We start from the raw sequence: 72,089 nt of genomic DNA, 5'->3' as shown, positions 1-72,089 counted from the left end.
GTGTACAATAAATGTTCAAAAAAACAATGCATCAATGTCCCGTTTGCCTTCAAGTTTATTATCAAGTTCAAGTTTACTGAAGTTTATTATGAGCATATGTACAACAGGAATCTACTGACACACCCGCAGTCAAGGTGGCTGTTCGAGGTGTGCTGGCTGCCTCAGTGTAAAAAAAAGAAATTGGGTGAATGTCAACACCAGTGCCACTGCTTCTTGCCTCTGACCTGCACGTGCCTCCACGGCATCTTTGTGCACAAGTGTGCTGGCGTGGCGAGGCGTAAGAGTCATCCGAGAGAAAGAGTATCGTTTACATGGAAAAGTGGCTGTTCACATTGCCTGTCGCTTTCCCTCAAATGTTTCCTTGGCGACTAGGGTGACACACCCGCAGTCGAAGTGGCTGTTCGAGGTGTGCTGGCCGCCTAAAAGAAAAAAATTAGATGAATGTCGATACCAGTGCTATTGCTTCTTGCCTCTTACCTGCATTTGCCTCCACGGCCTATTGGCTTGCGGAGTAAGTATGAGGGAGCTGTTGTGGCTAGGCGTAGTCATTGTCTAAGCAAAAAGAAAAGGCCATTCAAATGGGGAATTATGGAAATAAATGCAGTTGTTATGTCTGCTTCTTGCACTCTTCTTGCCTAAAAGTTTTCAAACATAGTGTCCAGTACACACCAGCACTCTGACTGCTTCTGCTTTTTACCTGCAAGTGTTGCTGCGAGATCCTTAGTATGGCTGCGTGCAGCATTGTAGCACTTGGTGGAGGCATTTGAAGTGGTAGCCAAAAATATAAAGAATCCTCCTTGTCTGCATGAATGCTTTCAATTTCTAAATGCAGTGGTAACTATCACTATTAGTTCAAGGCCACCCACATCTATGCGGCAAGTGCCATAGCTCGAAACTGAATTTTTTCTTTAGTGTTTCACAAGGCGTCTGATATGTCCACATTAGATGTGATGTGTTTGTTTTTATTTATCCCAGTGTGGAGAGAGCATCATTAAATTTTTTTTTTATTTTTGCGTGCCTTGTTTTTTGGTTTATTTCTGAATTTATCAACCAGCAGTCTCATGATGCTAAAGACTTATGTAATTGCAATCAGCTTTTGTTTTGCAGAAAAACAACGCATTTCCTGACCCATTGTTTGACATCCTCTCACTCGCATAATTTTGCAGAGTATTCTAGCTATATTGACATGCTTGACCTCCACTAAAGAGTCTTGCATTTTCAAATACGACTCTTTCCTTAAAATCATTTGACACTTCTCGTAATTTCTGTACCTTGGGCTTCTGATACTCTGCTTTCACCATTTTTGCTTGTTTCTGACTAGAAATGTCTTCTTTAATTTAGAGCTTAAACTTTACCTTTGGAACACACGGAATGGCTTGCCATTGCATATATGCATAAAAGGGAAACATGTTTCATTAAACATTTGCAAAATTCAACTGAAGATTGATGAATGCAGCTTGAAGTGTGATATGACTGAATGAGCCATAAAAGTAACTCATTTCACTTGGTAAATTAAAACACACATTAGTGTGATGTACAAGATACGTTACACTAACGTGGTGGGTTCTCTTGCTTATACAGCAAAATAATCGGTTCGCGAGAAAAAAACATTATCTTTGCATACCTCTTGTACACACTGATTTAAGGAAAATGAGCTGGAGCTGTCCACATGATCACTTATTTTACCTGCGTGTATACTCAACAAAAGTGTGTCCCAGCTGCTTAGTGGTATTTGAGATTATGTCAGTATTGCATATGGTGCCTGTTGTCTCAAATAATTAATTTTGAAAATGCTCGCAGGGATCTGATGTGCATATCTGCAGTTTATGGATACATGTAAAAGACTCAGCATCAAGTGCAAGTGAACGGTCCCACAAACCCGGAGTCGATCATGCAAATAGATTCGCTGCACAAATTTGTGACCAGAAAAATATTCCACATGAAATGGCATGCAAGGAAGTGTTGAAAATATTGCACAGTTAATAAAACGCCTACGCTATTAATATGTGAGTTGATGCACTCGCTATGCAAAACGGAGGTGAGGCGTGCATGCAAGACACAAGAGTAGAGTATTTACAAGCAAACAACACGAGCGCTGCCCACTTCTCTACTCTTGTGTCCTGTCTGCACGCCTCACCTCTGTTTTGCATAATGAATCCTTACCAACTAGCTCAGCTTTCTGTCGTTCTAAGTCTCGATGCACTCGATTTCGTCCGCATTAGGCACTCGCCTCTTGATTACTTCGTGGCACAGAAATACTCCGCATCAAGCTGTTTTTCTGCTGTGGCCTTTGTAGAAGCATGATTGTTCAAAGTGCAACAATTAAACAGATTCTTTGAGTTGCTTGCGGCTTCGCCAGTACAATTCCGGTGCGCTGGTCCGCCTGTCCAGCAATTTCCTACTGAAGGGAAACCTGCAAATAAAAACACCGCTCCGCATGTAGAAAAATGCTCTACTGTTACGCTTCTCAAACGATTGTGATGCACCACAAGAGCTGCCTACTCGCGTGATATTCTCAACAAGGAGATACATTCGTTTACTTACATGTTAAGTTATATGGCAGAGCACTTCGGGGCTTCGGTGGCACATAAGGCACGAGTTTGCCATTGCGTCCGATGTCGACGCGCGATCGCATGTCAAACCTAAACTGTACGAAACTACTGCGCATCCAAAAAACAGATTCGAAACCGAAATTCGCGTCATTCTTTATTGCATTAATGCGTACATCGTGATTTACATAAGTCACGGACTTAGCGATCGCTTTCTGTAAACCGAATATTAACGTACCACCTTCATAAAGCCATCAGGTATGCGTTTTTAGATGACAAAGCATTAGGTGACCTGTACTTGCTTTCAGCTCTTTCAATAGTAATTGCGCTGGCCACATTGACCAGTAGCAACAGGGCGGCGCCCTAGAGGTTCCCACTTTTCCGGCCCAGCTTTTCCTCTAGAGTTCTACTAACTCTATGACGGCCATACTCAATCACTTCGCCACAAGCTCTCACATTTAACGACATCAAACAGCTACAATCACTTCTCCACAGCCACGGACACAGGCGAAGACCGCACGGGCAGAACGGAAGCACCGATTCAGGGCTCGATCGTCGCGTTCATCGCTTTAGCGCCACCTATTTAAAAATAATATACGGAGCCAAGCCAAACCATTATTCAGCGTCTATTTAGGTGAACCTAACGCTTTCGGGCCCTAAGCGTTCGAACGACCAGGGCACTATAACGCTTACCCCCCTTTCCACTCCTACGACCGGGTCGCAGGAACAGCGGCCATTCTTCACCCCTGCGTGTCTCAACGCTAACACCCGCGAAGCTCTCTGGGGCCCCAAACTATTGGGGCCCCTATTCTAAAATTCTCTATTATCAAAATATCAACATGCAGCGCTGGCGCTGCGCCATCCGTTCCGTACAACCCATGTTCCTACAGCGTTATCTCGTGCTATCTACATGAAGCGCCCCAGCGGCGAGCGCTTCCCGAACACACTGCCCCTATTTAGTACACTGTAATTTAGACGTACGCGCCGCTGTGATGCACAGTGTTGCTTGCGGAAAGCGCCCGTGATCCGCGGGTTTCAGCGGTCTTCAAGAGCTGGGCTTTGCTCCACATTTCCATGTTTTGGCGCGCTTGAGATGCGGGTTTGATCGGTGTATTAATTTGGTGCTCCGTTTTCGTTCTTGTAAACCTTCCAGAAATAAAAACACTGTATGAAACGGTGAATACAACCTTCTTTATTCACATTTATGTCATTTTTAGCTATTTACAGGCGACAACTTAAAGGTCTTGCTAGTACACGCACACAGAATTAGCGACATGGAAGCAACTGAATTTGTTGGTTCCTATTTTCGCGATCAGGGCTTGAAGTACATGCACGTCTGCTAACGGGTCTTGGTTTCGAATACCACGCAAGGCGTTCAGGTGCCATCTCGGCCGCCCGGATGCAACAGGCCTATGGATTCGTGCTCCTAAAGTGCAGGAAATAAGTCCCGGAAAGAGGGGAATGCTTGGAAATAGGATGTTTTCGTGGTGTGGTATTGTTTGGGGGGGGGGGGGGATGAGCCGGCTATTTTCTACGCCATGTATGTAAAAGCGAATTGCTTTTCTTTGTAATGCCGCCCATTCACCCCTTAAGCACGTCTCGCCTCTACACGCATTAAGCCTGGTTTACATGCAAGTGCGTGAGTGCTGATTGCCGTGTTATAGTTTGTTAACGAAGCTTCCCCTCAAGTCTAAATATTGTAAGGCAGTTTGTCGTGTGCGTATCATGGACACGCATGCTTATATCGCCTTCCGTTTCCCTACCACGGTTGCGCTTTAAAACCACGGCGCTGCAATATTGCTTTCCTCTCCTTCCTTCTTCTCCGCCCTTAAACTGGCTCTCTTAACTACTACACGCCGGGACAAAGCAACAGCGCCCGCATGCGATCCCATAGATGAGATGAATACATATATATAGAAAAGCATCAGTCATAGCTCTCGAAGTATAGCCTTCTGAGCCGTTTCCTTTTTTTTCTTTTTTTTTCTTTGAAAGAAGTCCTATTAGGGTTATTTTAATTACACGAAGGTATTTCGCCCTCGCCAGCAGCAGTACTTGAGATAGCTATTCCGGCGGCTAGCTTCCCACGCTATGCGTGCCGCCCTCGCACCTGTTTAAGCTTTTCCTAGACTCTAGAGCTATACTATGCCTGCACAACCTTGAGCGATCGGAAAGCGCGTTTTCCACGCTTGGCCGGCGGAGAGGGGAGGCTTCGTTCCGGCCGCGAAGCTCTCCACATCTCCGTAAGGTGCCTGGTGGTGGTCTCGTGCTGAGATGCCCTCTCGGTGAGCGCATATTTCCCCCCTCATCTTTTAAGAGATTCAATACATACAAACATTTGTCTCGCAAACCAGATCTATTTCAAGAGAATTTTCCACGTCTCAATAATTTCTCTCGTCGTATTCGAGTGCTGATTGCCGTGTTATAGTTTGTTAACGAAGCTTCCCCTCAAGTCTAAATATTTTAAGGCAGTTTTCCTAGTCTCTAAAGCCGCTCGAGTTCACGCTGCTCCTCTGGCGGCCATTTTTCCAAGAAATTATGCCTTCCAACCACTCAAAATCGACTGTCGCGGACAACATCAGTACCTTTCCACATAAGTATGAGACTCGGAGCAGGAGCTATGGCGCTTGAAAGTAACCGCTGGCTTGACGAACCAACGGACTGAGCTACCTTTCCGGGCAACATTGAAGGATCACGTGTTCAAATCACAAGTTATGTTCCTTTTTCATCCTTTTTTTCTTTCTTTTTAATGTCTTTTCCTTCATTTTATCACTGTACGGAAACCCTCCTAAAAAAAATTATATATCCTCAATTATGTGTGGCCACACAAGTGCAGGTCATAAATACCAGGTTCTCTAGCCGAGTGCCATCCATGCGGTATAACCGAGCTCAGATTGGCCCACCTTGACTGATCAAATAGGGCACCACTGTAGGTTAAATGAGGCGTACAACTCCTGCGGGACCCGCCGTGGTTGCTCAGTGGTTATGGTGTTAGACTGCTGAGCACGAGGTCGCGGGATCGGACCCCGGCCACGGCGGCCGCATTTCGATGGGGGCGAAATGCGAAAACACCCGTGTACTTAGAATTTGGTGCACGTTAAAGAACCCCAGGTGGTCGAAATTTTCGGAGTCCTCCACTACGGCGTGCATAATCAGAAAGTGGTTTTGTCACGCAAAACCCCATAATCCAATTTTTAATTTAACTCCTGCGGGGATGGTAGAGTATCCGTCTCCAGTGCAAGAGGACCGTGATTCAAATCCCGGTGCCGCGCAATTCTCCACCGGAAAATACAAAAAAAAACGTGTGTTGAGAAAATTGCACAAACAGGCCTGGAGTGTGGCCTGATCCCGGTGACCAGAACCGGTAACGCACTCTCTCACCAGAGCAGGATTGGCCTCCCTGGTGCAGTACTTGGCCACAACCCCCTATATGAATACAACAATCAAACCCCGGCCCTCAGTCCCCAGCAGCCGCGAAGCAACTGACCACGACGGCGGTCAGATCTGTGACGCTGCAGAGGGTGCTAAGAATACCTGGCTCCGGACAGGCCGTCATTGGAATCTCAACCTGGCAACGTTTAACGTTAGAACGCTATCTAGTGAGGCGAGTCTAGCAGTGTTATTGGAGATATTAGAGGGTAGTAAATGGGATATAATAGGGCTCAGTGAGGTTAGGAGGACAAAAGAAGCATATACAGTGCTAAAAAGCGGGCATGTACTGTGTTACCGGGGCTTAGCAGAGAGACGAGAACTAGGAGTCGGACTCCTGATTAATAAGGAAATAGCTGGTAACATACAGGAATTCTATAGCATTAACGAGAGGGTGGCAGGTCTTGTTGTGAAACTTAATAAGAGGTACAAATTGAAGGTGGTACAAGTCTATGCCCCTACATGCAGTCATGATGACCAGGAAGTCGAAAGCTTTTATGAAGACGTAGAATCGGCGATGGGTAAAGTCAAAACAAAATACACTATACTGATGGGCGACTTCATTGCCAGGGTAGGCAAGAAGCAGGCTGGAGACAAGTCAGTGGGGGAATATGGCATAGGATCTAGGAATAGCAGTGGAGAATTATTAGTAGAGTTTGCAGAACAGAATAATATGCGGATAATGAACACCTTTTTCCGCAAGCGGGTTAGTCGAAAGTGGACGTGGAGGAGCCCGAATGGTGAGACTAGAAATGAAATCGACTTCATACTCTGCGCGAACCCTGGCATCATACAAGATGTAGACGTGCTCGGCAAGGTACGCTGCAGTGACCATAGGATGGTAAGAACTCGAATTAGCCTAGACTTGAGGAGGGAACGGAAGAAACTGGTACACAAGAAGCCAATCAATGAGTTAGCGGTAAGAGGGAAACTAGAGGAATTCCGGATGAAGCTACAGAACAGGTACTCGGCTTTAACTCAGGAAGAGGACCTTAGTGTTGCAGCAATGAACGACAATCTCATGGGCATCCTTAAGAAGTGCGCAATAGAAGTCGGTGGTAACGCCGTTATACAGGAAACCAGTAAGATATCGCAGGAGACGAAAGATCTGATCAAGAAACGCCAATGTATGAAAGCCTCAAACCCTACAGCTAGAATAGACCTGGCAGAACTTTCTAAGTTAATCAACAAGCGTAAGACAGCGGACATCAGAAACTATAATATGGATAGAATTGAACAGGCTCTCAGGAACAGAGGAAGCCTAAAAACAGTGAAGAAGAAACTAGGAATAGGCAAGCATCAGATGTGTGCGTTAAGAGACAAAGCCGGCAATATCGTTACTAATATGGATGAGATAGTTCAAGTGGCTGAGGAGTTCTATAGAGATTTATACAGTACCAGTCGCACCTACGACGATAGTGGAAGAGAGAATAGCCTAGAGGAATTCGAAATCCCACAGGTAACGCCAGAAGAAGTAAAGAAAGCCTTAGGAGCTATGCAAAGGGGGAAGGCAGCAGGGGAGGATCAGGTAACAGCAGATTTGTTGAAGGATGGTGGTCAGATTGTTCTAGAGAAACTGGCCACCCTGTATACGCAATGCCTCATAACCTCGAGGGTACCGGAATCTTGGAAGAACGCTAACATAATCCTAATCCATAAGAAAGGGGACGCCAAAGACTTGAAAAATTATAGACCGATGTCCGTTGCCTACAAAGTATTTACTAAGGTAATCGCAAATAGAATCAGGAACACCTTAGACTTCTGTCAACCAAAGGACCAGGCAGGATTCCGTAAAGGCTACTCAACAATAGACCATATTCACACTGTCAATCAAGTGATAGAGAAATGTGCAGAATATAACCAACCCTTATATATAGCTTTCATTGATTACGAGAAAGCGTTTGATTCAGTCAAAACCTCAGCAGTCATGGAGGCATTACGGAATCAGGGTGTAGATGAGCCATATTTAAAAATACTGGAAGATATCTATAGCGGCTCCACAGCCACCGTAGTCCTCCACAAAGAAAGCAACAAAATCCCTATAAAGAAAGGCGTCAGACAGGGAGATACCATATCTCCAATGCTATTCACAGCATGTTTACAGGAGGTATTCAGAGGCCTGGAGTGGGAAGAATTGGGGATAAAAGTTGATGGAGAATACCTTAGCAACTTGCGATTCGCTGATGATATTGCCTTGCTTAGTAACTCAGGAGACCAATTGCAATGCATGCTCACTGACCTGGAGAGGCAAAGCAGAAGGGTGGGTCTGAAAATTAATCTGCAGAAAACTGAAGTGTTGTTTAACAGTCTCGGAAGAGAACAACAGTTTACGATAGGTAGCGAAGCACTGGAAGCGGTAAGGGAATACATCTACTTAGGGCAGGTAGTGACCACGGATCCGGATCATGAGACTGAAATAACCAGAAGAATAAGAATGGGCTGGGGTGCGTTTGGCAGGCATTCTCAAATCATGAACAGCAGGTTGCCACTATCCCTCAAAAGGAAAGTGTATAACAGCTGTGTGTTACCAGTACTCACATATGGGGTAGAAACCTGGAGGCTTACGAAAAGGGTTCTGCTGAAATTGAGGACGACGCAACGAGCTATGGAAAGAAGAATGATGGGTGTAACGTTAAGGGATAAGAAAAGAGCAGATTGGGTGAGGCAACAAACGCGGGTAAACGACATCTTAGTTGAAATCAAGAAAAGGAAATGGGCATGGGCAGGACATGTAATGAGGAGGGAAGATAACCAATGGTCATTAAGGGTTACGGACTGGATTCCAAGGGAAGGGAAGCGTAGCAGGGGCAGAAAGTTAGATGGGCGGATGAAATTAAGACGTTTGCAGGGACAACATGGCCACAATTAGTACATGACCGGGGTAGTAGGAGAAGTATGGGTGAGGCCTTTGCCCTGCAGTGGGCGTAACTAGGCTGATGATGATGATGATAACATGCAAGCGGTTTTGTGCCAGAAACGGCGCGGCGTCAGCCACGTGGGCGAGTGTGGGCGAGCCTCCTTTCCAAATGCCTGTTTTCCGAGCGACGTGCGCCGCTGCGATCATGATGGCAACACTTGGAAAATTTTGCGAGCGGCGAGAGCGGCAAGCCATAGTGTTTCTCACTACAACACTTAGAGGGTAATCTGGCGCCACCGTCTATGGGAGTTTTAAGGGGGCACCGTGCCGTCATGGGAATGACGGTATATGTGTCTGCGAGGCTCGTGTTGGCTGGTGTTGTAAGAGGCTTCGTCTAAAACGTGGATATGGCTACGCAAATAACGCGTTCTCAAAGTAAAATCTTCATAAAATGTTTGTGTTCACGCATATTACATCTTTACTCACCCACAATGCATGACCAAGCGAAGAAAACCAAGAACAGACGACCAACTGTTCCAAAGCGACCGCGAATCTTGTCGTCTGTCCTCCAACTTTAGCGGCCCGCTGATACTTTTTACGTAACATGTAGTAGTACACACTTTAACAAGTTCTCATAGTTAAACAAAACATGTTTTCGCGTAATAATAAAGCTAAAACAGTTTTTCACGTGCTGTTCTAGTAGAAAATGAATCATTGTGACAGACGGAACGGTACTGGCCAAGCGCGTCTTCAAGGTGTCCTGTCTCTACGAGAACGATGCCAATCCGAAGTCACAATACACCGGCATTCCCATGCATACCACAGCGCAGCAGCGCCAGATTTCCCTCTAGGTAATATAGTGAGAAACTCTATGCGGCAAGCAATGGGGAGCCAGCGCCGGATAGGCGGCGCGTCGAGAAGAGAGCGCTGCACGCCGCCCTGGCGACGAAACGCGGCATATTCCAGCCTCTCGACCAGACGACACACACGTGCGCGGCCGTATTTCTGACTCTTCGGCGCGCGCCGAAGCTTTCCGGCGCGTGCCAGTGGTTGGGGCATTATAGTTCGTGTGTTCCCGTTTTCCCGCCGCTTCAAGCGGACAGTTTTCGTAAAGAAGCTAGCGCCATCAAGTGAAGAAATGACGAAATAAGCTTTTTAAGCTTTACATATTTTTCAGTGTGTCGCAGCGAGCACGTGTGTTTCTTTAATGGTTGCGCCGTTGTCCGTTGCCATGCTTGCGTGGCAGCCTGCCTCACAAATCTAGCACCTACCTGTAAATCTACCTGTATACGCAACAGTATCATCGGCGTCCTTTTGTTTTCCTTCGATTTTCGGGGCACGCAACGCCATACCAGTAGCAATTTTCTTCCGCGGGTGCGGCTGCATTGTGCACGTTCTGACCGCCAGGGCGGCGCTGCAGGCGTCGTCAAAATAAAGGGGCTTTACGTCAAAACTCCAGCTATATATAGACCGTTTTTTCGTAAGCGCCGCCATATTGTGAACGCAGTGGCGCCGCCTATGAGCAGCGCCATACTGGGTTGGGTGAAAGCGGTCCTTTGCACGGCAGGTATACGCTCGGCGGTAGGTTCTGGCGTTTGTTTTCGCGGTCGTGCGGTCTGTTTAGTATGACGTGCGTCTTCTACGTGGTAAATGGCTCTGTGAGGCGTGCTGAAGTGGTTTAAGGCGTCGTGGTCAGAATTTCGGCTGGCATTGAGGTGGACGGAACACGCAGCCCGATGTGTGCGCGCATATTTGAGCCTACAATCAGCCTCGGAGATCAATTGTGTAGTTCTGAATGTTCCAATCACTAATGTGACCTTAATGCAGTATTATCCTCTATTTCTAAGCTGCGGTTTAGGAGCCATGAAGCATACGCGACGATCGTAACGGCGTGGGTACCGTTCTGCTACGATAGGAGCTGTGCTGTTATACTTTGACAAGCGTTCAATCTATTCGCTGCAGGTTAAATTGCGTGACTACTTTGTTGGATGCATGCGGTTTCCACCCGTGAATAAAATAGTTTTGGCTAGTAATAGCAGCATACCTTACAGTCCGTATTAAGCTTGTCCAGCAAAGCGTCCGTTTACGAACTGCGCAAGCGTCCTAAGCAGTAGTGGGTGCTGAATTACAGATATATTTGTTCTATATAGCGCATGGTCCAAGCATACGGCATCAGCGGTTATATATTTATAAACTTTGTGTGGCGTTAGCCCGTTTTCTCTTGCTTTTCAGAGAAACAGAATGATAACCGATTTTTTTTCTCGGTTGTGTTCGTTCAGTTCTCTACGACACACTCACACGTATTACAGAAATTTTGCGCTCAAATATAGCCATCGCATTCTTTTTATGCGAACCCTCTCATATAATATGGTTGTATACAGGCCAAAAAGGCAATGCCGAAGCACAGAGCGTATATATGTATCGTGCTGGCTCACCAACCGCAGTGATCGCTGTGTTAAGCAGCGCCATGGGCCTCATGCAGCAAGGCTAGCATAGACATATGGTAATTTCAAGCATACTAGACTTGAAATGCGTGAGAACGATGTCAGTGTATCACAAATATTTGATAGCGCCTCCCGTTTAGGTGTTTCGTGGTTGCCTTAGGTTGGCCGTGCACGAACGAGCATGAACTCTTATGTTTTATGTTTTACTCTCTACGCCAATCGATCAGACAGTGAGCTGATTTACCATTTAATGCTGGTAATAGAGAGACGCCGGTTTTCTTTGTTGAATTAAAATCGATATAAGTAAAATAGTAAAGAACACATACACGCACCGCGACTGATAATGCGCGTACACCGCGGCTGATTATGCGCGTCACATTTTTGCGCCCCCAAGACATATTTCTGCCTACAGTGGTTACGATGCACCGAAAGGCTTCCCTGACGACCTTATATGAACGAACATAGCACAAATTTCACAAAGTACGATCTAAAACATCTCGAAATCGTTCCGCAGCACGCGACAGCAATACTTTCAAGCAGGGCCGCGCCGGATCGCCCAAGCCAGAGAGGAGGAAAGGCTCTCCGTGCGCCGTATCCTCCTCGCCCGATGAAACGGTCTATAGACCGTTTTTTCGTAGGCGCCGCCATATTGTGAACGCAGTGGCGCCGCCTATGAGCAGCGCCATACTGGCTTGGGTGAAAGCGGTCTTTTGCATGGCAGGTATACGCTTGGCGGTAGGTTATGGCGTTTGTTTTCGCGGTCGTGCGGTCTGTTTAGTATGACGTGCGTCTTCTACGTGGTAAACGGTTCTGTGAGACGTGCTGAAGTGGTTTAAGGCGTCATGGCCGGAATTTTTGCTGGCATTGAGGTGGACGGAACAGGCAGCGCGATGTGTGCGCGGATGAATTGTGTATTTCTGAATGTGCCAATCACTAATGCGACCTTATTGCAGTATTATCATCTATTATGAAGCTGCGGTTTAGGAGCCATGAAAAATACGCGACGATCGTAACAGCGTGGGCACTGTTCTGCTAGAATAGGAGCTGTGCTGTTATACTTTGACAAGCGTTCAAACTGTTCGATGCAGGTTACATTGCGTGACTACTTGTTTGGATGGATGAGGTTTCCACCCATGAATAAAATAGTTTTGGCTAGTAATAGAAGCATACCTTAGACTCTGAATTAAGCTTGTCCAGCAAAGCGACCGTTGACGAACTGCGCGAGCGTCCTAAGCAGTAGTAGGTGCTGGGTTACAGATATATTTGTTCTATACAGCGCATGGTCCAAGCATGCGGCATCAGCGGTTATATATTTATAAACGTTGTGCGGCGTTAGTCCGTTTAACTTGCTTTTTGGAGAAAGAAGATAACCGAATTTTTTTTCGGTTGTGTTCGTTCAGTTCTCTACGACGCACTGACACGTATTACGGAAATTTTGTGCTCAAAAATAGCCATCGCATTCTTTTTATGCGAACCCTCTCATTTACTATGCCTGTATACAGGCCAAAATGGCAATGCCGAAGCACAGAGATTATCTATGTATCGTGCTGGCTCACCAACCGCAGTGATCGCTGTGTTGAGCAGCGCCATGGGCCTCATGCAGCAAGGCTAGCGTAGACATATGGTAATTTCAAGCACACTAGACTTGAAATGCGTGAGAACTATGCCAGTGTACCACATATATTTGATAGTGCCTGCCGCTCAGATGTTTCGTGGTTGCCTTAGGTTGGCCGTGCACGAGCATGCGCTCGTATGTTTCATGTTTTACTCCCTACGCTAATCGATCAGACAGTGAGCTGATTTACCATTTAATGCTCGTAATACAGAGACGCCGGTTTTCTTTGTTGAATTAAAATCAATATAAGCAAAATAGTAAACAACTCATACACGCACCGCGACTGATAATGCGCGTACACCGTGGCTGATTATGCGCGTCACATTTTTGCGCCCCCCCAAGACATATTTCCGCCTACAGTAGTTGCCGATGCACCGAAAGGCTTCCCTGACGACCTTATATGAACGAACATGGTGTAAATTTCCCAAAGTAAAATCTAAAACATCTCGAACTCGTTCTGCAGCAGGCGACAGCAATACTTTCAAGCAGCGCCGCGCCGGATCGCCCAAGCCAGAGAGGAGGAAAGGCTCTCCGCGCGCCCTATCCTCCTCGCCCGATGAAACGGTCTTGGTTCCCCTAAAGCCCCCGGTGGCGCGTGGATGAAGGGGCTTTAGCGCCATGAGCAGTGACGTTCAGATCACGTGGCAGGACGGTGGCCGAAACGCGGGGAAGCTGGGAACTCGCCTGCTCGGGCAGACGGTTCTAGCAGACGACGTGCGCTTCCAGTTTGGAATGTCTCGCGCGGTCTTCAACGAGCTATTCATCACTCAAGTTGTGCAGCGTCCACTTGTTTGGGATGCTAAAATGAAGGATTTCCGCAACCAAGGGCCGGGTTCTTTGGGAAGGAATTACGGACTGAAGCCGAAGGTATTCGTCGTCGCAAGTGACGCATACATCCACAAAGTAAATCTCGGCGTCGCTCGAATAGGCCATGTCCGCCGCGCCGTTTCTGGCACAAAACCGCTTCCATGTAAAACAGGCTTAATGTGTGTAGAGGGGAAACGTGCTAAAGTAGTGAATGGGCGGCATTACAATCGAAAGCAATTCGCTTTTACATACATGGCGTAGAAAATAGCCGACTCATCCCAAACAATACCATACCACGAAAGCATCCTATTTCCAACCATTCCCCTCTTTCCGGGACTTATTTCCTGCACTTTAAGAGCACGAATACACGGGCTACTGTGCATTTAAAAAAGAACTTGGCTACAATCGAAGCGATAGTACGTCGTGAATATACAGAGGTGGCCAGAACACAGGCCCTCAACCAGACCATGCTAGACGCTCGCAGAATTCCTTCTCCTTGCACTCAAGGCAAATCCGTGGGTGCAAAGCCCGTCTCCATTTGTTCAGAAGACGAAACTTTTGAGTTTCAACTTCCCGGTATTTAAGCTCCTTGGCGTTATCTTTTGCGCGTTCTGCCGGCGCAAGCAACACACTCCCGTGTTATCACTCTTGGCAATTGCTCGTCGCGTTTTGGACAGGCGCGTGAGTAACGAAAGGTTTCAGTTGTTGGGGGACCATAAAAACTGTCACAAACTTGTCGCAGTAAGATCCAGTACACGCCAAACTGCCCTTTTCAACATGGCCGAACTGCTTTTCGCTGGATCACGACAGGCGCGGCGAGTGTCCTCAAAATTATTCCAAAATGCAACAAATGCTCGTCGCGTTTTGGACAGGCGCGTGAGCAACAAAAGGTTTCAGTTGTTGTGGGACCATAAAAACTGTCACAAACTTGTCGCAGTAAGATCCAGTACACGCCAAACTACCCTTTTCAACATGGCCGAACTGCTTTTCGCTAGATCACGACAGGCGCGGCGAGTGTCCTCAAAATTATTCCAAAATGCAACGAAATTTATTACCATCGTGTCGGGTGTCAGAGAAAGGGTCACGAACTTGTCCCAATAAGATTCTGTACACGCGAAAGAACCACCACACTGTATCTGCACCACAGGGCCATTGTATTGCACATTGTATCTACATTGTACCTACATTGTACCACATTGTACCTACATTGTATCTGCACCACAGGGCCAGGCGTGGCGTGCGTGCCTCATCAGTAACCAAAAAAAGTACCGAATTTTTGAACAATGTCGGGCATCAGCGAAAGCGCCACAAACTTGTCTTGACAGTGCATTAAGGCGTGAAACTGCGTACTAGGGCCAAACTGCATTACGCTAACGGCGTCACAATGCCAGGCACTTGAAAAGTACTTAAAAAAGTAATGAAATTAGTTACAATGATGTTGAGGGTTAGAGAAAGCACCAAAACTTGTCCCAGCAGGTTTCAGAGCACGCGAAACTGCGTCACCGCGCCCTGTGTGCCCAAGAACTACCGAAAGTAAAAATAATGTTGGGACCACAAAACGTGTCACAAACATCTCCCAGTACGAGTCATTAACTCAACTGTGCCACGACGCTGAGCTGTTTTTTTTTTTTTGCTAACTGCGTCACAAGTCTAGGTTCCGTGCCATAAGCCCAATTGCTTGAAATGCGTCGCACACTGTCGAACAATATTTCTCACCTTGCCGTTGTCTAGTAGTGCAGTGGTACCATGTCGAAGTGCAGAAGGAACGCAAGAATTAGCCAGCCCAACAAACCAGGCTAAATACAAAAAACTCAGTGCCCTTCCACTCTGTGAAGGACGACCAGCGAAGCTGTGAATGTGGGCCCCTTAGTGCCGAACTGCACATCCGCCACTCGCATCGCACTATCTTCGGGATCGGCCCACATATGGGGAGTGCTTAGCGCCTGCTTCACCTATGCCGCGGGTTGGCCAGGCATTGCACTATCTCTGGAATCGGCCCACGTATGGGGAGTTTTTTGCTTACCACAGCGACACGAAAATTTCCTTGGACAGTAGAGGTATACAGCTTTGCTGGAAATACAATGCACAAATCAAAAGGTTAAAATTGTAGTGTTAGTACTGTGTAAACGCTCATGAAGACTATGCACTTTTGTTAAGGAATCATTTTTACATAATTTACTGGTAGTGACAACCGTGTAAAGCCGTCAGGCTTCCTAGTGACTAGCTTGTATCAATCCTCAGTGCTCCACCTCAACCTCAGAGGGATCGTGGCTTCGATATGTGTATTACTGTGACGGTCCCCCCTCCTCTTCTCTAATACTTTGGTTTGAGAGTAAAAAATTAAGTCGAAGAGGGGGTGTAAATTAACACACACACAGACTAAGTATTGAAACGATGGGCACTTGTACTTTCTCTACTTCATCTGTTAATTTGTGCCCTTCATTTAATAAATCTAGGCAGATTTTCTGAATACGTACCCTCTCCATTCCTCAGCTAGCGAATACATCTTGCAACAGTCACAGGCTTTGAATTTTCTTCATCGGGGTGTACACAGTGCTCCCGTGAATGTTAAGCCTTGTGGGGTAGTCCCAGGTCTGAATCCCACCTAGCCATTTCGGGCCAAACCCATAGGTCTCCTGCACCTTTCTTGCGATGTCGCTGCTGCTCTCCTGTAACGCTAGACGATGATTATCAACAAGGATTCATGCCGAGCTAACGGCAGCAACTTGTCATACACTGCCACCAGCTCAGCGAGAATCTTTGATGCTGTGTCCCTCGAATTGCACAATGTGGATCGCTCTGTGTGCTTCAACCAACTTTCCCTTTGGATGCTGCCAGTTTTGTATTGATGCTCTGGCAGTTTTCCGCATAGAAAAATTTTTTTAGTCTGCCAAAAAGAGACGTGCAGTCATTTCGATACCTATCATATATGCCTGTTCTAAATTTATGGTATCAATAATACACGCTTTATGACCTGCCCTTGTATTCTTCCGCAGCTCCGGTTGGCGTGGCACACTCCATAGCTTCCACTCCAGTGCAGACTTTGCGAGACAGAACAGAGTATTTTTCTTTCTTGTATGGGATCCAGAGCCGCAAAAATTGCGAGTAAAGAGTATTTCGTTGTATTTCAAAGTTCCTACATCTGATTCTTCCACGCGTTGTCATAATTCATTCTGCTTTTTTATATGCTGAGAATATATTTAGAGAAAGTATGGTAGCTTTTAAAAAATGCTGCAGAGCTCCTTTACACTGCATTATTTACTGGGGAATTTATCCCAAATGATATTATTTAAAAATAAAAAGGTAGAACAAAATGCAGCCAAACATTTAATGGATATATGAACAAAATTTACTGGGTTCCTTGTTTTACTTCGTCTTTTTGTTTCTTCAGATGAAAAAAACATGAGCAAAAATTTTATTTATTAGTGTTGACACTGCAAAGAAAAAAGAAGTTCTGGTACAAACACAGGGCTGACAGGTGCTTCCACATGAGTAAGGTATGCAGAAAATAAATCTAAAGATAAAATTCCAGGACTGCATGATGCTATGCCGAGGCCATGGTCGGGTAATAATCCTTGACATTCTGTATAGTCTCAACAACAGCATTGTAAGTGGCCATGTCTGGAAATAGAAAGAGACTACAATTGAGGCCAAGTGCAACAATAAATGGCAATGTCACTTACAAGACCCACTCTTATCAGATGCATTCACACACTCACATAAAACTTGACACCCTTGAAGAGCCATTACTGTTGATTTACAAAAACATGCTGAACTAATTTTGGCACCACTTTACTTACCACTCCCTCTGAGCACCACCAGAAGCAGTATTTTTCAATGGCACTTTTTTCTTTTGCCATTGGCTTGAACACTGCCCTTATAACAGGGATTAACCCCTAGGTGAGGCAGATGGAATGAGAATGCAAATTGACCTTCAATTCTCTGATGACACTGTTTGACACCACTACATTGCATCACTGTCACATTTTCTTTATTCTACATAGGCTTCACGTTTTACTGTTTGATATTTTGGTGCTATTTGGCAGATGTGTTTAACCTTTTTTCAGGAACCACTGTACTTCACTGCATTTCCCTGCGAAAAATGTCAAAAATCTGTGATCAGTGATAAAACAAACCGAGAATGAGAGTAGCTAGGAAGTGTAAAACATCGCTAATCAGAAATGGACGAACTGCCTCAGCCTATTAGCATGCTTGCGGTGTTGCGATATGCTGCTGTCGCTGCTGCCATGTTGGTGTTGTGCCTTGTTCTCCTTGACCAAATTTGTTTTATGAGAGAATTCCTCAGCTAGCAAGCCATGATCAAAATCTGCAATGAGTGCCAGGAGGTCTTACCTGCCGATGGAAGCCTGATGAAATACAGCAAATGAGTGCCTACCGTTGAGAGGTTGTTCTGGTGGTTGAGACGTTACTTTTAAAGGTAAAGGTAAACTGCCAATAATGCATGGTGATGCCTGAGGCACCACTACTCAAAGAGTGTTGGTGTGAACACTGACTCATTACTCATTGCTAGTCTCATAGCCATAATGCAAAAACTCGATGCTTTTGTGAGTTTACCCACACAGGTTGACAAAATCAAGCAATCAATTCATGTGATGTTACAAAAGTGTGACAAAATATTGAACAAGCAGGTCCAACACCTCCACCCCCCCCCCCAATAAGAACATAAATTTCCTGAAAAAGCTCGCTTGCAAATTCAAGAGTAGAGTCGCTGTCGTGAATGAAGTTCCGCAGCTGAAGGCCTCCTAAATGACATAAAATGTGGAAGTAGAAGGAATAACATTGAAGTGTTAAGAAATCTGCAATCTAAAAATGCAAATTTGCTTGCAAAGCTGAATGTCATATCGGAATCAGTCAGCCTGCCCGATTTGTGTGACATCAAACACATGCACCCACTTTCTTTCAAGCCAGGTAGAAAATCTGGAATTATTGTTCACTTCTCATGGCAGTCACTCTGTGATAGATGGCTAGCAACGCAGAAAGCACTCATGAGTGCTAAATCACCTGTTGTAACAATGAAAACATGTCTACACAAAATAAGGACCTTCTTAATTATTCTCGGGGATGGGCTGCCTCGAAATATGCTACAACAGAACTGCTTGTTGGCTTCGTTGCTGCTTGCTAACTGTAAACTCCTGCAAAGAAAAACTTTGTACAGTATAGGAAATCTGAATCAAAGGTAAAGAGTAAAGTTGTCAAGCTATGTAAGGCGTTCAACTTGGCAAAAGATATTAACAATCTAAGAGCTACAGCGTTAAACATATTTTTCAGTGCAAGGACGTGCAAGCCCAATGTGCCATTTAGGAGCACCGTGAGCGAACGAGGCACGTGGCAGTTGTTACTTAGTAGGCACATTCTAAAGGTGCTAAAATCTGCTAAAGTAAATTACCCTTTCTCGACAGGCAATTCACAAGACATAGTGCAGTTTCTACGAAACAAACAATCCACAGGCAATGTGTTTTCTGTGGATGTTGAGGATCTGTTTTATTCAATTCCTTATAATGCACTTTTTCTTGCTGTAAAGATATGCATGGAAGAAAGCGGTATCATAGCTTTTCAAAATGCAGCCGCTGTTACACTTGAGGACTTTTTAACATTATTGGAAGCCTTCCTTAATAGCACTATCATTTGCTTTGACAAACAGCTTTTCTTTCAAAAACACGGCATTTGCATTGGTTCGTGCATTGTGCCGCTGCTGTGTAACATATTCTGATCTAGTGTTGACTGCCTGCTTGATGAGGCTTTTAAATGGGACAGCACTTGAACTATCTTAAAAGTTTTTAGGTACATGGACGATTTCTTTAAGGGCCCCTGAAACGGTTCGGACAAATTTTGTAGACGCGTAGGGTACAGCTTAAGTAGAACATTCGCACCACAATTTAAGTGAAGCATTACGTATTAATGGAGCTACAAGCAATTGCAAGTTACCCTCCTCCCTAGCCATGCTTTTCCTCCTCAACTCGTTCACCGAGCGATTGCGGCTCAGCTCCGCCTTCACTGGTTCTGTGTCATGATGCGACGTCACATCGTCCACTTCCAGTTGCTTTAGAGCCCGCCTGTGCAAAACCTCTCCGCTAGCCGCTTGGCCATCGACCCCAAGCGAGAGCTGTCGAAGCAGCGTGCGTTGCGAGCACTCTGGCGTAGCATCGAACGTGTCTGGTATTCCGGTAATCACACACTAGCCGAACGTTTGAACGGAACGGTGTAGGCATAAACTCAAGCTGATGAAGGAACTTTAGCGTAGATGTATGTGAGCTGCCTGATCGGTCTCCACGGTCCAGCCACCCATTGGTGCAGAGCTTAACCAGCTAAAGAAAGAGCTAATACTGCTGTAACCAAGTGTAAAACATTTTAAACATTTACAAAAACAACGTGTTAACGATTACACTCCTGCAAAACATTTAAACAAGCAGCAAAGAAGAATACACTTTGTTACTGCTACTGTGTGTGGTCGAGCTCTATATCATAGAGCTCAACCACACGGCCAGGCCCTGTCCCCTTGTGCTTCGCGTTTACCCTAATACCGGACTCGCGAAACGCTATTGCGTTAGTAATCTTCTGGTGTAAAGTGACGGCCGCTATCGCGCAAATCCTGGCACCGATCGGATAGTGGCATTTCGTTGCACTGCAGCCAGTCCATTCGTCTACTGGCTTGCAGAGGGACACGATTTCGCAGTTTGACATATTGCCAGACGCTACGTTTGCAGTCCACAACGCAACAAAGTCGAATCACAGTGCTCGCGAAGACAAACTGACACTGACGATGGAGCTCTCGTCAAAGACGGAGCGCATTGTAACGCAAGCAGACGAAACTTCCTGTGCGCCGGAAGTTAAACACTTCCGGCGCACAGGAAGTTTCGTGTACTGAAAAACTGTTCTTGTGCATTTTCGTTATGTCACTTTCTTTTTATAAAAACAAATTAACTAACATTACAACTATTATGCACATCATTTGTATACCATAAAGTTGGAAAAATTATCGATCATGCGCCCTGGTCAGCCAATCAGATAGCTCGCCCCACTGACGTCATATGGGTGATTTCTGTCATTGGGTAGGGGCCGCTTAAAATTCTGCCGAGCAGTGTGCTGCGATTGGCAGCAATGTGCATTTTTAAAACCGTATAATAAATTACAAGCTTTACGCCGACCACTTAGATGTGTCAATTAATGATCAGAAGGACCCACTCTAACGACCGAGTACATTTGTAGAAAATTGTCAAAATCGTTTTAGAGTCCCTCTAATCCTTTTTAACAGACAAGTCTCATTGAAGCGCTGCGATGATATTTTAAACATTTTTAGGGACAATGGCAAAGGGCTTTCGTTTACGCATGAAATGCCACAGCTTAACACCCTGCACTTTTTAGATTTAAGATTAACCTTTCATGACACGCAAGCTTGTTGGCAATATTTCCCACGTGCGAAGAAAGGGTTGCTGCCGTATAATTCATGTCATTCCAAAATTGTCAAGCGTGGGATTGCTATGCTCTGCTTGGAGTCTGCCCTCGGAAAGTCGTGTACATAGACGATGCAGGCCTCGTTCAATAATCAGATTAAGCGACTTAAAGCAGCACGGTTCCCTGATTTGTTGGTGACCTCAGTTACCGAAAGCCTTTTACACAAGGTTAAAGGTACAAGCGCCACACGGGAGGAAGAAAGTTCCAGAAACATAAGACCTGCACTAATTCCTAATGTTCATAAGGTCTCCCATAACCTCAAGAAGGTGGCAGGCCGGTATGGCGTACCCATTGCCTTTTCTGCCCCCATCAAACTGGCTCGACTCTGTTCAAGAACCACTCGTGAAGAGACCGGTTCGCAAGGCTGTGGCAAGAAGCATGGTACGTCCTACGGGAGATGTGCTACAGGCGTGGTGTATGAAATTCCCCTTGAGTACGGCAAGTCCTACATAGGACAGACCGGACACTGCATAAATGAATGAGCCAGGGAACACAAACTAAATCTAATGAAAGATGGCGTGGCACATTTGCCAGTGCACTGCAAGGCCTGCATGTGCAAAACACGTTTTTCTGAGATTAGGATACTTGGCAGAAGGAGATCTCAAACAGCATGTGAGCTAATGGAGGCTCAGATTAGCTCACATTAATTGTTTACGCGCATTGGCACGCGTGCAGGCGGATGGCAGTCTGCACTTTGTTCCGCAGGCGGTTTCGGCTTCTTACGCTTGTAAAACTGATGTCTATCTTGTTACTAATCGCTCAAAGGGCGACCGCTTGTTTCTTGCTGGCTTAGTGCTCACACGGGTGCACAGAGGAATGATGCCGCTGCGCATGCATTTCCGTTGCTTTTTTTTTTTTTTTTTGAAACTCGTGAAATCTAATTGCCTCTGGTTGGCGATAAGATGAAGATTAGCGGAAGTTAGCAGATTAGTGGAACAGGCACATAACCACACAGTTTTCTTGAGTGCGCGTACCTATGCATTTCTATTACACTATGGATGTACATATTAGTGCAAGAGCAGGAACATTTCAGTTTTGCAAAATATTCTCGTGTGCGCATTTCCTAAGCCTTGAATATAACAATGGATCAAATTTTCAATTATCACAAGTTTATTTCCTTTTTTACTGTTGTTATTCAGGAATAAAGAGTAGATATATACCAACGCAAAATATTTTTTTCTCACTTTACAGTCACCCTAGAAAAATTACGGTAAAGTTTTTTCGAAATAAGTCCCTAAGAAGAATTGGAATCTGAAAAAAAAAAAAAAAAAAAAAAAAGAAAAAGCCGACCCTCAACGGGTCAGACAAGCCCGTCTTTGATGCACATGCCACATAGCAGCCGTTCGGCGACACTCTCGAGAGAAAATATCTCAGATTGTTTCCAGACAAACAGTGTCCACGGCATAGTTTTACATTAAATGTTCAAAAGTCACCCCAAACGCGCGTTTTCGTGGAATTCAAGGAGCACACTTATTTTCATGAAGCTTTAAGCACCTTTGATGACCTTTAAGTTAATCCAAAGGTTTCTAAAATTTATAGTAAGTGTACAAACTCTGATATTTGCCTGAACTACACAGTAGTTCAAGGTGTTCTTAATCAATGTCTTAGATTGCTATCAATATTTCATTCATCTATGGCTGAAATTACCTCTGCTAATTTGATATATCGTGCTGATTTAAATGAATTCTTGGGACCTGAGCTAAACTGGCTATTACGTGTTTCCACCTAAACTGCCAATCGGCTAAAAATAAAGATGCTGGACTCGACACTTTTTAGCAGCTTGAATATTCACTTTGATTTTATAATACTGTAAGGAATGCAATACGGCCAAGCTCGGTTCCTTGGTGTCCTTGGAACCAGGCTCAAACCATTAAAGTGATTGGTGGCGTATCGTTACTTAGTGAAACAATTTTCATGTTGAGTGTACTGAAGAATTTTGCTAAGTAACAGATCAGTATGCGGTTTTATGGATTGTTTGTCATGCGAACTATTGAACTATCTTATGAAATACAAGGCCGCATAGCACATTTTGGTTATGCGCTGGAAGTCGCTACATGCCCTCTAGGAAGCATTCTACTGCAATAATTTTTTAACTAGTTCATTAATAGCTGAGACAAATATTTGACATGCCATGAACACATGGTTTCATGAGGAGAGCGCCCATGGCAACAAGGAAACTCTTTTCGCTTGTCCCATCTAGCCCCCGCAAGCTAAATTCCTTCCCTGCGCTTTCCCATACCAGAGCTGGATGATCATTTGATGCACAAGACACAGGCCCAACCTTTTGTTTTCGCTTTCTTGCTGTGTGGTGCACTTCCGCTGACGGTCTTGTGCGCGAGCCATTGCTCCGCACTCGGTGTTGCGTGCTGTGTGCAATAACACCTACCTGATTAGCAGTACTATAGGCCAGTGCTGCACGAACACTGAGGCAGATGCAAGCGGATCACAGAGCATGAGTGCGCGCTGGAACATGGTAGAAAATGAAAGTTTTGTTTTCTGTGAGCACGCTACTGCACAACATGGGCACAAGTAAACAAAGCGGAAGTACGTCTTTTTTGCTATGGTACAAAGCAAAACAAAGAACGCAGCCATTCGGTTTGTTGCGTTTATTATTTCTCTAAACTTTGTTTCGTCTATTGAAGCAACAGATCAAATGAATAACTGCTGCTGCCTTGAATAATGCTCAGTCACATGTCACTGTGAGTGATATTACAGCACTGCAAACTACGTAGGCGGACTTGTGCGAATGATGTCGACTCTCATGCTGGTAGTGTGGAGAAGGGTGCAGGGCACTTGATTTCAAATTTCAGCCCTTTTCACAGCGCTTAGCAGTGTAATACTATGCAGGCACGATCCTTAGTGCGCATTGTATGCACAGTGCTTGTCAGTTCAGAGTGGCCAGACCTGGTGAGGGGCTCTTTAATGCCTGCCGAGCGGTAATGTATACAGTTAACGCCTGAATTTTCGGACATGCCTGATATTTCGGACGTCTTCGCGGCACCGCCACGAGCCCCATAGAATCAATGTATAAGGACATCTGAAGTTTCGAACGCTCGAACCCCCCGCCGTCCAATTTTCCGGACTTTTTGACGCGACGGCAGGTCCTTTGGCTCCTTGCGCAGCGCCCTTGCGAAGGAAATCGACTTGCAGCCGAAGCATATCACCGCTTTGAACCACAACTAGCCGAATCTTGCCGTCACACACCGATTTGGTCTGGCCACGCAGGCAATGTTCATCGCCGCAAATGGCCGCACTTCCGCTTCCGGCGGAGTTTCCGGAGCGGCGCTATTTCGTTAGTTTGCGCAGGCCACGTTTCGGCTAGCGTGGTGTGTGGTTGTGCTGTTGTGTCAAGTGTGCTCTGCGATGCTAGGCCTAGGTGCTTCGACGCTCATCAGCGAACTCCACTGTTCGCAACTTGAGGATTTCGCTTGCCCTTGAAGGCCCCCACTCCGTTTTCGTCATCCTCGCTGATGGCATCGAAGCGCGGAAACCAGTACCGTACCCACGGAAATAACTTTTGAACAGTTTGTTGACGCTGACGAGCTCAACTGCTGCGCAGAACTGACTGACGAGGGAATAGTCCGTCAGGTTGTGGGGGATTCAGAATACTCCGATGTTGAAAATGAGGAGCCAATGCCTGCGCTGCCTACAAGCACCGAGTTGACGCGAGCACTTTGACTTTTTCATCGGTGTACAGTGCTGACATGACCCTTGCTCAGATCGAGGCGAATATGATCGCATGCAACTGGAACGCCGTCCAAACAACAATCAACAAGCTCTTCAAGCCACTGCAGCAATAACACTGGCTGCCCGACGATGCACATGTACATAATAAACCGGCAGTCGGCTGCATACAGAGTTTTTGAACGCCTCTTTTTATAGCACCTTCATTGATGCTTTGAAAAGAAGGTTTCGGAAGATTGGTACTTCGCCCTTTACCTCTAGATCCGAGAAAAAAAGAAAAAACGGTGCGGTTTTTTGCATGCATTCATTTTTTCGGACTGCCTGAATTTTCGGACGTTTTTACGTTCCCTAGAGGGTACGAAAAATCGATCGTTGACTGTAGTCCTTTTTAGCCTTCCTTGAAAAGTTTTGCCAGTACACATTCGACAACCGATGCGAGGTCATATGCAGGGGAGACTTCAACATCAATAGGCTGTATAACTCTACCGCTTAAAGAACTTTTGATCTGTTGCTATATATGCATGGCATTTTAATGCTGTCTCAGCACTAACAAGAATAACTTCTGTGGCATCCAGTTGTATAGGCTTGTTTATAACAATTATTGCCCCACAACATGTAAAAATCAGAGCACTTCTGTACAGTTTAAGCGATATTTGCCTACATTTCTCAGTGTGACTTGCCAAGTAAGAAAACCTCAGTGTAACTTTTCGAGTAAGAAAATCCTGTGGCTGCAAACCTGCTGTTCAGGTGTTTACAAAAAAAGGACTTTCGCACATTTGAAATTAGATAAATGGGCAGAGGTTTATGCGGTAGATATTGCGTACCAAATATTCCTGAAATATTTTAAGGATGTTTACGAAAACCTTTTCTTTGATGAATTCCATGAGCACCCCTATCAACAACTTGGAAACCATGGGTAACTACTGAACTTTTTGGCAAATTACGAGGAAAAGAAGCTTAATATAAATTCGATGTCTAAACTACAAGATCTTAAAATATTTAAGTGATTTCATAGTAAACTGAACAATGAACTAAGTAAAGCTACACATAATTACTACTAAATGTTCTCTTCCTGCACACACAACACTAGGAAAACCTGGGATAAAGTAAATTTCCTTCTGAGCTGTTTACCACACCCCCCTGAAATCTTATAAAGGGAGTGGCTATTCTGGACCATACCCAATCTCGTTAATGTATGCATCACTGGCATGACAGGTCTAACTGACAACAGGTCTAACCTTAATATGAGTGCTTGCTGTTATATTAGCACCTGCTGCAGGGACACAATAGTTTTGAATTGCACCGATGAATATGAGGTAATTTTCAATCAGCTGAGCAACAGGAATAATGCTTGAAATTCAGATGATGTGCAAATTAATGTTGCTAGATTTGAAATATCATAAGAAGCCAACAAACACTGACACCAAGGACAACGTAGGGGAAATTACTTGTGCTTAATAAATTAAATAAAGAAACGATAACTTAAGGGAAATGAAAGTGGATGAAAAAACAACTTGCCATAGATGGGGAACGATCCCACAACCTTCGCATTTCGCGTGCGATGCTCTACCAATTGAGCTACCACAGTGCCGTTTCCCTGTCCACTTTCTTGGGTATTTATGTTTCCTAGCAGAACCCTGGGAATGTTAGACAGCGCCACCACTCACAGACCTTCGCAGCAGACGTGCAACTTCCTTTCTGCCACAGGTGTCACGAGAACGTGATCTTTTCGGGTGAAGGCAACTGGTCAATAAACCCACACATGCTACTTGAAGGCATCAATGTTGCCGGATTCAAGACCCTCCTTATGTAATAATCGAGAAGAAAGGGGGCTAACCGAGGGGCCCAATTTTTATTAGTCATATCATGAGAAGCCAACAAACACTGACACCAAGGACAACATAGGGGAAATTACTTGTGCTTAATAAATGAAATATTGAAACGATAAATTAATGGAAATGAAAGTGGATGAAAAAACTGGCTGCAGGTGGGGAATGATCCCACAACCTTCGCATTTCACATGCGGTGCTCTACCAATTGAGCTACCGCGGTGCCGTTTGCCCATCCACTTTCTTGGCTATTTATGCGTCCTAGTAGAACTCTGGGAGTGTTAGCCAGCGCCACCACTAACGTGGGCCCCTCAATTAAACCTTTCACTGTCACGGACGTACCGGTACGTCATCGCGCTTCCCCCCCACAGTGTCACTGACGTACCGGTACGTTCTCTATCGTGCGTTCAAAATTTCGCGCCTGAGCACAAAGCTGGCGCTCCTGGATTGGCCACGCCATCTGTTGACTCTTTCTACAAGATCGTATATTCGCCTCGACCTGTGTTAGTCCATGTATTGAAGAGTACGGTGCGACTGCCACTCTCCACTTTCTCTTTGCTGAGTGGCGCGGTGGCTCCGCGTTCGCTGGATCATGCGTCGCGCGCGTGTGGTTATGGGTTCAAGGGTTGTTCTGCCATCTCCGCTGGTTTGAAGGTTCTTATTTTTCTTCTGTTGGTGTGCCTGCTACGGCGCATCAAGTTCAGGTGCACGTGCCATTGCCTCTCCGAAAAGAGTGACTCGATTGCTGCTTTCGCTCTCTCGCCGCACCCTCGCTTCCGGCTTGCAGCAGTAAACGTAAAGCCCTTCGAACTTTGTTTAGCCTTTTTCCATCTCTCTCTGTCTTCTTGATCACGCAACGTCCCATTTATCTCCGTTGTGCGGGCGACTGAAAGCGCATCGTCCCTGCGCGGGGTTACTTTCGGATGGCTCAGCGCGCGGGACCTTCGTCTGCTCATTGGAGCGGTGGCTCAATTCCGATTCAGAATACGAGCCGAGCTCAGATTCGGACTCGGACAGAGTCGCATGCGAGGAAGAGGGTTCTGCATCGTCAGATTCGGATGTTGAACGGATTATATAGTCAGGCTGATGGTGATGATGATGAAGTTTACTAAGAACAGCTGCAGAACACTGAAATGTGCATATTGCATTGACTATGTTATTTGTATACCAATTATAATTAAAAATAAATTGCTATGTTAATTCCCTGTTATGCTCGTTCCCTGAAACCAAGCCGACAGTGGGGGTGCGTCACGGCCAGAAAGGTCCGACAGCGAAGGAGTTAACCACCTTTCTTCTTGTTTAGATTTGAAATAGATATCCTTGTACCAGTTTTGACGTGGGTGCACAATATCTGCGACAACTGGTACATTTCTAGAGAAAATGCAGATTTAACGCACTCAGTTTATTAAAGGCGACAAAACCTCCACTTGTAGTTAGTTACTGCCCCATATACAGCTTGCCTATCTTTTCAAGGGGGCTTAGAGAAAATTATAATTTTGTGCCTTACCAACTTTTCTAACAAGAACCAAGTTCTCACCAACTACCAATTCGGGTTTTTAAAGTGAATGTCCACATAAGTTCAATAGTACTATAAATCACGAACTGCTACTAATGAAGATTCCCTATTATGAGATTTGTCGTATTGCATTAGAGCCGATTCGATCGTACTTAGGCCATAGAAGCGAGTATGTGCAGATTAACAATAACTCATTGCCGGTGCAACCAGCAAAACTAGGCGTTCTTCAGGGAAACATATTAGGCCTGTTGCTATTCAATACCTATGTGAATAATATTGCTAATGTTGACCTGGAATCAAAATATATAATTTATGCTAATGACACTACTCTTCTATTTACATCTATAAATGGAGTAGAGCAAGTTTAAACAACAAATTCCGTGCTGGAAGAAATATAAAATGCTGCACCAAAAACGGCTTAATACAGAAAAATCTAAAGCTGTATTATTTCAAGTAAAAATAGAAATGCAGTCTTGGAGTTAGAAATTTTAATAAACTAATCAAAAATAGAACTTGCAGCATCAATTAAAATGCTAGGCATACTTTTCGATCAAGAACTTTCATGGAATGCTCACATTAGCTTTCTAGTCGGCAAACTCTCCCAGGTTGTTGGCCAACTTTACAAAGGGAAATTACCGACTTACAACGGTTAAGATGTACAATTCATTATTCCTTAGTCGCATTAACTTCTGTAACTTCTGCAACAAATTTAAATTGACTGTTCATGCTACAGAAAAAGAATTGTTCCCTGTATCTGTAACATGCTCCATGACTTTCTCTGAGTGCCACTGTTTAAAAAACTATGTAATCAAGCGTTCCAATTTTTATAAATACTGCCTATAATACACTTTCACCAATGAATCTAAATAAAATATTAAGACTCTACAAAATAGGAAACCTAAACAGAAGTATGCCTCACCACTCCATCGTGTTCACAAATACTTGTACGCGCCCCATCCTCAGACAAACGACACTCTGCACATTGGTTACAACTTTCCTAAGCCATTAAATAATAAGTTAATAAATTATACTGATCATACTTGTACAACTTTCTAGAAAAACAAGTTCTTTGCGTCTTCAAAGTATCAGTGTGCCTTATTTGTATGCTTGAATTAGTCTTTCTTAAATGTTTTATTATTTGTTTTTACTGGAATTTACGACTCTTTTTGAATTTTGAAGCATTTTTTAATTACTCCATTGCTTTGGTAAAACAACCTATTTTCTCGCTTATTTTTCTTATCTATGTGCTCGGTTTCTAGTGTATAAATAGCAATGCCTTTTCCAATGTGTATACATATGGTGCGCTTCTGTGCAACAAATTATTGATTGCTTTATTATTTTACCTGTTTCCATCACAATATTTTATTTTTCATCACATGCTGCTACTGATCATACCACCATGTACAGGAATCAGGGCTTTCTCAAGATCAACCTTTTTTCTTGACATCCTTTCATGTAAAACCTCATTAATTTGACCCTCATTATTTCGGAAAATCGGATAATTCAGACTGATCCTCTGGCGCTGGCAGGCGTACACATTATTTAATGCACTCAAACAATCAATTTGGACAATTCTCGGAGTTCGGTGAGTGCGGAGCACCGCCAATGTGCAAAAAGGGTGCAAACGTCCAACCAAAACGAAGCGGCGGAGTCTACATCGCCATAGTCATCAGTGGAAATCGTACGTGAATGCCAGCAACGCCAGAACACTTCGTGCCTATTTGTGCCTGTAAAGCCTATATTCTTGTGTTTACCACAGCGCATAACATCATGTTGGCCATGTGCCTTCATAACTGTACAGGCGCCATCCATGAGCGGTGTCCATAGCCACCACGGTTTCGTCCATAGCAGTTGCGGCGAACACTAGTTTTGTTTTGGATTTGCACACGCATCAGCCACATTCCTTCAAACTGCGTAGTCACCATCTATGCTCACGTTGACAGTGACTGTGGTTTCATCTGCAGTGGTTCCAGCAAACAGTAGTTTCGTTTTGACTCTACACGCGTCAGCCACATTCTTTCAAACTGTGTAGTCGCCATCTATGGTTGCGTCGACAGCGACTACGGCTTCGTCCGCAGCGGTTGCAGCAAACACAAGTTATGCTTTGATATTTTGGCAGAGCCAAAGAATGGGACTAATGAACATAATTCCATAGATACTCTAACCTGAGTGAGTCCAATCAACTTAGAGGAACAATATGCCAATTAATAATGGGTGTTTTAACAAATGAGCAAATAAATGATGCTAATGCACAGGTCAACAGATGACCGGTGTGGTGTGTGTGCCGAGGCACAGACGTTGAGCCAGAGCCGGGACTTTTCTGTAGTGGCAGCATGAGAGGCCATGTGTGTTGCAATGTGGATCAAGTGTTGTGGTTGAGGAGAAACAGGTGACATGGCACCATATTCTGAAACGACTACATGGCACCAGAATGATCTATATAGTTTTGACTGCTTTGACAAGCGCAAGCAGGCAATCAGCTTTATTTTAATCTGTTTAAGTAATATGAAAACCCACATGTTCAGCTAGTGGTGGCAAAGACAGCATAGGCTTGTTGATAAGGTCAAGCAAAATGTATGTATTAAACAAGTTGTGCAATTTAAATTAGGCACCTTTTAAGTACATTGAAGACATAGCAGTCCAGCCAATAATTAGAATTTTGTTTGAATTATCATGAGTTTATTGTAATGAAGAAGCGAACAGAAAAGTGCACATAACTGACGCTTTCCAGTTGAAGAATAGTGGTCCATCCTGACGTTTCCATTTGTCTAGTGCTAGGTACAATGTACCAGTGAAGCCAGTCATACCAACTAGCCCAGTTTCAAGAGATGTTCAGTGCCAGAGAGTTAAATATGCACCTCGTTGACATGGTCAGGTTGCATTCAGAGGTTGCTTACTAATTTTTTTTCTTTCCATTGTTTTATTGTCCACTGCTTTCATAAGCTTCTTAGTAAATACTGATTCCCTAAGTTCCCCTCATTGTTACCTATATTCAGTGCTTGCACTTTGGGGGAAATGACCGGGGTTGTGCAGTTATGTATTCCATTTTGATAAGCTAGCCTAGTGGCAATCACATTTTTCCCTGCTGGCATGAAGTTGGTGCACCCTTAAAGAGCAGGCAATGGCTCTCAAAATAAGTCAGCAAAACATGTGAGGATGCTACAGACCATTGTGCTGTTTACAGAGACGCTGAAAAGCTTCCAGTTTTCTCCACAGGGGGCAGCAAGGACAATGATGAGCAGTAGCAGTGGGGTGAAACATAAGCCCACAGATTTTCATCAGTTTCCCCTGCAGCTAATCACAAATTTACAAACCAATTTTGTCATATATTGTGTGCAAAATTGTAAATATTTGTACTTGAGGTACAGCAAGCGTTCCTTCCATTTCAAAATGTAGAAAGCGGCTTCTCGAACATTGAACACACACATGGACGTTTTTTTTGGATGCAGGCTCAGTGTTGCCATGGCGGCTACAAAACTGTACATGCAGCATTGCTTGAACCATTGGACACTTGTCAAAGATGCACAGTCAATTTCTGCAGCAGTCATAACACAAAGAACATATCTGCAAAAACAAAAACTTCACCCTGGAACATGACAAGCACTTCACAGCAGCATGTGCTCATGGCACAGTAAAGCCACACATAGACCACAGAAATAAAAGTTTAAAAGAAACAAAGATGTTTCAGCTCCCATATGGCAGCCTTGCCCACAAATCAACAAGGCTCCTGTATGGGAACTTAAATGTTTTGTCTTTAAAACTTTTCTTGCTGTGGTCAGTGTCAGCTTTACTGTGCCATGATCATCACCGACCAGACGAGTTTTCATCAAACCTTAGATTTCTTTCAGCACATGCTTACCGAAGTCTTCCGTTACTGCAGGTGGGAAGAGCACATAACTTTCACAGACAATCGCCAACTTAGCCGTCACTTCCCCAATTACTTCGATGATGCCCTCCAGTGGTTCTTGAATCTGCATGAACAGAGTGCAGTGCATTACTGCTGAGAGCCAAGGCGTGTCAACAAAGCACAGCAGACTAGCAGACAAACTTTCAGCAAATTTCCATTTTTTTCGAGCAGTGGCATTCATTTCAAACATCTATAATTAAACCAAAAAAAGAAATATATGTTGTGGAATCTACACCTAAGTCAGTGTACACTGTCAGCAAACTTTCGGAGACATTGGAATATACAATAGTTTTTATTATTGCTGTCATTCTATGTCAAACAATTAATTTATAATTTATTTCTCTTTCATGTTACACATAATCATTTAGTATAGGGTACCACAATGTATTCAAACATAAATTGGCTGTAGAAAATGCGAAAAGTACCACATGTTAGTGACAATGTACTACTTGACAGTCCCACAGGCCTTTGTTTACCCTAAAGCTGAGACCACACCAAATAAACCAGCATTTTCAAACATTACAGATATAGCTGAAGAAATGCTCACTTCTCGAAGTTCTAAACTCATTCTCCACATTTATTTTTGTTGCAAAAAGATTTCTAGCATTTTGGCAACAATTTTTTCATCCCAGCTGAGATAGAAGGCACCAATCAACATATTTTTTAAAGGCACATTGTATGATCGACTCATTCAAATTATCTGTATGGCAAGATGATATAGTGGTGTGGCTGTAAATTAGCCAATTTTTCAAGTTTTTCAATACTAGGAGTGCTTTTGTCACTGGCAAAAGCAAGTAAAATTGCAATGTTTAAATATTATTTTCAGGACCCAGGAAAATCCAGAAGGTACAAATAGTATAGAATAGTAGTCCAGTTGACATAGTATAGCCAAAAACTATTTCAAGTTTGGAGGTTCACCATATTGCCTGAAAATAAGTGTAAAGTTATCTTGTTTTTTGCAAGAAACATAGTTTTCAAGGTAGTCAAAAATGTTGCTTTCGTGATCGACCTAAAAACATATGTGACACATCATTAGATGTAGCTCTGCATGTCTGCTAAAGATGTGAGATGTTACAAAAAGGTATTATTTCTTAAACACCAAAATTATTTGACTGTTTGTGTCAGCATTGGCATTTTCTCCAACATGCGCCGAAGCTTGACAGCCTGGGATGCAGACGACAAAGAAGTGGTGTCATGGTTGGCGTTTAGTTGCCAAGAGACGCACTCAAACACAAAGCAGCAAGTGCCAGGTGAACCATACAACCACTGCAAGTGGAATATCATAATGTGTTAATTTCGTCAGGGCCAGTACCGCAGAGTTGAAATGTACATTTAATCCGGCTTATAAATAGGATTACTTACATTTAAGTAGCCATTAAATCAAGAAAGAGCATTGATGCCAGTCACGCAAACATTTTACAAGATATGTCACACTGCATTGCACTGCAACATACAGGGAGCAGGGAACAATGTGTCCTGCTCCCTAATTAATTATTTATGGGGTTTACATGCCAAAACCACTTTCTGATTATGAGGCATGCCGTAGTGGAGGACTCCGGAAATTTCGACCACCTGGGGTTCTTTAACGTGCACCTAAATCTATGTACATGGGTGTTTTCGCATCTCGGCCCCATCGAAATGTGGCCGCCGTGGCCGGGATTCGATCCCGCGACCTCGTGCTCAGCAGCCCAACACCATAGCTGCTGAGCAACCACGGCGGGTCCTGCTCCCTAGAGTCCACACACTGTCACAAGAGGATACAAGTAGAAAATTTCCTAATTATAACTGAAAGCCCACACAAGGACGAACAAATTCTTGTGTTGTGTGTTATTGCTGTTTGACAGCCTAAACATGCTCAACTATATAAGTCATATGTGCTCTGTCCAGTCTGATGTGGTCAGGCATGGTTGACGACTACTTTTCGAATTCATGGAAAAAGAAAAAAGTGAGTTGAGGCTGCGGCGCTTAATGTTCCTTGTCTTCATATTAATAAAAGAAAAGCCAGTCAAAATCTGTTCAATAGTTCGTTTTATTAACAATCTCTTTGCAATCCACGTACAAACATTTCAAGAAATAATTATTCGTGTCTAAAAAATACATTTTTGTAAGTTCTCACATACATAGCAGACATGCACAGCTCTCTAATGACGCACCACATATTTTTAGGCCGACCACCAAAGCAACTTTCTTGAGCTTGAAAACAAAGCTTTTTGCAAAAAAAAAGATGAACTTCACCCTCTTTTTTTCTTTTTTTACAGGCAATATGCTTAACCTCTAAAGCTTCAAGTATTTTTCGGCTGTACTATTCAACCGGGCTACCATTCTATATTTAATCTGTACCTTCTGGATTTTCCTGGGTCCTGAAAAGAATATTCAAACTTTGCAACTTCACCCACTATTGCCGGTGACAAAAGCACTCCAAGTATACAAATGCTTGAAAAATTGGCTATTTTGGCAGTCACACCACTTCACTGTCTTTCCATACACACCATTTGAATGTCTGGATCACACAACATGCCTTTGAAAAAAAAAAAAAAATGTTGACTTGTGCCTTCTAGCTCAGCTAGGCAAATAAATAATTGCCCAAATGGTAGTAATTTTAAACAAGAAATATAAACGTGGAGAACGACTTCAACAAGCATGTCGAAATTTTTTCAGCTGTATCTGTGAAGGTTGAAAAAAGGTTGGTTCATTTGGCATGGAATGACCCAGCTAACACCTGTCAGAGAAATATTTTCCTCAACACCGGTGTCACAAATTTCAGTGCTCCAGAAATGGACAGAGACACAATTCAAATATGTTAAAGAACATTTATCTAGAAAAAAACACCAAACTACCCTGACATATTATAAACACTATACACACACGAGAAACTCCAAAAACTAGCCATACACATAAAAAGAAACAAGCCATTAACTACATATTGTGCCTCCGCTCGCCTAACCAAAGCGAAGTCACGAGGAAACGAACTTTCTGACATCGCTAGTCCTGTCGGACTCCGGCCCCACATGGCAAAGGATGTTGGCCTGTGTGGTTGAAGGCGTGTTTATTTTTACGCGTTAAGCTAGTTTTTGGAGTGTCTCGTGTTTGTATAGGGCTTATAATGTGTCAGCGTAGATTGCTTTTTTTTTTTTAGATATATGCTCTTTAACATATTTGAATTGTGTCTCTGTCCATTTCTGGAACACTGAAATTCGTGACAATTTGCGAGCCTGCCAGGATTCGCCAACTGTCAGTGTCGTCCGGCTTGCAATCTCCAAAAGCCAACAAAATCTGTCAGCTTAAGTTAATGGCACTATTTGATGAAAAGCGCAATGACTTGGATGCATACTTGCACCGGTTCAAAAGGATAGCCCTCGGACAAGGCTGGGACTGGGGTGAATAGGCCACGGGCCTAAATCTTTGCCTGGTAGGCGAGGTACTGAGCGTCTTTGGGAGGATGACCGCCTCCGACTCCCTAGACTATGACAAGGTTAAGAAGGCGCTACAACAAAGATTCCGACTTACAGCGAAAGGTTTTCGCGAGCGGTTGTGAAACTGCAAGCCAGAAAACGCAGAAACGAGAAAGCAATTTGCGTGCCGCCTGTCAAATTATTTTGACCAGTGGGTGGAAATGGCCGAGGTCGCAAAGACTTATGCGGGGGTTCGTGATTGCATAGTCAGTGAGCAATTCTTAGCCTGCTGTAGCCACAATCTGGGTGTCTTCCTAAAAGAGAGAAAGTTGGATTCACTCAATGATCTAGCCGAACACGCTGATCAATTTTTGGACGCAAAGGGGCTGAGAAACCTAGGAAGAGTGAAAGAGGACCCAGACAGAGAAAGTAGACGAGGCAAAATACAAGTCTCAGGGAACCGTGCACCCAGCCCAATTAAGATGTTTCCTCTGTAATCGTACTGGGCACTGCGCCATTAACTGTCACGTGTAGGGAACAGCCGCCTCCACCGACAAATAGTGTGTCAATTATGCAATAGAAAGGGACACCATATGAATGAGTGTAGCTTTGGCACGTCACAAAAACAGCATGCGTATTGGGCAAGTGTGGAGAAACTGACTCGCAACCGAACTATGTAGAGGTGAACCAGGCTCAAGAGAGACAACAGGTACCGAGGAAAAAGCAGAAAGGAGACCAAATGGAACAAGCTCTGCCTGTCGTAGAAGCAGAGGTTCATGGTCAACGGGCAACGGCGCTAAGAGATAGCGGCACAAATACAGTTTTAGTAAAGAGAAGCCTGGTATGGGGTGACGAAGATCTGACAGGAGTGCTAACACAAGTTAGCAAGGCTGACAACACAGTAAGGTACCTACGTCAAGCCTGTATCCAAATCTCCATGCCGTATTATACCGGGTGGCTTAGGGCAAGATGCCTTGAAGAGCCATTATACAATCTAATTCTAGGAAACGTATCTGGAGTACGGAGAGTGGATGATCCACATTGGAGCTGGAAGAGAAGTACAGCTATCGCAGTAAGAGAGATGAATGGGTGAAAAACCACGTCAAGAAGTGAGCAAGCAGCAACTGCACATCAATAATTCACGAGAAGCGGCAACTGGGGTATGCCGTCCAGTTATATTGTCGGCTGTACGAACCAGAGCCCAAACCCAGAGCAAGGCACCCATGTCAGCCCTGAAGGCACCTGCAATTCAATGGTTAAGAATCACGCCTACTCATTTCGTGGAGGAACAGGACAAGGATGAGTTGGTCAGATCGTGCCACAAGAAGATAGGAAAATTAGTGAAAAGAAAAAGCTGCACTACATTTGAGTTTGTTACGCACAAGGGTCTTTTATACAGAAGATGCCTATTCAGCTCGGGCAGAGAGGCTCAGCAGCTCATTGTTCCTAAGGCCTTTAGGGAGGCAGTGATAAGATTAGGGCATGATAGTATGTATCACGGCTGGTCACCAGCGCGTAAAAAACGCTCTAGCAAGGATTACAGAAGAGTACTTTTGGCCTGGAATCCAGAGTGGCGTGAAGAGATACGTCAGGTCTTGTGATGGTGTGCCAAAGAATGGTACCAAAAGGGCGAGTGCGGCGGGCACCACTTGGGGACATGGCCATTGTCGGCGTGCCGTTTCACAGAGTGGCCATAGACATAATAGGCCCCATAACACCTGCATCTAGCAAGGGAAACGGTTATGTGCTCACACTGGTGGATGTGGCTACCAGATACCCGGATGCAGTTGCGTTGAAGACCATTGACACCGTACAAGTAGCAGAAGCTCTCCTCAAGATATTTGCTTGATATGCGGTTCCAAAGGAAGTGTTGAGTGACCGAGGATCAAACTTTATATCAGAATCGATGGAGGAGGTCAACAGCTTAATGTCCATTGAGCAGAGACTGACGACGCCATATCACCCAATGTCTAGTGGGTTGGTCGAAAGATTAAATGGTACGATTAAAACTATGGTCAGGAGAATGTGCCAAGAGAGTCCCAAAGACTGGAACAGGTATCTGCCGGCTGTCCTTTTCGCCTACTGGGAGGTACCACAGGCAAGCATCGAACTCTCGCCATTTGAAATGTTGTGTGGAAGAACAGTGAGAGGCCCACTGGTGATTCTCAAGGAATTATGGGCAAATGAAGAAATCGGGAAAGAGCTAAAGACCACTATACATACGTATAGGAGTTGAGGGAAAGGTTAGAATAAACATGCAGAGTGGTGCACCATAACTTGAAGCCGGCAAAACAGATACGAAAGTACCACACAGACACAAAAAGTACTACGACCTGTGGGGGCTCCACTCTGCGTGCGGCTAGGGTTGAAGGCGAGCTCCGGATCTAGCCTTACACAGTCGCTCCATGGTACTCTCCAACTCGTAGTGTGGGAATCACGACTAAAAAAAAAAAATTAAATTATGGGGCTTTACGTGCCAAAACCACTTTCTAATTATGAGGCACGCCGTAGTGGGGGACTCCGGAAATTTCGCCCACCTGGGGTTCTTTAACGTGCACCTAAATCTAAGTACATGGGTGTTTGCGCATTTCGCCCCCATAGAAATGCGGCCGCCGTGGCCGGGATTCGATCCCGCGACCTCGTGCTCAGCAGCCTAGCACCATAGCCACTGAGCAACCGCGGCGGGTGGAATCGCGACTATATCACGTTCGAACGAATAGGGCAACCAGTGGCGTCAGCTGTTACAATGTTTATTGCTACCAGCAATAAAGAACACTGGCAGAGGGACGTCCTCTCTGTAATAAGTAATAATAGGCCGGCCTGGTTGCCCGGTATAGTCAAGCAAACGAGGCCACTCATGGGTTGTGGCAGGTACTCCAGTCCGGCAGGTTAGGGGTACGGCGTAAGAGAGAGCGAGTCTCCCCTGGTGGCGCTATTTTGAACCTTTTTACCTTCACGAGGGGAATGCCCTCCTCACCTGCCAACTACCTTCCTGCAAGTCGTGGAGGAAGGGAGCGCGCGCGTCGCGAGAGCAAGGGAGAAGCGGGAGAGGGCGTAGTGCACCTCTCCCGTGTCTCTGCCAGCTCTTGACGCTACCGCGACGACGTGGGGGAAAGGTGGGCGCGTTTTCTCCACAGACTGCAGGACAGTGAGCCGAGACATGATGCCAGAAGACAAGGCTCTGATGCTCTTTCCCAGCGATAGCAACAAGCTACTGATGCAGTGGAAGGGACCTTGTCCTGGGACTCAAAAGAAGAATGATGTTGATTATGAACTCCCCATAAAGAGTCATAAGAAGGTTTTTCACATAAACATGTTAAAGGAGTATGAAGAGAGAGAGACAAAAAGAAGATTCCACAATAGCTTGCATGGTCGTGACCGACGAAACTGTTGTAACTGAAATGCCCACGTACAGCTCCAAAAAGAGTATGGGTGTAGAAAATGTGGTAATTAACCCACCCCGGTCGGAAAAACAGGATGCGGAACTGAAGGCTCTACTGTACAAGTACAGCTATTTGTTTTCGGACCTTCCAGGAAGTACAGAATTAGTGCAATGCAAGCTGCAAGGCACGACTGAAGAACCAGTACGTTTGAAGCAGTACCCTGTAACGCTGGCAGTGCAAGAATCGATAGAGAAAGAAGTGGATGCAATGCTGCGACAGGGAATAATAGAAAGTACTAACTCGGCATACAAGACGGCTGATGGTTCAAACAGAGTCTGCGTGGATATCAGATGCTTCCACAACGTCCTGAAGGCGGATGCCGAGCCTATATCGAGGATTGACATTGTGTTCGCGAAAGTCACAGGCAAGAAGTTTTATACAAAGATGGACTTAACGAAAGGCTGCTGGCAGATCCCCATGGAAACATCATCCAAGGAGAAAACAGCATTTTCATTTTCTAGCAGACTTTAAGTACATGCCTTTTGGGTTAAAAACAGCTGCAGCAGTATTCACAAAACTGATGAGACGAGTCTTGCATGGAATGCAAAATGTAGAGTACTACATTGATCATTTTAGTAGGCTACACTACAAAAATACGCGAACACTCCCTAGCACTAAAGTCAGCCGTAAAAAAGTGAAAAGATCAATACATGAATGTCACCTCAAGTAATTTTATCAAAACACTTCCGTCTAAGTTTTGGCAATACCTTAATTCGAAATCCCATCAGACTAGTAATCCATCACCAACTGAAGCTATGGGAAATGCTACAGAGTTCAATGAATACTTTATTTCAGTATTTACACAAGACAATGGTAAACAACTCAGCCTCAAACCTCTTCCGAGCAACACAGCAAAACTAGACTTAATCTTAACCAAATCGGGAATTTTTTCCCACTTACTTGAAATAGACCCCAACAAATCTTGTGGTCCTGACAACATACTAAACGCATTTTTAAAGTGCTACACAAAATGAATGTCCAATTTCTTGCTGATTATTTTTGTAAAATCATTGCAAATGAGCAAAGTTCTGGTGAAATTGAGAATTGCTAAGGGTATTCCTATACATAAATCCAGTGACCTTACCAGTACAGCAAATTACTGATCGATCTCGCTTACTTGTACGGCTGGCAAAATCCTCTAACATATAATCCTAAAACACATAGTATCATTCGCAGAAAACAAAAATTAATTGTCCCTAATCAGCACGGCTTTAGAAAAGGATTATATACGACTACTCAATTGACTGAGACAATCCACGACTTAGCGCTTACAATGGACAAATGCAGTCAAACCGATGATATTCCTAGACATATCCAAAGTGTTCGATCGGGTTTTCCATCCAAAGTTACTTCAGAAACTTATCCACTAACTCGGTGATAAACAACATCACCAAGTGGATAGAAAGCTATCTGGCAGGTTAACGTCAATATGTATGTTTCAGACTACTCTTCGGATTGCGGCGATGTGCTATCTGGCGTCCCAAAAGGTGCCGTTTTAGCTCCTCTTCTTTCTTCTTTTTATCAATGATTTACACATTAATACTAACGCCACAGTAAGAATGTTTGCAGGCGACTGCGTTACCTACAAGGAAATAACCTGTCATGATGACCACATAACCTTACACAGTGCACTTGAATATATAACACAATGCTGCAGATGGTGATTAACACAGAAAATAGTTTGTATGACAGTCACGAATAAAAAAGTGCCCATGAACTACCCATATTATTTACAAGGACAGATGTTAAAGAAAGTAGAAGAGTATAAATATTTAGGCATCATAATTTCCTCAGATCTTAAATGGGGCAAGCAGGTAACATATTGTTAATAAAGCACTGGCAGTTCTATACTCGTTAAAATACTCGCTTAGATCCGCATCAATAGATACTAAACGCTTAGCATATACCTGTCACTAGTTCGCTCTATAATGGATTATGGAATGAATAGTATGCTGGTTTCCCTACACCTAGATCTGTAGGCTTGAAGTGACGCCTGATACTGGCGAAAAATGCCAAGAGCGAGTGGGGCTATACTAATCCAGGTATAACCAAATTAGGAAGGGCCACTAAGCTTGAACAAAGACACTCCCTCACCAGAACAGGAATTGGCCTCCCTGGTGCAGTATTCGGCCACAACCTCCCTAATGATATCTTCAATGAACCAGTGGCCCTCAGTCCCCAGCAGCTGTGGAGCACCCGACCAAGGCAGCGGTAAGACTTGCAACGTAGTAGAGGGTGCTAAGAATCTCTGGGTCCGGACAGGCCGCCAATGGAAAGTGAACCTTGTAACATTTAACACCCGCACCCTCTCGAGTGAGGCTAGATTAGCAGGACTCTTCAAAGAACTATCAGACATTGTTTGGTATATTATCGGGCTTAGTGAGATTAGACGAACTGGTGAGGCTTACACATTGCTGAAAAACGGCCATGTCCTCTGCTATAGAGGTCTCCTGAATAAGAAGCAATACGGGGTAGGATTCTTAATCTATAAGGACATAGCGGGCAACATTGACGAATTCTACAGCATCAACGAGAGGGTAGCAGTAGTCGTAATCAAACTCAATAAGACGTACACATTAGAGGCAGTACAAGCCTATGTTCCAATGTCCAGTCACGACGATGAGGAACTAGATCAGTTTTATGAAGATGTTGAATTAGTAATGAGAAAAGAGCAAACTTAGTGTAGAGTAGTAATGGGTGACTTTACAGCAAAAGTGTGGAAAAAGCAGGCGGGTGAAGAAGCAATTGGCAACCACAGCGTCGATTCTAGACTCGATAGAGGAGAGATGCTGGTAGAATTCGCAGAAAGGAATAAGCTGACAACAATGAACACCTTTTTCAGGAAACGTAGCAACAGAAAGTGGACCTGAAAAAGCCCTAATGGTGAAACAAGAAACGAAATTGATTTCATACTTTCTGCCGATCCCAGCATAGTGCAGGATGTAGAAGTGATAGGTAGGGTAAAGTGCAGTGATCATAGGTTAGTGAGGGCTAGGATTCACATCAACTTGAACAGAGAAACAGTAAAATTGGTCAAGAAAAAACAGGTCAACTTAAGAGGCAGAAAGGGTAAGAGCAGACAAATTTAGGCTGGTACTTGCAAACAAATATGCAGCCTTGGAAAAGAGAGATGAGGATAATGACACAGCGGTAGTGAATGAAACCGTAACAAGGTGGGCTTCAGAGGAAGCAATTGAAGTGGGAGGCAAGGCACCAATGCAGCCAGTAGGCAAGCTCTCCCAATAACAAAGGACCTAATAACAAAACGACAAAGAAGGAAAATATCCAACTCAAGAGATAAGATAGAATTTGCGGAACTGTCAAAACTGATCAACAAAGCGAAAATAAGTGATATTAGAAATTATAACGTGAGAAAGACTGAAGAAGCTGTAAATAATGGATGCAGCCTGAAATCAGTGAGATGGAAACTTGGCATAGAACAGACCAAGATGTATGCACTGAAAGATAAGCAGGGTAATATCATCAGCAATCTCGCAGGTATAATAAAAGCGGCGGAAAAATTCTATACTGACCTGTACAGCAGCCAGAGAGCTCAGGAGTATTCAAAATGATAATGAACAGGATACAGAGACTCCTCCTATAACTAGAGGTGAGGTCGGAAGGGCCTTGCAAGGCATGAAACGGGAAAAGCGCCAGGAGAGGATGGAATTATAGTCGATTTAATCAAAGATAGAGGAGACATAATGCTACGAAAACTGGCGGCTCTCTATACAAAGTGTCTATCAACTGCAAGGGTCCCAGAAAACTGGAAGAATTCAAACATTATACTAATCCACAAAAAAGGCGACGTTAAAGAACTGAAAAATCATAGGCCCATTAGCTTACTCCCAGTATTATATAAAATATTTACCAAAATAATCTCCAATAGAATAAGGGCAACATTGGACTTTAGTCAACCAAGGGAGCAGGCTGGCTTCAGGAATCGATACTCTACAATGGGTCACATTCATGCCATAAATCATGTTATAGAGAAATCCAGAGTACAATAAGCCTCTCTATATTGCTTTCATAGATTACAAAAAAGCATTCGGTTAAGTAGATACCAGCAGTCATAGAGGCATTGCATAATCAAGGAGTACAGACCACTTACGTAAATAGCGTGGAAATTTCTACAGAGATTCCACAGCCACCTTAATTCTACACAAGTAGGAAGATAGCTATGAAGAATGGGGGTCAGACAAGAAGACAATTTCTCCAATGCTATTCACTGTGTGCTTGGAAGAAGTATTCAAGCTATTAAACTGGGAAGGTTTAGGAGTAAGGATCGACTGCGAATACCTCAGCAACTTTCGGTTTGCCGATGACATTGTTCTTTTCAGCAACACTGCGGACGAGTTACAACAAATTATTGAGGACCTTAACAGGGAGAGTGTAAGAATGGGGCTGAAGATTAATATGCAGAAGATAATGATAAATAACCAGGAAAGGGAACAAGAGTTCAAGATCGCAAGTCAGCCTCTAGAGTCTGTGAAGGAGTACGTTTATCTAGGTCAACTGATCACAGAGAACCCTGACCGTGAGAAGGAAATTCCCAGAAGAAAAGTGGGTTGGATTGCGTACGGCAGACATCGTGAGCTCCTGACTGGAAGCTTACCATTACCAATGAAAAGGAAAGTATACAATCAGTGCATTTTACCGGTGCTTACATATGGCACAAAGACTTGGAGACTGGCATAGAAGTTGAGAAGTTAAGGACCACGCAAAGAGCGATGGAACGAAGAATGCTAGGCAGAAAGACAGTGGTTTGGATCAGAGAGCAAACGGGTATAGACAATATTTTAATAGACAATAAGAGAAAAAGAATGGCGCTGGGCAGGTCATGTAATGCGCTTTGGACCATTAGGGTGACAGAATGGGTACCAAGAGATGGGAAGTGCAGTAGAGGATGGCAGAAGACTAGGTGGTGCGATAAGATTAGGAAATTTGGGAGTGCTAGTTGGAATTGGTTGGCACAGGACAGGGGTAATTGGAGATCGCAGGGAGAGAGAGGCCTTTGTCCTGCAGTGGACATAAATAGGCTGCTGATGATGATGATTCCCTTCCGTAAACAGAACATAGCAAAATTGGAGAGCTTGACGTAATGGTTCTGTGGAAACCCGCAAGGCGGAGAGAAGTAATTAATAAAGGGAAAATCCGACATCCACCCGTTTGTAGCAATTGCTACAAAGGAAACCTATATGGGTTCCTTGAAAGAAAAGCCTCACAGTTGAAAAAAAATTAGTCTTGGTCCGGGACTTGAACCCGGGACCACCGCCTTTCCGGGGCAGCCACTCTACCATCTGAGCTAACCAGGCAACTAGCAGAAGGCAGGGCAAAATCGAATCTGTCAACAACACGAAGCAAAGGCACGAGTTTGACGTAATAGTTCTGCGGAAACCCGCAATGTGGAGGGAAGTAGTTAATGAAGGAAAAATCCGACATCCACCCGTTCGTAGCAATTGCTACGAAGGAAACCGATACGGGTTCCCTGAAAGAAAAGCCTCACAGTTGAAGAAAAATTCGTCCTGGTCCGGGACTCGAACCACCGCCTTTCCGGGGCAGCCGCTCTACCGTCTGAGCTAACCAGGCAGCTAGCAGATGGCAGGGCAAAGTCGAATCTGTCAATAACACGAAGCAAAGGCAAGAGTTTGACGTAAGAGTTCTACGGAAACCCGCAAAGTGGAGAGAAGTAATTAACAAAGGGAAAATCCAACTGAAAATCCGGTTCGAGTCTTGGACCAGGACGAATTTTTCTTCCAACTGTGAGGCTTTTCTTTTGAGGAACCCATATGGGTTTCCTTCGTAGCAATTGCTAAGAATGGGTGGATGTTGCATTTTTCCTTTATTAATTACTTCTCTCCACCTTGTGGCTTTCCGCAGAACTATTTCGTCAAATTCTTGCCTTTGCTTCGTGTTGTCAACAGATTCGACTTTGCCCTGCCATCTGCTAGCCGCCTGGTTAGCTCAGATGGTAGAGCGACTGCCGCGGAAAGGCGGTCGTCCCGGGTTCGAGTCCCCGACCAGGACAAATTTTTCTTCAATTGTGAGGCTTTTCTTTCAAGGAACCCGTATCGGTTTGTTTCCTTTGTAGCAACTGCTACAAACTGGTGGATGTCAGATTTTCCCTGTATTAAAATTGGAGAGCGCACGAAGGAAAGCATTTAGATTTATTTTTAACGAGTATCGCCGTCTTGACTCCCCCACAGAACTATTAAGGCAAGCTCAACTTCCCACAATACAAGATCGAGCTCGACTACTTCGTTTTAAGTTTCTTTTCCTTCTTCTTAATGGCAGTATGAAAATTAATGCGTGTGACTACTTACTACAGACAGACACACCCGTATTTACTAGAATCTAGGCCAACCCCGATTCTAAGCCGAACCCCTAAAGTACAAAGCCAAAAGAAAAAAAAGATATTACTTCGAATGTAGGCCAAAGAAAAAAAAGCGAGGACAGCGTTCACAAAATGCAAACAGCATTTATTGAGTCTGAACGTGCAGAGCTCATTCAACGTCGTCGTCGGTGTGTTCCTCGTCACTTTCACCTTCAAACAATGCACTATCTTCGGTATCGTCAAGCGCATTAATATGCTGCACTTTTTAAAGGCGCACACAATCAAAGTACCTGAGATGTCGTCCCACGCTGCAGCCACCCAGCCCGCCAGCTGCGATAGCGATGCACGTTTGATGCAGCCCGTTGCCGTTAGCATGTGGTCTTCGTCAGACAACCAGTCCGTGTAAGATTTCCGCAGATGATCCTTGAAAGATTTGTTGATGCAGACATCAAGTGGCTGCAACAGGCCTGTCATGCCGCCCGGTGTGACAGCGAGGTCCGTGTTCACTTGGGCGAGCGCAGCCTTCACATTGTCGGTCAAGTGCCCACGGTAAGAGTCGATGACGAGGGAGTTCTTTGTCAAAAGGGCTACTGGTCGCTGTCGCCACATAATCTTAACCCACTCTTCCATCATCGCACCCGTCATCCACCCGTTCTCATTTGCCCGCACAATGACATTTCTTGGGAAAGTTTCTCGAGCAGGCAGTGTCTTCCTTTTAAATATCATATAAGGAGGGAGTTTATGTCCATCAGCTGTGCAGCACAGCATCACAGTTGCTCGCTGCTTCTCGTACCGCAGGACGCATCTTTACCTCCTTAACACCCTTTTCATTCACGGTGTACGCCACTGGCATAGCAGAATACACAGCTGTCTGGTCGGCGTTGTCGCTTTGTCCAAAGTTGTAGCCTGCCGCTTCTCTCTTTCGCAGCACGTAGCTCTGAAAAGCAATCAGCTTTTCTTAAAAATCGCTTGGCAGCTTCTGGGTGATTGAAGTGCGACGTCGGAGGCTGAAGCCAAAGCGTTTCATGAATTTCTAAAGCCAGCCCTGGCTGGCTTCGAAATCCTTCGGCGTTAGACCTCGCTCCCTCAAAACTTCCGTAGCTTTCGCTTGGAGCACTTCTGTTGTCACTGGAAGGGCGGCTGCTCTTTGCGTCAGAACAAAGTCGGCCAAAACTGTCTCCACTTCGTGGTGACTGCCTTTCTTTTGTCCGCTAAATGCCATCCTCATTGTGGTGCATGCAAAAAGCTGCTGTCGTTGCCCCTTCAACGATGGACGTTTTTCTCGTTGACGCCGAAGTCCTGCTCGGCTTGAAGGTTTGACAATGCCTCTGCGGCTATCACAACTTTTCGCTTGAAAGCGGCACTGCAGTGGCATCTCCTGCTTGGTGCCATCGCGATAACATCACACCACACACATCGATACGGCCGACATGACACGTAAAATGGCGACCTCGCTTGTGTATGGTTGGCTACTGGCATGGCTAGTAGCGGCTGCGACACTGACTTTTCTAGATGGCGCTAGCTATGCACCACATTTAGCAGTCTCAATGAAATACTGGCAAGTTTCTTTAAATCCTAAAATCTAAGCCGACCCTAGAGTTTGGAATATGATTATCTGAAAAAGAAAACTATGGGCCAAGATTTGTATAAGTATGGTAGTTCTCGAACAAAACACACCGAGCACTTAACAGAATACAGATTACACAACGACATATTCAGGTACTCCTTTTTTCCACATGCAATCCGTGAATGAAACATGTTGCCTGATGACGTTGTCACTGCACATTACTCTAAACTTTTATCGCCAAGTTATCAAACAATGCTTCGTAGTTAAGATCTGTACATAGGCGAGCTGCGTCGTACAGTGGCATTCTGATACACTTCTCAGTTTCCTACCCCGATATATATATATATATATATTGCCGCTCGGTGTCACGCGCTAGCGCTGAGAAAGAAGTGACTGGAACGCGCGCTCGGCAAGAGGTGGGTGCTGAAGAAGAAGCAGAGGCTGAGGACGCCGGCTTGAGTTTTTGTGTACGCTATCTTGTACAACTGCCTGTCTCGCCGACGCCAGGTACATCTTCAATTGTCTTTTCGTGACAAAACTGGTGGAGGTGCGGGATACGGTTCATCCGATGCCACAAACTCCTCCCGGTAGCAGGAGTACCAGCCCTATACTAGTGGACACCCCTGTTCACCGGGCCAGCAGGAGAATCCGTCCGAGGATTACCTCCGGAGCTTGATCACCTCGCTGCAACAACATCGACATCCCCATGGACCAGTATGGAAGCAACATCGACGTCTCTATTGACCATTATGCAAGGTACGGCCACAACGGCAACTCAGTACTGGCTGCAGAATCTCAGAATGCCGAAAGTGTTCCACGGGGATGTCTTCGAGGATGTTGAAAACTGGTTAGCCCAGTTTGAGCGCGTTGCTGAGATAAACGAATGAAGCGACGCAGCGAAGTTGAGAAACCTCTACTTCAGCTTGGAGGACGGTGCTCGCACTTGGTACGAGAACCAAGAAGGGCTCCTCAAATCGTGGCTCGAGTTCCGCCATGCCTTGCTGGAGACATACACCAATGCTGATCGCTGCGAACGAGCCAAACGGGCACTCCAATCCCGCATTCATCTGCTGAATGAGAGCGTGACTTCGTATGTAGAGGATATGGCGCGCCTCTTCCGTCGGGTGGACCCTACCATGTCAGAGGAAAAGAAGCTGCGCCATCTAATACGGGGGGTTAAAGAACAGCTATTTGCTGGCCTGATTCGAAGCCCACCGAAGACCGTGGGTGAATTCTTAACCGAAGCCACCACGATGGAAAAGATGCTGCACCATCACTCAGCTTACTATGAAAGGCAAATGAACGCTACTTCGCCTTCGGACCAGCGCTCACCTACGTATGACAGGCACGCGAATACTGCTTCACTGACGGACGCGGTTGCCTTTGGAAACCTGGACGTTCTCCAAGACCTTATCCGCTCTGTGGTTCGTGAGGAGCTTCAACAGCTCAGCTGCCCGCCTCAGCCCACACTGGGTTCCATTTCTGCCCTCGTGAGAAATGAAGTGCAGCAAGCGATCCATGGTCCCGGCCCAAGCAGCAATGCGCCGCCTGTGACAGCACAGTTGCAGCAGCCATCGTATGCGGAAGTTTTGGGGCGAGTCCCTGTCCGCGCTCCGATGCATTTCATTCCCGCCCCGTCTTACGCCGCATCATACATCCCGCCGCTCCCATCAGTGCAACCGATCCAACGTATGGAGGATCGGTGCCCGCTCGAAAGGAAATCCGACGTCTGGCGTACCCGAGAAAAAAGGCCTCTGTGCTATCACTGTGGAGAAGCCGGTCACATATACCGCGAGTGCCCATACCACCGCCTTGGACTGCATTGCCGTGGATTCGCCAAGGCCCAGATATGGCGAAAGGCCTAGGGTGATTGAAGAGTACCTGAACCAGCAGGGTATGCCACTGTTCCCACGGCGGCAGTCGCGCTCGCCGTCCCCTAGGCGATCTTCCCCAGCTGCTAGAAGCCTTCCAATGGCAGCGCAGGGACAATCGCCAAGCCCTCGCCGGGAAAACAAACAGCGACCTTCGGGGGTGAGACCACTGATAATCGCCCTTCCGAAGACCTCCCATCGACGCGAGCACGGTCTATTCAGAACGATTCAACGACAGCAGCCGAACTCAGTGACAGACTCTTGCTAGACATACCTGTTGTGCTCTACGGCCACCACGTTAGTGCGTTATTGGATACGGGTGCCAACTACTCGATCTTGTGCAGAAAACTAGCGAGGGAACTTAGAAAAGTTATCATGCCTTGGTCTGGAACGCAAATTCGTACTGCTGGCGGCCATATCGTAACACCGTTGGGCATGTGCGCGGTAAGAGTACAAATTCGTGGGTCTACGTTTCCAGCCAGCTGCCTTATACTCCGCAATTGTTCTCGGGACCTCATCTTGGGCGTCGAGTTTATGCGAGAGTATGGTGCCATTATTTGCGCTGTGCACGCCGACAGACGCGCCACTGGTGGCGGCCTTGCGCAGAACACGCGAGAGAGGAGCCTGGCGCGTGCCGTAGTTTGCTGTGTCGTTGATTGTGCTTCTCTATCTTATTCACATTTTCAGAGCAAGATAGGCAACACCATTTGCACGTATGGGGTGGCCAAAGCTTCAGGGAATGTCGAAGAAGAATTGTTGCAGGGTGAGGGACTCAAATACCGGTGAAAACGTGCCGGCGATACAGTTTTAATCATTCCCGGCAAAGCCTCATCAGCGGGAGCAATGGTAGCAAAAATTGATCGTCGCTTTGAAGGGAAATTTCTTGTTCTCATCCTTTCCATTGTCTCGTCGGTGTTTTTTTCCACTCGAACATAGTTAGACGCGTGAGCAACGAAGTTCGCCTGCAGTGCAGCATGAGGTTTAAAGGCATTTCGCTAAAGCTCGGAATGCTGTTTGCTGCTTATATTGTTTTCCGCTTCTTTACCGCATTGCACTAGCTAGGCAGCACAACTGCACGAGCGCATTGCGTTGTATGTTAAAGCTACTGAAGTTGGCAAAAACTGAAATTGTTGGTTTCATGTGGCGCGGTAAATCCTCGCACCAGCTGTCGCGTACTTCATGTTTTTACATCTATTTTATGCGTGCCTTCGCGCATGTTTAACTGTTGCTAATTGCTCCATGCATAACTCTTGTCGATTCTTTTGAGCTGCGAAGTTTTCACCCTGCCTTGTTTGTAAAGGGTATAAATCACGCTGTGTCTTATCGGAATGATAGCAAGGAAGTGCTTCTTTAAAAGCTTTATTCTTTTCGCCCGAGCGCATCTTAGATATTTGCGTTTTTGGAAGTGTGTTTAGAAAATAGGTAGTTCAGGGCGAGAATTGCTAATAGCTGCTGCATATGGTATTTTGTTTCATTTCTCGCTGAAAAGTTCGCATTCCGTTTGGGAAGTCATCACACCTCGATGCTGCCTGAGCAAACTTAACACACCGAGTGATTTGTTTATTTCACAACATAGTCCCTTCTTGCATGTGAGTTTTGTACTCAACTGAATTCTTTTTTATATTTACGCTTCAGATGGGACTAAACCAGGCCTTGCCGCCAGTGCTCATCTACTTTGGCTGGCGCTGCTCTGCCTTTAAATATATCATGTGGCACCTCTCTCTAGTAATATAAAAAAGTACTGAAAAGTTAGTCAGTCTTTAGAGCTTTGTACGTTTCCAAGCAGCTCCCTTGGGGAATTTAAATTGCACAAACAGCAGCGGGAACTGTAGTTCATTGGCGTATGCAGCAGAATTGCATCGGCGGTACAGCACTAAGACGTGCTTTTATTAACCCGAGTGTTCGGTGACTTCGTTGGCTAGTGTACGCGTTTCCATCAATAAATTGGCAATTACTCTTCTTGAGGCGACTTCGACTGCACTTATTCGGCGATGTCACATGTATTCATGGGCAGAAAAATCACAATGGCAAATGCAGAGATTGCACTGTGCGGATTTTTCTTATATAAGTCTGCACTAATGACGGGTGCTTATTATTCAGGTACAGAAGCAGCATTGCGGCAAGGGTAGAATAAAAAAAAAACCATCGAGAGATCGCATCACTCAACAAAATTTGTTGGCTAGTGAACATGAGCTCCACGTCATGTAAATGGGGTTCATGGCGTTTTTCTGCAGGACACACCTTGCACGTATGTGGACCATGTTGTCCCAAACACCGGTAACATCGTGTTCGTACCAGTTTGCACAGAGGTCAGAATCTTCCCTACAGCTGTCACCACAAAAGAAGCAGCCTGGCACCCGAACAAAGGAGAAATCACAGCCGCAAACTTCAGCCATCCTTGCTGCAAAGGGTTCTCGTCTGCTACTGCTCCCGCGTGTACTGTTGGAAGCGTCCACTAGGTGGCTTTCAGTGGCGCCTCTATAGGTGGTGCACGAGGCGTATAGACTTCCAGGAGCGCACAGTGACTTTTTCGACAGAGAGAGCAGTGAACAGCCGCGACAATTGCCGACGTAAAGCGCTTCGGGTTTACGCCAACAGTGCAACTTTACGACCACACGCAAGCATCCTGCTAGCGGTTGCATGCGACAATCTGCGTGACAGCGAAGCTGTTGCAGAGGGCAATTCCTCCCTTATGTGACTCATGGTGTATGTGCAGCCCGCAGTCTCATTACGCTTCGAGGTGGGCATTCTGCGCTCCTCGTAACGAACTTCAGCCAGGAACATCGGCACGTGTTTCGTCGTACTACTATTGCTTTTGCTGAGCCCATAGCAGACGTTGCTGAATGCTTTGCGTCTATGACAAAGGACAACCCAGCTCAGACACTCAGCAATATTGACATCAATTCAGACCTTTCGGAGGAACAGCAAAAAGCGCTGCACGAGTTGCTACTTCGGTTCAAGGGGTGCTTCGCATCTACTTCTAAGGTACGCCAGATGCCCATCACGAGACACCGAATAATCATGTATGACGATACTCGTCCCATACAACATGTGCCTTATCGCATATCGGCGAAAGAGCGCAACATGATTAATGTACAAGTGAAAAAAATGCTTGACGATGACGTCATACAACCATCCCAAAGCCCTTGGTCATCGCTAGTGGTCCTTGTCAAAAAAAAAAAAAAGACAGAACACTTCGGTTCTGTGTCGACAATAGAAAGTAGAATAACGTCACAAAAAAAGACGTTTATCCGCTTCCGCGGATGAATGATTCGTTAGATCGGCTGCGGTGAACCAAGTATTTTTCATCCATAGATTTGAAGAGTGGATATTGGTAAATCGAAGTTGACGAACGAGATCGCGAAAAAACTGCCTTTGTTACCCCGGATGGAATGTACGAATTTAAAGTACTTCCATTCGGCCTGTGTTCTGCACCGGCCACATTCCAGAGAAAGATGGACACTGTTCTTACGGGTCTGAAGTGGTACAGTTGTTTAGTATACTTAGATTACGTCATTGTGCTTGCGGCGACCTTCGGAGAACATCTGAATTATTTAGAGGCGGTACTTGAGGCACTCCGCTCTGCTAATCTCACACTAAAGCCAGAAAAGTGTCACTTCGTTTACGAAGAGTTGAAGTTTCTCGGGCATGTAGTGAACGCCAACGGTGTCCAGCCTGACCCAGACAAAACATCTGCTGTTGCTGCTTTTCCGACTCCTCCTGACAAGAAAGCAGTACGCCGCTTTCTCGGTCTGTTTCCGTACTATCGTCGCTTCATCGCTAATTTCTCCCGGATCGTCGAACCACTCATACGCAAGAAGACACACCCTTCGTTTGGACGAATGAGCAGGACGCAGCTTTCACTGAGTTACGGCAGCGCCTGCAGGAATCACCCGTTCTCGCTCACTTTGACGACGACGCTGACACCGAGGTACATACCGACGCAAGCAACATCGGTCTTTTTTTTTCTTTTATTCAGCATTGATTTAGACACAGTGAAAATCTTGGATGGCAAGGCTAAAAGCAGTACATTGTCTGCCTGTCTTGGCGCTGTTCTCGTTCAACACCAGGAAGGCGTCGAGCGAGTGATCACTTATGCCAGTCACACCCTTTCACGCACCGAAATCAACTACTCCACTTCCGAGAAAAAGTGTCTAGCGGTTGTGTGGGCCATCATGAAATTTCGGCCTTATCTCTATGGTCGCCCTTTCAAGGTGGTGACAGACCACCATTCCTTGTGTTGGCTAGCCAACCTACGAGACCCGTCCGGGCGACTTGCTCGATGGAGTCTCCATCTGCAGGATTTTGACGTTGCCATCGTCTACAAATCGGGCCGCAAACATCAAGATGCTGACACGTTGTCATGTGTTCCCGTCAAAACTTGTGATAAGGACATGAACGAAGAAGGCGCATTCTTTGGGGCCCTCACCGCATCTGACCTGATCACACGGCAGCGTGAGCACGCCGAAATACGTCCTCTAATCGATCACCTAGAAGGCAAGCATGTTACAAATCTACGACACATTTCTTGCAGTCTCTCGACCTTCTGCCTCTGAAAGGGTGTCCTCTACAAGAAAAACTCGAGTGCCTGTGACAAAAAGTATCTATTGGTCGTACCTGCCACCCTCCGTGATGACATTCTCCTTGCCTGCCATGATGACCCCACGTCTGGACACTTGGGATTTTCACGCACTCTTGCAAGAGTACGCCAGACGTACTACTGGCCCAGACATTCTACCATGGTGAAGCGTTACGTGCAAAGCTGCCGTGAGTGTCAACGCAGGAAATCACCGTCTTTGAAGCCCGGGTAGTTACTCCAACCCATCGCACCACCTACCGCGCCGTTTGATAAAATCGGCATAGATCTTCTGGAACCCTTTCCCTTGTCAGCCAGCAGAAACAAGTGGATTATAGTCGCCACAGACTATCTAACACGCTACGCCGAGATGAAAGCTGTATAACGTGCCACGGCCTACGAAGTTTCCCTTATCGATAAGATAGTCTTAAGATATGGTGCCCCATCACATGTCATCACCGACAGAGGAACTGCTTTTAAGGCCCAACTGATAGAGGATATATTTGAGCTGAGCTGCACGCAGCATCGCAAGGCCATTGCCTATTCGCAGACCAACGGACTGACGGAACGGCTAAACAAAACCATTGCTGACATGCTGTCTATGTATGTAGACGTCCAGCATAAAACATGGGATCAAGTCCTGCCGTACGTTACATTCGCGTACAACACCGCCATTCAGGAAACAACACGATTCACGCAGTTCCGTCTTGTCTACGGACGCGAGGTCCAGACCACGCTAGACGCAATGCTCCCGCACGACACCGACGCATCACATACTTCCGACGCTGAGCAACTCACTCAACACACAGAGGAAGCTCGTCAGCTCGCGCGCATACACATCATGAAGCAGCAGAGCACAGATGCGCGACGCTACAACCTTCGACATCGGCAAGTCGAGTACCAGCCAGGTGACCAAGTCTGGGTGTGGACTCCAATTCGTCGCCAGGGGTTGTCTGAGAAGCTGCTTAGTAGATACTTTGGACCCTATGAAGTGATACGCCGCGTTAGTCAAGTGAACTATGAGGTCATTCCCGACGGTGCCGCGTTGCCTCGGCGTCGACAGCACCACTCAGAGAAAGTGCATGTTATTCGCCTCAAACTGTATTTCGCACGTTAAGGCGGCGCCAACCCGATCTCATACCACTTCCACACTTCCACTTTCTTTTAGTAAGCATCGTAGTTTAGTAAGCATCAGGTCGATGCTTTTCTTTTGGCGGGGGCATAATGCCACTAAGTGTCATGCGCCAGCGCTGAGAAAGAAGTGACTGGATTGCGCGCTCGGCAAGAGGTGAGCACTGCAGAAGAAAAAGCAGAGGCTGAGGACGCTGGCTTGAGTTTTTGTGTACGCCACCTTGTACAACTGTCTGTCTCGCCGACGCCGGGTACATCTTCAATTGTCTTTTCGTGACAATATATATATATATATATATATATATATATATATATATATATATATATATATATATATATATATATATATATATATATATATATATTCTTTTATGACCGTAGGACGGTAAGAACTCGAATTAGCCTAGACTTGAGGGAACGGAGGAAACTGGTACATAAGGAGCCGATCAATGAGTTAGTGGTAAGAAGGAAAATAGAGGAATTTCGGATCAAGCTACAGAACAGGTATTCCACTTTAACTCAGAAGAAGACCTTAGTGTTGAAGATATGAACGGCAATCTTATGGGCATCATTAAGGAGTGTGCAATAGAAGTCGGTGGTAACTCTGTTAGACAGGATGCCAGTAAGCTATCACAGGAGACAAAAGATCTGATTAAGCGCCAAGGTATGAAAGCCTGCCACCCTGCAGCTAGAACAGAACTGGCAGAACTCTCCAAGTTAATCAACAAGCGTAAGGCTGTTGACATAAGGAAGTATAATATGGATAGAATTCAACATGCTCCCAGGAACGGAGGAAGCCTAAAAGCAGTGAAGAAACTAGAATCAGAGGCCTCGCTTCCAATAGGTAGCGACGCACTGGAAGTGCTAAGGGAATATATCTACTTAGGGTAGGTAGCGACGGTGGATCCGGATCATGAGACGGAAATAATCAGAAGAATAAGAATGGGCTGGGGTGCGTTTGGCAGGCATTCTCAGATCATGAACAGCAGGTTGCCATTATCCCTCAAGAGAAAAGTGTATAATAGCTGTGTCTTACCAGTACTCACCTACGGGGCAGAAACCTGGAGGCTTACAAAAGGATTCTATTTAAATTGAGGACGACGCAACGAGCTATGGAAAGAAGAATGATGGGTGTAACGTTAAGGGATAAGAAAAGAGCAGATTGGGTGAGGGAACAAACGCGAGTTAATGACATCTTAGTTGAAATCAAGAAAAAGAAGTGGGCATGGGCAGGACATGTAATGAGGAGGGAAGATAACCGATGGTCATTAAGGGTTACGGACTGGATTCCAAGGACAGGGAAGCGAAGCAGGGGGCGGCAGAAAGTTAGGTGGGCGGATGGGATTAAGAAGTTTGCAGGGACGACATGGCCACAATTAGTACATGACCGGGGTTGTTGGAGAAGTATGGTAGAGGCCTTTGCCCTGCAATGGGCGTAACCAGGCTGATGATGATGAGATGTATGCGTTAAGAGACAAAGCCGGTCATATCATTACTTATATGGATGAGATAGTTCAAGTGGCTGAGGAGTTCTATAGAGATTTATACAGTACCAGTGGCACCCATGACGATAATCGAAGAGAGAATAGTCTAGAGGAATTTGAAATCGTACAAGTAACGCCGGAAGAAGTAAAGAAAGCCTTGGGAGCTATGCAAAGGGGAAGGCTGCTGGGGAAGATGAGGTAATGGCAGATTTGTTGAAGGATGGTGGGCAGATTGTTCTAGAAAAACTGGCTACACTCTATACACAATGCCTCACGACTTTGAGCGTATCGGAATCTTGGAAGAATGCTAACATAATCCTAATCCATAACAAAGGGGACACCAAAGACTTGAAAAATTATAGATCGATTAGCTTACTGCCCATTGTCTACAAAGTATTTACTAACGTAATCGCAAATAGAATAAGAAACACCTTAGACTTCTGTCAACCAAAGGACAAGGCAGGATTCCGTAAAGGCTACTCAACAATAAAGCATATTCACACTATCAATCAGGTGATAGAGAAATGTGCAGAATATAACCAACCCTTATATATAGCTTTCATTGATTACGAGAAATCGTTTGATTCAGTCGAAACCTCAGCAGTCATGGAGGCATTACGGAATCAGGGTGTAGACAAGCCATATGTAAAAATACTGAAAGATATCTATAGCGGCTCCACAGCCACCGTAGTCCTCCATAAAGCAAGCAACAAAATCCCAATAAAGAAAGGCGTCAGGCAGGAAGATACAATCTCTCCAATGCTATTCACCGCGTGTTTACAGGAGGTATACAGAGACCTGGATTGAAAAGATTTGGGGATAAGAGTTAATGGAGAATACCTTAGTAGCTTGCGGTTTGCTGATATTTCCTATTTTAGTAACTCAAGGGATCAATTGCAATGCATACTCACTGACCTGGAGAGGCAAAGCAGAAGGGTAGGTCTAAAATTAATCTACAGAAAACTAAAGTAATGTTTAACAGTCTCGGAAGAGAACAGCAGTTTACGATAGGTAGTGAGGCACTGGAAGTGGTAAGGGAATACATCTACTTAGGGCAGGCAGTGACCGCGAGTCCGGATCATGAGACCGAAATAATCAGAAGGATAAGAATGGGCTGGGGTGCGCTTGGCAGGCATTCTCAGATCATGAACAGCAGGTTGCCATTATCCCTCAAGAGAAAAGTGTATAGCAGCTGTGTCTTACGAGTACTCACCTACGGGGCAGAAACCTGGAGGCTTACAAAAAGGGTTCTACTTAAACTGAGGACGACACATCGAGCTATGGAAAGAAGAATGATGGGTGTAACGTTAGGGGATAAGATGAGAGCAGATTGGGGTGAGGGAACAAATGCGAGTTAATGATATCTTACTTGAAATCAAGAAAAATGGGCATGGGCAGGGCATGTAATGAGGAGGGAAGATAACAGATGATCATTAAGGGTTACAGACTGGATTCCAAGGGAAGGGAAGCATAGCAGGGGACGGCAGAAAGTTAGGCGGGCGGATAAGATTAAGAAGTTTGCAGGGACAACATGGCCACAATTAGTACATGACCGGGGTAGTTGGAGAAGTATGGGAGAGGCCTTGCCCTGCAGTGGGCGTAACCAGGCTGATGATGATGATTATTCTTTTTTGCTGCTCATGACTCCCCCAGTACCTGCCGAGTCTTGTCTCTTGTGCAATGAACATCCAATATATGTACGTTTTCTTTCTTTGTTCTTTTGTGTGCTAAACTTCCAACAAGGCGTTTACTACTTTTTCCCCCTCCTTTTATAGCATTTGCATAATGAGTGAAGAGTGCATATGTACTGCCTTGTTCACCTAAACTTATCTATGTCCCCGTCTACTTGAACTGAATATGTATCCTGCCCCTTTCCTGCAACAGCTTCAAATGTGAAGCTAGCAGTGTGCAAATAATAAATAAACATTCTGGTTGCTACTGATATGTGGGAGGAGCACTTAAAAACATTAGAAGAGTTATCACAAAGGCTGAAGGGCGCGAAGTTAACCATTAAGCGAACGAAATGTGAATTTTGCTTCCAAGCAGTTTTTTTTTTTCTAGGACGCAAGTTAGAGACATGGGCAGAATCGCTGCTAAAGAGGACATATTAGAAGAAATCCAAGCGGCAGGGCAACCAAAAACCAAGGAGCTTCAATCGTTCTTAGGGCTGAGGGGATTCTACAGAGTTTATACCTCATTACGCCAAAATAGCTGCGCCATTAGTGGAACTTGCGAAGAAAGGCGCTAGTAATGTGCTGAAACAGAGCTCATCACAGTAAAGACTTCAAAACACTAAAGAAAAAAATGGCGGTACTGCCAAACCTGCTAGCCCCAAACATGGAGGATGAGTTCATGTTGTGCACTGATGCATCCGACAAGGCATTGGGAGCAGTGCTGTTGCAAGTAAAGGACGGGTTTTACATCCAGTATTTTATGCCAGCAAGAAGCTCAATGATGTGGACAGAAATTATTCTACAGTGGAGAAAGAATGCCTGGCATTGGTATGGGTTGTCAAAAGGTTCCATATTTATCTGTTTGGCAAATGTCTCAGAATACAAATGGAGAACCAAGCCGTTGGAATTCTTGAGTAAGGCTAAGTTAACAAACAGAAGAGTAATGAGGTAGAGCCTTGCTTTGCAAGAGTACTGTTCTCATGCGGAACATATTAAAGGGAGAGAAAACGTGGGTGCAGACTTTCTGAGTAGTGTTACTTAGGTTCAGACGTTAATTCACAAGACAACAAGCAGTGTAAATTGCAATTTGGTGTGCAGAGAGTCGTGTTGAAGTGCAGTAAAGAGATTAATTGTTTGGTGCCATGAGGTGATGTATCGACAGTGGACATATGGAGGGGCATTTTGATCATTTCATTTCGAACCTGGTGTGACAAGTGTGTGATGAACAGTTTCTTGTGCAAAAAACTCTTGAAATGGGGGCCTATGTCATCAGTCACTGGCAAGACCTGTATGATAATCTGAAAAAGACGAAGTTGCTTTTTCATCCACTTTAATTTCCATTAATTTATAGTTCCTTTATTTCATTTATTAAGCACAAGTAATTTCCCCTATGTTGTCCATGGTGTCTGTGTTTGTTGGCTTCTTATGATATATATATATGTATACACACAACATGCAATATTTTATTAATGTACCATACACTACTAACAACCAACTCTGTTGCACTGGACATGGCTGTTGATTGCTATACACAACATTCAGCTTTACACAACATCCCTAAGATGAGGCACAAAGTAGACAGCTGCACTTATAAGTCAAGATTAAAACACATCACATCACATCATGTGCAAAGCAATGATATTAGTATATCTAACATAGAAAGCGAAGGCCAGAGAGAAACCTGCATTATACACAAACAGAACCACAGACAGAGTTGCAGTGCGAGAATTTTAAACTAGAGTACCTGTCCTATGTAACCTGTCCCAAAATTTTAAAATCTGCGAGTGCCATGTAGCTGGGCAGAACTAAGGTAACATTGTTTGCCGTCAGATTGCGCAAGTCGGATTATTTTTTGTATCTCGCCTAACCACAATGATTACTTATTTATAAACTCCATAAAATATTACATTAAGAACAAGAGTGTCAATGAGAAAATTACAGACCATCATGAAAAATTCCCCATACAGCTTTTTATTGCTCAATACGTGCTACATAAAACATTTCTTCCAAGCCTGAAAGAAGTCCAGAAAGAAAAAAGTGCAATGCAGCACTTTTGCCTGGCTTCTTTCAGGCTCGGAAAAACTTTTAAGTAAGACATATTGAGCAATAGAAAGCTGGATCGGGCATTTCCCAGGATGGTCTGCAATTTTCTCACCCACCCCTTTAGTGCAAATATATTTAATGAGGTGATTAATAATAGTCAATCACGTAATTATGCAAAATACATAATCTGACTTGATCCAAGCAACTGCAAACATTACTTTGGTTCTGTCCAGCTACATGGAATTCACATATTTTTAAATTTTGGTGCAGGTGGGACACCCTGTACATGTTTAAATAGCAACACTTTCAAAATATAATTGCTATCACAACAAGGTGTATATTTGGACAAATTGGTACAGCACTACTTCGAAATGAGGGTATCACAGCAAGCAAGGACGAAGAACGCACCACGTGCCCTGACTTGCAACCAACGCTTACCCTAAATTAAGTTTCTGCGGTTCTGTGCCAGAGCGGTAGTTCACAAAAAACGAGGCAAAGCTACAGGCCCCAGGAAATAAGGACCACATCATTAAGTAATCAGAAAATTAATTCCATGTGCAAGCGAAGTTGTGTGCCTAATTCCCACGTGCTGTCGGAATTAGGCACACAACTTCTACATAAGACAGGGAGATGCTTTATTATGCAACTAAGGGAGCAAAAGAAGAGTTTAGGCACATATTAGGCTTCGCATATGGCAGCACAGGGCAAGTCCTCTCTTTGTTTGCCAATTTTGAATAGGTATAAGAAAATGTTATAATGAGAAATTATGTAAAGGTTTTCTTATGCAGAAAGCTGGTAAATCTAGCATTATTGTGCCTTCAGTGGCATTAACATGCAGCGAGGGTAATTCCTTGAAGCGTGATAATCTACAGCAGCCCGAGTGGTCTTCTCTTTTGAATCTTTGTTTGTCATATTTATTTTATTCATTCACTCTGTCTTTACTCTTTTGCTGACTGTGCAAAGTGATTTCCATACAATTTTGGCCCAATTAGCACTGCTTGGTTTGAAAAACTTGGATCACATTGAATAAACTTTAGTGGCTAATAAGCATTCACAGTCCTTGTTTACTGCACTACCTTCCCTGAAATGCTAGGCTTCCTCATCAATTTGTAATACTTTGGGGGTTTTATTACATTGCTGTATTGTATTGCATGGATTATTGTGTCATTTAATTTTAGTGTAGTTATTGGGGCTTTTGTATTTCCTAAACACATTGCTTTTGGAGCGCTCATTTCATGTAACCTCTCCATTGAAAGTAACGTATGTTGACCCATGTTCCGAGACTTCCTCCTGTAAATTGTGTAGATACGTCTTTCTCCCCATCAAGTATATATCAGTAGGCGAATAAGTGACAGCGTAAATTACTACAGGCTGAAAGCCAAACGACGCCCGTCAGGAGAAGCTTACAATTCCAACTCACTGGATTCTTCATGATCACTTGAACCACCTGCTTGTCTGGGGATTCCATCTTGAAGGACATGCCCTGGGGTTCGCTCTGTGTAAAAGCAGGGCAAGGCAGTCATAATACGATAAGCAGAACTTTGCCCGCAAACTCTTACAGCGTGTAATGAGTCAGTTTGTGGCAAGAGCAAGATCACGTAATACAGAACAGGCGGGAAAGACGCGTCCGAACGAACAAGTCAGCTACCGGTTCTCGTTCTTGTCGACGCGCCCTTCCTCAATTATTTTTCTGCTACATGCTGCCACATGCCGGTTCTCGTATTCCACGGTACACCTCTCCGGTTTTTCTTACAGGAACAAATGCCGCGCGTCAATCGTTGACAACCTCGCCCCGGTTTTTCTCGCACGAACAAATGCCTCAATGCCGCGCGCCAATCGCTGATAACCTCGGCCGGCTAACAACGGCGTAAAGAAAAGAAGGTACCTGGAGAACTTTACCGAGGAGGCATACAGTCTGCCTCTGGTAATTAGCGAGGAGCTTGGCGTTAACGCGCATGTTGCACTTGGAAACTTTCAACCGCTTTCAACGGCTCGCAAGAACCGAAGGGCTGCTAGCCAGCGCTAGCCGCGAATAAACGAGAATGCCGTGTAGCAGGGTTGCCAGGTCTTCGGGCGAAAAGTCGCCGAAAATTGCTGAAAAGTAGCCAACTATGGTAAAAGTTGGCCGGCGCTGGCAACGTTATTACGAGCTTTTCATCGGCGAGGAGGATAGGGCGCGCGGCGAGGCTTTCCTCCTCTCTGGCTTGGACGATCCGGCGCGGCTCTGCTCGAAAGTCGTGCTGCGTAACGATTTCGAGATGTTTTAGATCGTACTTTGTGAAATTTGCGCAACGTCCGTTCATATAAGGTCGTCAGGGAAGCCTTTCGGAGCATCGGTGACTACAGTAGGCGGAAATATGTCTTGGGGGCGCAAAAATGCGATGCGCTTTATCAGCCGCGGTGTACGCACATCATCAGTCGCGGTGTCTGTATGTGTTGTGAACTATTTTGCTTATATCGGTTTTTATTCAACAAAGAAAACCGGTGTCTCTGTATTACCAGCATTAAATGGTAAATCAGCTCACTGTCTCATTGCTTGGCGTAGGGAGTAAAACATAGGAGCCATATGCTCGTGCACTGCCAACCTAAATTAAGGCAACCACGAAACATCTGAGCGGCAGACGTTACCAAATATTTGTGATGCACCGGCATCGTTCTCAAGCATATAAAGTCTAGTAGGCTTGAAATTACTATATGTCTACGCTAGCCTTCCTGTATGAGGCCGATGGCGCTGCTCAACACGGCGATCACTGCGGTTGGTGAACCAGCACGATACATATATAAGCTGTGCGCTTCCGCATTGCCTTTTTAGTCTGTATACAGCCATAATATATGAGAGGGATCGCATAAAAAGAATGCGATGGCTATTTTTGAGGACAAAATTTCCGTAATACGTGTGAGTGCGTCGTAGAGAACGGAACGAACACAACCGAAAAAAAAAAATTCTGTTATCATCCTTTTTCTCGAAAAGAAATAGAAAACGGGCTAACGCCGCAGTACGACCTCGCATAGTCACGCCGCACAACGTTTATAGATCTATTAACGTTGATGCCGCATGCTTGTACCATGCGGTATATTGAACAAAGATATCTGTAATCCCGCACCTGCCACTGCTTATGGGCCTCGCGCAGTTCGTAAACAGTCCTTTTGCTGGACAAGCTTAATTCAGACTGTAAGGTATGCTGCTATTACTAGCCAAAACTATTTTATTTAGGGTCGGAAACCTCCTCCATCGAATCAAGTAGTCACTCAATGTAACCTGCAGCGAACAGTTTGAAAGCTTGTCAAAGTATAACATCACAGCTCCTATCGTAGCAGAACGGTACCCACGCTGTTACGATCATCGCATATGTTTCATCGCTCCTAAACCGCAGCTTAGAAATAGAGGATAATACGGCACTAATGTCACATTAGTGACCTTAGTGTGTGATCAATTGTAACATTCAGAAATACATCTCCGAGGCTGATTTTAGGCTCAAATATGCGCGCGCACATCGTGCTGCGTGTTCCGTCCACCTGAACGCCAGCAGAAACTCCGGCCATGATGCCTTAAACCACTTTAACATGTCTCACAGAACCCTTTACCACGTAGAAGACGCACGTCATACTAAACAAACCACACGACCGCGAAAACAAACGCCAGAACCTACTACCGAGCGTCTACCTGCCATGCATAACACTGCTTTCACCCAAGCCAGTATGGCGCTGCTCATAGGCGGCGCCACTGCGTTCACAATATGGCGGCGCTCACGAAAAAACGGTGTATAGAGGCTGGGAGGTCATCCTAAAGCGCCTACATCCACGCGCCACCGCCGACCAGGTTAAGCGGCAGTGGCGCGTGGATGTAGGGGCTTTAGGTTTTCCTAGTGTCGTGAAGGCGCGAGCCGACGTGAAATACTTTGCTATGCTCCGGCGGATGGCGCCGCTGGGTGAAGACGTCTACCCAGCGGTCGATTTAGGCACCACTGGCCTCCTTGAAGCCCTTGGGTTCAGCGGGAGCTGGAGGGAGTAGTTGTAAAGTAAACATGTCCGCAATAGACCTCAGACTCTGCCCAGGCGGCGCTGCGGAAAATGGCGTCACCAGCGCCCCCATCGGAGCCTTGGCGCGAACTGAGTAGTGCAAGGAGAGCTGTCCGCAAGCGAAGCTGCATAGGCCACAATGGACCCTTCTCTTTCGTTTGTGTTGAGGCACGGTTTCCTAAAAATCAAGGACCTGGAAAGCTTCTTCCGCCCATCCACGCTTCGGCAACGAAGCTCAGCAGAGCGAAGTACGTGTACAATATAAAATAAAGTCTCAAGTGTTGTTTCGGCGTGGTGCAACTCGCAAGTACAGAGAGCATCAGGTTTGTCTGTATGCATATCAGCATAAAAATCTAAGCATTTCAAATTGGTTCATATTGAATATGTCCTGAACACAAGACTTAAGTATCTCCTATATTTTTATGTATTTTATAGTAATGTTTTGTCTCGCAATTATTTAGAGAGAGTATCCTTTCATAACTTTTTCTAGGGCAGCAAACAGAAAACGTTTTCCAAGGCAGCAAACAGCGTGAGATCGTAACGAAAGAAGCTTCCTACAGTGTCTACGCGCTGCATCTTTCTTTCTCGCAGGAGTTACAGCATCGCTCATACCTTAATTTGAACTTTTCGCAGACGCTTCGAGTAACAAGCGCGCACAAATAAATGTAAATACACGCGACATTTTTTTTGCACACGTGCATTACTTCGCAATTACTCGTCCAGTGCTCGTACAGCAACTTCATTGCCCACATTTCAAAAACGCAGTCGAGCAGGCTCAGCACATTGCGAAGCGTGCTTGTGTCGGCGCAGGACATACAAAATACCGAAAGTAGAAATGAGCTCGCGTTACAAAGATGCTCTAGAACAGGATTTTCAATTCATAAACGAACCAAAATGTTTGGTTCAGCTGACTTGCCAAATCTCTCCTAACTTGTTGACTCAAGCGGAGGCGGACGTCTGTTAAAATGGGAAGATATCGATGGCACATAAGCATGATGGTTCGCAACGTTGTTTTTTCTGTTACCAACGAATTGGCAGCTGCAAATTTTTGAGTTTTCGCTTGGTTACCACGGTCCTCCGTCAGGGCTACGTAACACAGTTACAGAAGAACAAAATTGTCGCACTTTCTCATGTGAGCCGATGTGTTGTGGGGAATGCAAGTAATCCGATTACCCAACAGGTTGAACGGCCCGTATCCAGCGCTCTCGCCTTTCCCCTTCATACGATCGCGATGGAAATCGGTAAAACTGAACGTTGTTATTCCGTCCTTCACGTTCATGGCAATTTACAACACAACAGTAGCGTCGATTGCGGCGTTTCTTCATAGCGCGCGGAGCTATCGCGGTTGCCGTCGTTTCCGCCATCAGTCTGAAAAGTGAGCCAGCAATCGCTTTATGGCAGTTCGGCGGCGCGTCCGACTAGCGCAGAAATTCATAGCTCTCTGTCTGGGTGTTAAATGCGCAAAACACTTGCAATATGGACCAAAATCTAGTTAAATTGTTGTTTCGCCGTCGATAGCTGCATAGGCAACTTAGCAAGGGAGTCGGGCTTCGCACTACTCAATTACTGCCTCTTCGCACCGCCAGGTGGCGCTACGCGTCTTGCAAAACTCCAGAGTCTGACGTCCATAGGCATTAGTAAGAGGCGATCGGAGGATTGGTGAAAGAAAAGTAGCGAAGCGACAAAATACGGAGACGTACAAAAGCACATTTCGCACTAGGGGATCAGAAAATTTGGGTGTGGTAGTTCGCAGTGTTCTTTTTTTCTTTTTTTATTGTTTCACCTAGGTAGTACATTAGGCAGTGTAACACCTAGAGCTTGGTGGCGCAACCCACCGCCCCGTTCCAGAGGGGACGCTCATAACATCCATTCATCCATCCGGGTTGCTCCTGCGGGCTCCTGCGCGCTTTTCAGCGGGCGCTCGCAAGTGACCGGCAATTTCCGCCGATTTGCAAGTTCAGAAAACAGGCATGCAATAATCTATGAGGGCCAGTCAACCTTACAAAATTTGCGAGCAAGCTTATCGGAGACGAGTGGTAAAATAAAACTTTGTTTTGGTCTAGTTCGCCCATATCTGGTTATGACAGCAGTGTAACTGAGATGAAGACACACAGAAACGAGACGGTGCGCTTGTCATGTGTTTCAATGAGCCTTGTCTTCGTCTCTGTTGTGCTGCCATTTTAACCAGAGTGACGGAAGCTACGCAAGCAGCCGTATAAAATGGTGTTGGTATTTTTTTTTTCTACGGGAGATGCGATACCAATCAGCCGTTAAATGTGGAAAGAGGAAATTAAATGCATTCTGTTCGTCTCGTGCATATAGTTTATTGCAGCTTTACAAGATTGAACACTATGGTCCGTAAAAACGCTGTATGGGGAGCGCTTTCAAAACCTATGTTACAAGTTTTTTTTTTTTTTATTGCGCAACGAAGGTAGGCATGTAAAAAAGAGGGCAGCATTTTCGCGACTGTCGTTCTATTGGCATCGCCTTAATATCAGGAGCTTCTGCTTTTCTCTTTGTGTGTTCCGTTCCATGTTCTTTGCTGTTGCAAAGAAGTGCAGCCTCGTCAGTGCATAGAACTTTATTATCTTTGTTGTCACACTCCGCCCATGCTCATTGCAACCCACTTCTTTAAGCTTTGCTCCCTGAAGGAAATGCAAAAATGAGACCATATGCTTCCAGCATGAAGCTGATTCCTGCTGAAATACACAGTAAATGTTTCCTCAACATTACAAACAAGCTCCTCAATAGCTTTAGAAGGGTCGATCAAGCCCCCATGATGAAACTACCTTGTTAGTATGGAATTTCCATCACAATCTGCTTGTAGGGGCAAAATACAAAGGGGAGAGACACACTCTGGGCGTGGAAATTTTTTAAAAAGAGTTCTGACAACATAGCCAGCTATATAATATACTAATCTACTCTCACTGTGCTTTTCGACACAGTTGTCATGATCCAGCTGCTTGCCTTGTATTTTTAACACAGATTCTGCACACTCCAAATTGCCATCATCCAATATCTCAGCAATAATTTCTGTTAGGTGGTCAGCCTTTGGTTTTCCAACATCAGATGGCTTTAAGAGTGCGGTTACAAAGTCTCCTGGTAATTTCCCATTTTCACGAGGCCCTGCAGACTAGAATGACAAGCTGTACAATTAAACACTGTTCAGGTGAAGGATGGTCGTTACATACAAAACATTGCCTTACGACACCAAACATATTTTCCATTTTGTCGTAAGGTTAGCTGCTCACAAGTACTTGTAGCCTAGTGAGCTACTTAAGCAGTCTAAAAGGGTCAGAATGCTTTTTATGGTCACACGCAGACCAAGGGCAGTTCCTGGGCGAAGAAATCCACCACCATGCTTGGTAGCATAACCTTCCCATTCTGCAAGGAATGCAATGAACTCTTCAAGAAACTTTGGACTTGGAGAGTTGGGTCGGAGGTCTTCAGATGGTGTTCTTGAAGTCATTATAAATATTAACCTTTCCATAGGCTTCACAAGAACTTTTGCCGGCTCATTTGTTCTAAAGTGCCTATCCAAATCAACTTTATAGAAAAAAACCACCTTTAGTACCTGCTCGCTCAATAGCTGGAAGGCTAAGTTCAACGCAATTTTTCAAACGCATTTGGATGAATGTGCGAGTGCCTAATGTGTGGCATTACTTTGAGAGTTAATAAATCCATGTCCAAGGCATTGTCACAGAAGTTAAGCACGTCGCATTGCACCAAGCCGTGGCACCAGGGTGTCAATGTAACTAAAGGCTGGAGCAAAGTGAACTACGTCGCGCACGTGCTACCCAAAACTGACAACGACTTGTGTGCATTTCTTCGGCTGGCGTCAGTAACCCGCCGCTAAAGCCCCGTGATAATTTGAAAGTAGCGACACTCTCCTCCTCACGGCGCTTTCCTCCTCGATTCTCCTCGCCCGCCGGCTGCGCACGGTACGCTTTTCCTCCTGGGCTCCCGCGCACGGGCCACAGGATTCTATGGAGGCGTGTTATTTTAGGCCAGTTGCGCGCCCCAGTGGGGTTGAAAATTTTGAGAAATGCTAATAACAGCATCTATAATGCTGGAGGCAACGTTTATGAGGAGGTTGGTTTTTTGTTTAAAGCCGTATGAACGGGGTATACCGATGTAAAGGGAGCTTTGAGGCGAGTTCTATACTCCAGACAATTTTTCTGCCACATGATCATATGCTTTACTTCTGCGCCTGATCTAGTATTGCGTGTGACACATCCCTTTGTGTGTGGTTTACTAAGCGAAAGCGTTAGACCTCTGTTTCAAGGTCCCGTTGGGAGCTACAGAAAATATCACGTGACCGAAGGAGGGCGGGAAGCGAACCAAAGCATGTGCCGCCGCGTATAAGAGATGAATAATGATTAGCAGAGTAATGATTGATTAGTGATTGGAGTAAAATGAATTCAGGTGTATTAAGGAGGGTTAACGTGGATTAAAGTCGATGAAGGTGCATTAGGGTGAATGAAGGTGGATTAAGGTGCATAAAGGAGGACTAGGTTGGATTAAGGTCGATGAAGGTGCGTTGAGGTGCATTAAGGACGATTATAGTGGATTAGGGTGGATTAATGTGCATGAAGAAGTATAAGGGTGGATTAAGAAGGATTAAGGTGAATTAAAGAGGATTATGGTGGGGCTAGGGTGAATTAAAGTGAATGAAGGAGAATGAGGGTGGATTAAGGAGGATTAGGGTGGACTAAGGTAGATGAATGTGGATTCGGGTGGACTAAGGTGAATTAAGTACGATTATCACTCGTAGTACAGCCCTCTGGGACGTTCTCTTTTTCGAAAGTAGTCCTATGAGTGTTATTATAATTACGCGAAGGTATTTCGCCCTCGTGAACAGCACTCCTCGAGATAGTTACTTGGGCCAGCTTCCCACGCTAGGACTGCCGCGCTCGCAACTGTTTAAAGGGACACTAAAGGTTACTATTAAGTCAACGTGGACTGTTGAAGTACCATCACAGAAACCTCGAAACGCTTGTTTCGTGCCATGGAGAGACTTATTTTAAGAGAAAATGCGTTCTGAAGCGTCCGCGTACCTCTAGCGCAGTTCAAATCGCCCGCCCTCCGATCGAGGAGTACTGACATCATGGTCTCATAGTGACGTTGCGCCATCGGTGAGTAGAACGGCGTCCGCAGACGGCGCTACGGCTTTTCTGCGCAAAACGCGAACGCGCGGCCAGAAACAGAGCCAAGACAGAGCCGACAGCAGAGCGAAAGCGGGAGTATGGTGGCTAGCGGAATGAGAAACGAATTACGTCCCACGGCACACGGAGAGTCCGTTTTCGTTGAACTATAGGCTGCGGCGAGCTCGCAGCGTGGTCGGCGTGGTCTATGAGAAGCGACGAGCCTTTTCGCACTCGAAACAGGGCATAAAAATGTGCGAATCGACGCAAAACTCGGCCTAGAAACGTGCTTCGCCACAGCCAGGGCTCAATACGACCCAAGCTGGCACGACCCAGATGTCGTTTCCCGCACCGCCACCAGGCGCCGCTACTATACCTCAAACTCCAGCGCAAGACGCCCATAAGCTGGCACTTCATTCTGTGACGCTAACTTCGACGCTCGTCGCAATGGACCCTGACACCGACAGATTGGCTCGCGATGGTGGGCTCAACTTCAGCGATTTGAGCACCGACGAGCGCGACCTGCTGTTGAGGGCTCGCACTGCCGGCGTCGTTGCGTACTACGACGGCGGCCTCGACACCGGCTCTCCGGAGCGGGAAAGCAACGAGGGCTTCCCACGACATTACATGGACGTGGCATTCTCGCTGATTGTTCCAAATGAAAGTTTCGCGAGCCAGGAGAACCCTCACAGCACGACGCGATAACGAAACTACTGAAACTCCAAAGCGTGCGCGGCGCAGAGTCGAGCGCGCAGAGTCGAGCGAAAACGAAACCTTTCGAACACCCATATTACTGAAGGGTAACGTCAAAATGTTATTTTTTCTTAGAATCGAATAGACGTAGACAAGTAGCATTTTTTTCCGTCTTATAATCGAATGAAATGATATTTTTAATACGAGTAGTTGAGTATTAGTAACACAAATTATGAGGAGTCCTTTCGTCATCGGGCTAGTACCGGAATGTCGCTGGGGGGTCTCAAATCGTGTCATGCATTTACCTCAATTTCTCGGTTACTAAAGCTCTGTTCGCGATTATATTGACGCCTTAGACGTTCTAGAACATTGCTCTACCACTTTAACTTGAGTTTCTGGTAACCTTTAGTGTCCCTTTAAGCTTTTTCTAGACTCTAGAACTATACTATGACCGCGAAGCCTTGAGCGATCGCAACGCACGTTTTCTGCGCTTGGCCGGCAGAGACCGGAGCTTTGTTCCGGCCACAAAGCCTTCCATGTCTCAGTAAGGTGCCTGATGGTGGTCTCGTGCGGACGCTGTCCTCTCGGTGAGCGCATATTCGCCTCATCTTTTAAAAAGTTCAATACTTACAAGCCATTTGCCTCGCAAACCAGACTTATTTCAAGGGAATTTTACACGTCTCAATAATGTCTCTCGTCGTATTCGAGTGCTGATTGGCGTGTTATAGTTTGTTTACGAAGCTTTCCCTCAAGTCTAAATATTTTAAGGCAGTTTGTCGCGTGCGTATCATGGCCACGCACGCTTATATCGCCTTCCGTTTCTCTACCGCGGGTGCGCTTTAAAAGCACGGCGCTGCAATTTTGCTTCAGAAACTTTCCTTTCCTTCCTTCTTCTCCTCCCTTAAACTGGCTCTCTTAACTACTGCATATTCGCGATTCTAAGCCCCCCCCCCCCCCCCCCCCCGATTCTAAGCACCTCCCCTCTATTTTCGCGAGAAAATTGGAAAAAAGTTTGCACGCGAATCTAAGCACTCCCCCCCCCCCCCCTCCCTATTTGTTAGGAAGAGCGCGTTGCCAAGGCCGCCAAGCGCGCTTACTCACTCTGTCATCAAGCCGGAGCCGTCGGACTCCCGAGGTGGAACGGCGTCCGCGGCGCGAGTACGCCGTACAGCCGGACTGTACGGCAGTACGGCGAAAGCTGCAGAAAGCGTACCCATCAACCATCGCAAAAGGGATTTCGGACGCTTGGAAGCGGGTCCAAGTGGACGTTGTGGTCAAATCATTTAAGACGTGCTCGTACCCAAACTATTTCGACGGAACGGAAGACGTCATCACAGGGTACGGAGCCGTGGTTCAAGCGGTGCCACGAACTCAAGTGGCAGTGATAGTGACTGAGCGTCTGACACAAGCGGTGGGTTCACTGTCTGCACCGATTTTTCTTTTGAATGTTTGCAATATAAAAGCTTATTTCTCGCACCCGTCTCGTCGTGATGTCGCAGCGAAAAGAGGAAAGAGCGGGGGGGGGGGGCATTCTACATTTTTCAAATCAAAGCACCCCCCTTCACTTAGGGCATCGCGATCGTGAAAAAAAGGGGGTGCTTAGTATCGAGTAAATACGGTGATACACGCAGAGACAGAGCAACAGCGCTTGCATTCGATCCCATAGATGAGATGAATATATATATATATATATATATATATATATATATATATATATATATATATATATATCCCAGAGGGCTGTACTACGACTGCTATGGCTGATAATTTACAATATATATATATATATATATATATATATATATATTGTAAATTATCAGCCATAGCACTCGTAGTACAGCCCTCTGGGACGTTCTCTTTTTCGAAAGTAGTCCTGTTAGTGTTATTATAATTACACGAAGGTATTTCGCCCTCGCGAACAGCAGTCCTTGAGATAGTTACTTGGGCCAGCTTCCCACGCTAGGAGTGCCGCGCTCGCACCTGTTCAAGCTTTTCCTAGACTCTAGAACTATACTATGTCCGCGAACCCTCGAGCGATCGGAACGCACGTTTTCTGCGCTTGGCCGGCAGAGACGGGAGCTTTGTTCCGGCCACAAAGCCCTCCATGTCTCAGTAAGTTGCCTGGTGGTGGTCTCGTGCGGACGCTGTCCTCTCGGTGAGCGCATATTCCCCTCATCTTTTAAAAAGTTCATTACTTACAAGCATTTGCCTCGCAAACCATACTTATTTCAAGGGAATTTTCCACGTCTCAATAATTTCTCTCGTCGTATTCGAGTGCTGATTACCGTGTTATAGTTTGTTTACGAAGCTTTCCCTCAAGTCTAAATATTTTAAGGCAGTTTGTCGCGTGCGTATCATGGCCACGCACGCTTATATCGCCTTCCGTTTCTCTACCGCGGGTGCGCTTTAAAACCACGGCGCTGCAATTTTGCTTCAGAAACTTTCCTTTCTTTCCTTCTTCTGCTCCCTTAAACTGGCTCTCTTAACTACTACATGCAGAGACAAAGCAACAGCGCTCGCATTCGATCCCATAGATGAGATGAATATATATATATATATATATACACACAGGAAAGAGACGACGAACTTTTTGGGAGGCTTCTTTTACTTA

The 72,089-nt window shown here is 45.2% G+C and overlaps 1 protein-coding gene across 1 annotated transcript; it reads right to left on the bottom strand.

The window, feature by feature from the left end:
• Window positions 1–17,100: 17,100 nt before the first annotated feature.
• Window positions 17,101–61,666, bottom strand: LOC142573232 (replication protein A 14 kDa subunit-like). The gene is made up of 4 exons (XM_075682830.1): window positions 61,507–61,666; window positions 61,042–61,116; window positions 32,060–32,171; window positions 17,101–17,319 (listed from the first exon to the last, which is right to left on the bottom strand). The coding sequence occupies exons 1-4, from the start codon at window positions 61,576–61,578 to the stop codon at window positions 17,243–17,245; spliced, it is 336 nt and encodes a 111-aa protein (XP_075538945.1). The 5' UTR covers window positions 61,579–61,666; the 3' UTR covers window positions 17,101–17,242.
• Window positions 61,667–72,089: the final 10,423 nt, after the last annotated feature.

Source organism: Dermacentor variabilis, chromosome 2 (genome assembly GCF_050947875.1).
Source record: "Dermacentor variabilis isolate Ectoservices chromosome 2, ASM5094787v1, whole genome shotgun sequence".
Classification (NCBI taxonomy): domain Eukaryota; kingdom Metazoa; phylum Arthropoda; class Arachnida; order Ixodida; family Ixodidae; genus Dermacentor; species Dermacentor variabilis.
The sequence above is the reverse complement of the archived record's forward strand: the minus strand, read 5'-3'. Positions and strand labels throughout refer to the sequence as shown.

Bases quoted from the DNA above. Each gene is read 5' to 3' on its own strand.
- LOC142573232 (XM_075682830.1), bottom strand. From the start codon at position 61,578: ATGCGCGTTAACGCCAAGCTCCTCGCTAATTACCAGAGGCAGACTGTA. The intron at 61,117-61,506 runs GTACCTTCTTTT...GCTTTTACACAG, and splicing joins TCCTCGGTAAAGTTCTCCAG to AGCGAACCCCAGGGCATGTC. The intron at 17,320-32,059 runs GTAAGCATGTGC...TTCTATTTCCAG, and splicing joins TGCAGTAACGGAAGACTTCG to ACATGGCCACTTACAATGCT.